Below are 71697 nucleotides of genomic sequence, written 5' to 3'. Positions count from 1 at the left end.
TACACAACAAACCTCCCCACAAATGTTTGGGAGCAGATGATTCCTTGCAATGGGTCCTGTCCTGTGTGTGCTTATAAGATGGTTTGCAGTATGCTTAGCTTTGTCCACAAAATGCTAGTAGCACCACCCCCTCTATCTCTAGTTGTGACAGCATAAAGTGTATCCCAAGTGGATAAAAAGAAGTCCCCTGTCAATTCTGAGTCATAGCAATCCTCTATCAGGTTTATCAACCCTCCATCAGATTTAGTGACCCTCCATCCAGTTTGCACAACTATAAATCTTAACAGGAGGAGACCGTCCAGCTTTCTCCACAGGTGATTCAAACAGCCAGAGATGTGCAATCTTTTGACTCGCAGCACAAGAGTGCATGGACTCCAGCACGAGAGCTCCTTACAGAGTCTACACACACTACTTACCACGTGCTCCTGGGAGCCAAGATCGTCTTCCTTCCTCCTCCCCAACCGCCCTCCTGTTTGAGAACTTTCCAATCACTGGCTGCTAAAACCATTAGGTGAAATCTGACGAGAAAGTGAGCCACAGCTGACTCAAAGCAGGCCCAAGGGGCACTAGAGGGGGGTTAGTGCCCACCACCATCATCAATCTCCAGAAGTCCTTCCCTCAAGACTCCTCAATGGAACAGAAACCCAGAGAGTCTCCTAACACTCTCTCCCTCCATGTTTTCTAACCAAGCTACTGCCCCTATATTGAAATCATAAATTCTCCTCTAGATCCTTTTTTTTTCTTGTAAATTGGAGTTTTTTCTTAGCCAGTTTTTTTCTACATGCTGCTGCCTCAACCTGTAGAGCTTCACCTTCTAAACTCCTTTTTCTTCCTACACATACTTCTTTATTCTTCAGCTCTCAGCTCCCTCCAGGAAACCTTTCCTGACTCCCCTTTTGCATGGTCTTTGTCCATTGTGGCACTCAACATAGTGTGTGGTAGTTCATTGTCAGTGTCCTCAATAAAACTAATGGCAGAGACTGTACCTGGTTCATTCCTTTATTTCCCAGGAATCTGACATAGAGCTCCAGAAATACTGACAGAAAGAAGGAAGAAAGGTGGGATGATTCGTCACCACCTGTTAATGTGTGCATTTGGATGAGCAGCTGTCCCCAGGAATACTAAGCAGGGGATGTCTGAATATGGACACATGTGTGTGCGCAACTTAGGGATGCCTGCAAAGATGGGGGAATAGCACTACGATAGGGCAGGTTCTGTGTAGTAGAACCTTCCATCAAGAAGACCTGAGTTCAATGTCCAGTCAAGGTACCTTACACATTTGTGTGTGTTGTTCTCATGCTAATCAGGTTTCAGTGAAGCATCCACACTCAAACAGAGTAGGAATAAAGTCCTGGTAATCTATTTCCAAAAATAAACCAGTGGGAAGCACATAGATCACAAAGATTCAATTATAAATAATCATGGGGTTGATGCAGGAGTGAGCAGTGTTTCACTCCTTATACATGGAGTTGCCATGAGCTAGAGACCAACTCAGCAGTATCTAGCAACCAAAGTGAAGCCTTGACCATCTCATCTCCTCCCCTCCAGCTTCATCTCCCATGGCTGTGCCCCAGGTCTCCATGCCCCTCACAGGATAGTTCCCTAAGCCTTGCCGTTCCTTCTTCCTGAACTGCTCTTCTTCCCTTTTTTTGTAGAGTTAAATGTTTACCTTCCAGATCTGCCTGTTTGCCTCCATCCCTGGCCCCGGTCCTCTCCATTTCACAGTTACTCTCCTCATTCTCTGTGCACACAAAACTCTTAGGCCTCCATCTACAAGCCCTCCACAAGTCTGTCTCCACCATTCAGCCAGGAGCTCCCCGAGAGATACAGGGAACAAGTGGAGACCCTTCTGTGTTCCCAGATATGACAGGTAGGTAAGGCCCAGGAGAATATTTGTAGGATTGAGACCGTGGGTGGATGTTGGGTGTAAACCACCAACCAAACCAAACTCAGTGCCATATTGATTCCAATTCACAGCACCCCTTTGTCAGAACAGAACTATCCTTAAGGTTCCAAGGCCATAAACCTTTACAGGGGCAGGCTGGGGAGAGAGTGTACAAATGTATGGATTAGATTTAAGCAAAATCTTCACACTCTTTTATCCATGAAATCACAGAATTTATTTTGAAAATGATCTCTCTGCTTGTTGTTCTTGTTTTTGTTAAGTGCCAACAAAATGAGTATATATCTTCACAAGCTTATGAAAAACAGATCTGGACCCTGTTCTATCCTGTGTCATTCTCATAATGTCTGACACACACAAGCCCATGGCTGCAGTCATTGTGTCAATCCATCCTGTTAAGGGTCTTCCTCTCCTTCACTGGCCCTCCATCTTTCCAAGCATGATGTCCCTCTCCAAGGAATAACTTCTCCTACCAACACACCCAACATACGTGAGATGAAGCTTCACCATCTTTGCCTCCAAGAAGCACTTCGGCTGCACTTTCTCTGAGACAGACCTGTTCTTTTAGCAGTCCTGGAATATTCAACACTCTTCTCCAACACCACAGTTCAAAGGTGTCAATCCTTCTTCTGTCATCCTTAGTCATTGGCCAGCTCTCAAATGCATAGTGACTGAAAAGACCATGGCCTGATCCAGCCATTAGTCCTCAAACTGACATCATTGTTCCTCAGTAATATGGAGAGATAGATCCCTGACAGCAGACTTTCTCAGTGTGATACATCTCCTGGTCTCCTGACTGCCGGTACCAAGTTTATTGACCGTGGATCCAAGTAAGATGAAGTCTCTGACAGTATCAATTTTTTCTCCATCTATCATAATGTTGCTTATTAGTCCATCATTGAGGATTTTTGTTTTCTTGACATTGTGTTGAAATCTGTATTGAAGACTGCATGTTGAACCTTTTGCAACAAGCACTTCAATTCTTCCTCACTTTCAGCGAGCAAGATTATGTCGTCCACATAACAAAAGTTTTCTTGGGTTTTTTATAAATAATTTTTTACTGTGATTTTAACAAAAGTTTACAGAATATTTTAATTTCCATTTATTCATTGTTGCATTTTCCTCCCTACCTACTCCCTGCCCCAGTTCGCTTTTCTCTTGAAAAAATTCATTCATTGTTGCATAATTTCCTCCCTCCCCCTCCCCAGTCCACTTTGCTATGCACCTCTTATTCCAGACTGTTGTCATGCAAATAATGCCTTATCAGATATTCCTTTTAAACAGTTCTTTCCCTCATCTGTTCAATGCAGTGTTCATTATTTATCCCCTCTTATTTTACTTTCTCCCCACCCCCTTGTCAGTTCCCCTCTACAACAGTGACATTAAACAGTATGAAAGTTATTGATGAGTCTTCCTCCAATCTTGATGCCATATTCTTCTTCATAGAGGCCAGCTTCTCAAATCATTTGCTCAGCATACAGATTGAATAGGCAGGGAGAAAGGATACAATGCTGTCACACACCTTTCCTAATTTTAAACCATGCTGTCTTCCCTTGTTTTGTTAGTACAATAACCTCTTGGTCTATGTATAGGTTTCACATGCGCATGATTAAGTATTCTAGAAATACCATACTTCTCAATATTAGCCATAATTTGTTATGACCCACACGGTCAAATATGTCTTCGAGAAAGAGCAGCCAGAGTGCTCTTTGGAGGCAAAGATAATAAAGTTTTGCCTCACATACTTCGGGCATGTTGCTAGGAGGGACTATTCCTTCAAATACATGATGCTTGAAAAGGCAGAGAGTGAGAGAAGAAGAAGACTCTCAACCAGGTGGACTGACACAGTGACTGCTGCAATGGGTTCTAGTGTGTCAAGAAGTGTGAAGATGGCACAGGATAGGGTGGGGTTCAGATTTATTATTCATTGGGTAGCTATGAGTCATACTTGACTTGATGGCACCTAACAATAACAACATAACACAGTCAAATGCCTTTGCATAGTCAATACAGCACAAGGAGATATTCTTCTGGTATTCTTTGCTTTCAGCCATAATCCATCTGACATCAGCAATGATATCACCAGATATCAGCAATGATACCATTCCAGTAGAGTTTATTAGGTGAAATCCAGTTCACCTAAATTTAAGAAGTGCATGTCAGTTAGTATTCCATTAATTCCCGGGGCCTTATTTTTTGGCCAAATGCCTTCAACACAGTGTGAACTTCTTCCTTCTTTCATTGATAGGAATACCAGTTGACATCTTTCAGTAGATACAGTCCTGTCCATGCTCACCAGCTTATGCCAAGAAATGCCAGGTCAACCAACTGCAAGAGATCTTCATTTGTTCCCATTAAGAGGGGTGGGAAAAGGTGACTTACTAAGAAATCCTGTTGTTGTTAGGTGCTGTAAAGGCAGCTCCAACTCATAACTATCTCAGATATGACAGAATCGAACGCTGTCCAGTGCTGCACCCTCCTCACAACGGCCACTGTGGGGAAACCAGCCAGCCACAGAGACACTCTCTGGCAGATCAGATGTAGAAGGGGGTTTGGGGAATATTGGGGCTCCGGAAATTCTTGTAAGAATACAGTACACATAATGCTTCGTGGAAAGTCATTCCATACACAGGCTACTCTCAGATCTGACTTCCCTGGTCTGAAACACATTGCCTTGTGGCAAAAACATACCATAAAGATGAGGAGAATGAGAATGGGAGAAAGGCATGGATGCACAATTCTCAAAGTGTTGGCCCCCATAGTGCCCAGCAGCAGCTGCTCTCCTGGGATCTGGTTAAGGGCCAACTCCTTGGTCCCACCCAGACATGTTGAAGCTGAGGGTTTAGGGGTTAGGCCGAGCAATCTGTGTCTAACAAGGCCCAGAGGACTCTGATGTGCTCAGGCAGGAGGCCCGCTGGAACAGGCTGTGCTTGTTTGAGCTCCTCTTCTATTGTTGTCAAATTGTCCAAACTCATGGTAGTCCCATGTACAACAGGACTGGACCTTCGTGATCCATAGAGTGCTCACTGGCCGGTGTTTGGAAGTCTATCACCAGGCCTTTCTTCTTAGTCTTAGTCTGGAAGCTCAATTGAAAACTGTTCAACATTCAAGTCTCCACTGGAGTCTTATAGTTGAACATAAGGTGCATTGGCCTAGACTTGAACCTGGGTTTCCCACATGAAAAACCAGAATTCTATCATCAAAGCCCCATTTCACATGGTAATAACCCTCTGTTTTCCTTTAGGAAATCACTCTATCATTTTTCAGTTTGTGAGACTGGACTATCTCACACACAACCCCTAGCTCTAGGGACTGGCTCCTAATCAATCTTAAACTGTCTAAATAGAATAGAAGAATAGTTAAACTAAATTATCTATTTTCCTAATCACAGTGATTTGTTAAAGGGAGAGAGAGAGAGAAAGTGTGTCGGTCCCATCAGAGTCAGCCCCTGGGACTTTTACAGGAGTCACTGGAAGCAGAGACGAGATTGAGCACCTGGATCCAGCCATGCTTGAAGTCAGTCACCATGCACTTCTTTGTTAATTCCCATGTGTTTCTGCCATCTATAGCCAAAAGAATCTTGAATAATGCAGGGACAGAAGTGGAGGTGAGAGAGAAAAGGAAACGAGAAAGGAGGATTGAAATATAAGATTCTAGAGACTGAAGGACCTGGTTTCAAATTCTGTCATTACCATTTAATGATTGTGTGACTGAGCAAATAATTTCACCTCTCTGATACTCTGTCCTTGTATAAAACAGTCCCTGGGGAGACTTCTGTGTGGGTTAAAATGAGCAAGACTTGAAGAATTAGACACATAACCTTGAGCAAATGATCTCCCTTTTCTGAGCCTCAGTTTCCTCATTGATAAAACCAGTTGCTGTAAAAGCAGTACTGACTGAAAGTGATCTTATGTATCAAACTAAGACTGTACTCCAAGGCAGGGTTCTGGTGGCCTAGTGGCAAGAAGCTGTGTAGCAGTACCAAAGGCACATGGTTCGAATCCACCAGATGCTCCACTGGAGAAAGAGGGGTAATTTCCTCCTGTGCCAGTCAGGTCTGATTCAATGGTACACAACAAGAAAAAATTAATAATAAAAACAAATAAATAAAACCATGCTCCACATGATCTGTCTTTTGGCAGTAGATTGCCAGACATTTCTTCTGATTCATCTTTGGATGGAACCAAATTCCAGCCCCTCAATTAGCAGTTGAGCCTTTTAATCATTTGTGTCACCAAAGACTCCCTTATTAGTAGTAGAGTCAAATCAGACTCATTGCTGAGTCGATTCTGACTGACAACAGCCCTTCATCAGATTTCTGAAGCTGTAAACCTTAATGAGAGCAGGCTGGCGCATCTTTTTCCTTTAGGGTAACTGGTAGATTCAAATCACTCACCTCTTACTTAGCAGGCACACATATAGTTGCCACCAGGGTACCTTTGTTTGTAGAGTCATCTCATTGCCATCAAGGCAGAACCAACTCATAGCTGACCTTGTACGGAGTTTCCAGGGCTGTAAATTGCATGAGAGGAACCTAGCCTCTTTCTCCCACATTGCTGCTGGTGGAGTCCACCTGTCAGATAAGGGAGGCCTCTGTTCAGCAGTGCAGCTCCCAACAGATGATAGGAATCACCTGAGGAGACTGAGAATTCTGTGGACAAACCAGATAAAATGCCCAGCACAGAGTCAAGCCCAGCAGATGACAATTAGCCCTGAGCAGGATAAACAAATGCGACTTAAGTCTGTGACAGTCTTTTAAAAAATCAACCAGCACCTCCAGCTTGCCCCAGAGGTTGATGGGAGACCTGCAGCTGTGGAGCGGTCAGTCCAGGAGGCTGAACATTGAAAGAGCTACTCCTTCTGCAAGCAGAAGAGCCGGACAGAAAAGCTGGCAAGTGCTAATGGGCTCCATGAGGCTACCTGTGAAAGTGGGTGTGATGCCTGGTTAATTACCAACCCAGGGGACCTTTCTCTGGCTACCTACAGTCTTCTCTCCATGCCAGAGCTGAAAACCTCAGCCAGGGCAGAGCATGCGTCCTGCCACCATCTGGCCCTCAACTCCTGGGCTAATGTTTATAACAGACCCACTACTTAATTGCATGGTTGGTGAGCAGCCTTCACATCTTTAGCACCTAATTCAGTATTGTTTCTTTGGAAGCCCCAGACCTGAGGCTGGGGAGGGAGAGCTCAAGCATTTATGGGGTTTTCGAGCTGAGCAGGCATCCCAACCAGGGCCTTGTTAGGCTCCAGCTGGAGAGAGAGCATCTCTCCCCAGCTTCCTGGACAGTGACTGGGGCTGCACTGGCCCTTACCTGGTTAGCAGGGACCCCTCAAACCATAACATCTCCTGTTGATCCTGTGAGACGTCTTCCCCATGCTCACCAGAAGCTTTATTCTTCTCTCTACCCATTCCATAAGCAAGGGAGGACAGCAACAACAATCAAGTGGAAAAAAAAAACAAACAGCAAAATCTTGGTTCAAATATTGACTCCTGTTTTCTACCATGACACGTTCAGACTCTGGTGTACAAATCAGACATCCTAAGAGCTATGTTGCTGGAGTTTTGTGTGCACTGCGATATAGTCGCAATAGCAGAGGTGTCAAATCACGTCCCTTGTACTACTGTGTGCCTTGTGTGTTGCTGTAATGCTAGAAGCTATGCCACGAGTGTTGAAATAGCAGCAAGGATTTCTAAGAGAGATTAGGAAGAAAAGCCTGGTGATCTGGTTCTGAAAATGAACCAGTAAAGCTCTGTGGATCTCACAACAGAACATGGTCTCATAGAGAGCCAGAGAATGAACCCCCTTGGTTGGAAAACCTTCAGAACACCCAGGGGCCACAAACAAGGAACTTCAGAATATTCACCATTGGGAAGATGTGTGATGCTGGGCAGTGCTTTGTTTTGTTATATGAATGAGTCAGAGCTGTGAGTCAGGGTGCTGAGAGTTTTCTTTGTACTAGGAACAGTGCTAAATAGAACGTGCGCACACGACTGTCCGCAGAAAGGGTCAGTCAGTACAGATCATGAAGGATGCTATGTAAATGAGGCTGCTGACTGCAACGGGTAAGAAGCTTTGTGCCACAGTGAGTCGTGCTGCTAACGCAAAGGTCAGGCTTCTCGGCCTCTTTGAATCCACCAGTGGCCCCTAGGGAGAAAGAGGAGCATTCTCCTCCCGTATGATGTACAGGCCCAGAAAGCTCCTGGAGGGTCTGCGGTAAGTCAGTTTGAATCCACAACATTGAGATGAGATTAACTAGAAGGTTGGTAATTTAAATCCACCAGTAATCTCCCAGAAGGAAGATGAGCAATCTCCTCCTGTAACAATTTACAGCATCCAGAAACCTAATGGAAATTACTGGAACTGAATCAACAGTGGATTTTAATGGTTGAGGGACGGGTCGTCAGAGAGGAAGAGAATGCTGTATCCAAACAATGCTAAAGAGTGGGGCAGGTGGAACGAGCACCTTCTCCGAGCTCACCTCTCCCAGAGACTGGGAACCACTCAATGTTCCTGCCTGCTGACCCCCGGCAATGCCAGAGCATAGCCTAGCCTCACAGCAGTGTCACAGAGGGCAGGTGAGGAGGGTCTTGAACCTGGAGGCTCCTCCTGGAAGACTCACCCTTCTGCTCCCTGCTCTGTGTTTTGCATCAGAAAAGCAAATTTGGGAAAGATGCTAAGAAGGATCTGGCTGGCCCCTAATAGGACCTTCTTGACGTGCACACACTGGAAAAAAAATTACTCACCTCCTTTTCCCACATCCCACCATGTTGACAGCCACCATCGTTACAATTAATTGATCAGCTAATGGGCTCTGTTATTAATTTGTTGGGTCATATGGAGCAGCCATCTCCCCTCCCTAGTTTCTGCATGGTCTGAAAAGTAGTGAGGTTGCAGGGAGGTGGGAAGCGAGGACTGAGAAACTGGACCACACCTGCCAGGACTTTCTAGCTTTGACTGGTCAGGAATTTGCTGCTAACTGCCATGGAGTCAGCCTCAGCTCACGGTGACATAACACAAAAAGAATGTAGGAGGGAAAGGAATGTTATCCAGTCTCGGACAAGAACTAGAGGCAGATCTAACAACTGTGAGCCACCAGGCTGGTTTCTAGTAATAGATGGCCCTGGCTCTTTCCCCTGATTCTTTCTCCCTAGTCCGTCTTAGTGTGAGAACTCCTCTAAAATCTGTTTAAAATCATAGCAAATACAGCCTCCACTGACAGAAGAGTGGAGGCTGTGCAGCAGGTCCGTGAACTGGAAACCAAGCCCAGGTCTCCCACATGGAGGTAAGAGAACTCTACCACTGAATGCTTCTGCCCCCAGGCAGGTGTGTCCCCCTGTTATTTGCTCTGGGCTCTCTTGTAAGCATTTCATTTCCACCTCCCCCGCCCAGGGGTAAGAACAATTGGGTTAATGAGAGGTGCAGTTGCTAGGAATGGGCTGTATGTCTGCCTCCTCACTTTGGTAGGGTGAGAGCTGGCAGACCCCTAAGGAGGATCAGACCCTGAGAGACAAGAACGTCAGGCATCCAGACTTGAAGCAGGCCACAGCTTTGGGGATGGGGCTTGGTTTAAAATCTCAGCCTCCCTATTTGCTACTATTTGTTGCCACAGGGTTGATCATGACTCACTGCAACCCTATGAAGAGCAGATCAGAGCCGTGCCCTGTCACGCACCCGCCCACGATCTCCACTGAGCTCAAGCCCACAGCTGAAACCACTGTGTTAGTTCATCTCCTTAAGGTTCTTCCTCTCTTTGGCTGACCCTCTGTCTTTGCCAAGACTGATGTCTTTTTCCAAGAACTGGTCCCTCCTGATAACATACCCAAAATATATGAGCTGAAGTTTCACCCTCCTTTCCTTTAAGAAGCATTCTGGCTCCACTTCTCTAAGACAGATTTGTTTATTCTTTTGGCAGACTTTAGTCTATTCAATGTTCTTTGCCAATATCACAATTCAAAGGCATCTATTCTTTTTCAATCTTTCTTGTTCATTGTCCAGCTTTCACATATATAGTAGGTGCTCTGAATGGGGTAGGTGTTATTACTTCAATTTCCTACCTAGAAGGACTGTGGAAACCTTCTCCCTCTAGGGCACATTTCTAAGAAAACAAAAACCATGGCTGGGAACTCTCCCTACCAGGTCCCTGCCTTCTCATTAGCATAGTTCCCATAGCTCAGAAATTACCAGCATGCACTGTCTTTAATAAACAGAAGTGAGGCCACATCTTCCAAAGTCAGAAACCACTAGAAGGACACAGCCACTATTTCCATTGTCCCTAGATGGAGAAGGAAGGGCCCCAGGAGGTGACTAGAGGCTAGAATGAAGGCCAAGTATGTACTGGGGAATGTTGTATAGTTGGACCCAGAAACAGGTAGTCGCGTAGGGTAATGTGGTATAGAATACAGTTACGGGATTACGCAGACTCAGAGAGCAATATGTTGTTCCTCCTTCAAATAGGAGTCAGATTTAAGATATACATGGCTCCCATCTCACTCTGAATAACAGCTCAGGTCTTTAAAATGGAACTCCGTGCCCCTGTGTGCTGTTATTGTTGTTAGGTGCCATTGAGTCGACTATGACTCATAGTGACTCTATGACTAATGGAGCTGAATCTTGCATTGTTGTTGTCGAGTATGACTCATAGCGACCCTATATACAGCTCACCTGAACTTTGCCCTTTTCTGTGCCATCCTCGTCATCTCAAGCCCGTGTCAATCCATCTCATTCACAGTCTTCCTCTCCTTCCCTTACCCCTCATCTTTGCAAGCATGATATCCTTGTCCAATGAATAACCTCATCTAGCTACATATCCAAAGTATGAAAGATAAGCTATCCGCTCAAAGTATGAAAAACAAAGCTTCATCATGTTTGTCTCCAAGGAGCATTCCAGATGCACCCTCTCCAACACATTATTTGTTTGTTCTCTTGGCAGCCTATGGGATATTCAGTACTCTTCTCCAGCACTACAACTTAAAGGCATCAATTCTTCTGTCATCTTATTCATTGTCCAGCTTTCCAGTGAGTAGCAGGTAATTGAAAAGACCATGATCTTAATTAAGCACACCTTAGTCTTCAAATTGACATCATTGCTCCTCAACATTCAAGATCTCTGGTAACAGAATTGGCCAATCCAATTGTTGTTGCTGTTGCTGTTGTTAGGTGCTATTGAGTCAAGCATGACTCCTAACAACCTTATGAAAAAAAGATCTGAACCTCGTCCTATCCTGAGCCATTCTCACACTTCCTCACACACAAGAGCCCTTTGGAGCAGTCATCCTGTCAATTCACCTAGTTGAAGTTCTTCTTCTTCACTGACCCTCCACCCTTCCCAACATCATGTCCCTCTCCAAGGAATAGCCCCTTCTGGCAACATGCTCAAAGTATGTGAGGCAAAGCCTCATCAGTCTTGCCTCCAGAGAGTACGGTGACTGCACTCTCTCCAAGACATATCTGTTTGTTCTCTTGGCCATCCATAGGATGTTCAGTATTCTTCTCCAACACCACAGCTCAAGGCATCAGTTCTTTTTCTGTCATCCTAATTCATTGTCCAGCTCTCAGATGCATAACTAACAATCAGAAAGACCATGGCCTGAATCAGACGCACCTTCGTCCTCAAACTGACATCACAACTCTTCAATAATTTGGAAAGGTCCCTAACTGCAGATTTTCCCATTGCAATGTGTCTCTTTATTTCCTGACTGCTCATATCAAGGGTGTAAATTATGGGTGCAAGCAAGATGAAGCTGTTGACGGTTTCAATCTCCTCTCCACCCATCATAACACTGCCTGTTGGTTCAGTGGTAAGAATCTTTGTTTTCTTGATATTGAGACACAGTCCATATTGAAGGCTGCAGTCCTTCATCTTCTGCAACAAGTGCATCAAGTCCTCCTCACTTTCAGCAAGCAAGATTGTGTCATCTCATGGCGCAGGTTATTAATGAGTCTTCCTCCAATCCTGATGCCACATTTCTCTTCATAGAGTCCAGCTTCTCGGATAATTTGCTCAGCATATAGACTGAACAGGTATGGAGACAGAATACAACCCTGACATGCTCCCTTCCCAATTCCAAACCGCACAGTGCTTTCCACCTCTGTTCACACAACAGCCTCCTGATCCAGGTATAGGTTTCTTATGAGCACAATCAAACGCTCTGGGATTCCAATTCTTCTCAATGTGAGCCACGACTTGTCATGATCCACACGAACTATGCAAAGGCATAGTCAATAAAGCACAAATAGGCATTCATCTGATATTCTTTACTTTCAGCCAGGATCCATCTGACATCAGCAATGATATTCTTGGTGCCATGGCCTCTTCTAAATCTCACTTGAACTTCTGGTAATTCCTTATCTATATACTGTTCTAGCTGTTTTTTAGTGATCTTCAGCAGTGTTTTGCTTGCATGTGATATCAATGATATTGTTCAATAATTTTCACATTCAGTTGGATCACTCTTCTTGGGAATAGGAACAAATATGAACTTCTTCCAATCCATTAGCCAGACAGCCATCCTCCAGATTTCCTGGTATAGACTGGTAAGCATATCCAATGCTGCATCTGTTAAGTGAAACTTCTCCTGATATTTTGACTGCTGGTACCAAGAGTGCTGATTGTTAAACGAAGGAAGATTAAATTATGGACAGTTTCATTCCTTTCTCCCCATCTATCATAATGCTGACTGTTGGTCTGTGGTGAAGATCTTTGTTTTCTTGATGTTGAGATGCAAACTATAGCTAAGGCTGTAGTCCTTGATCTTCTGCAGCAAGTGCCTCAAGTCCTCCTCACTTTCAGCAAGCAAGGTTGTGTCACCTGCATAGTGCAGGTTATTGATTAGTTTTTCTCTGATCCTAATGCCACAATCTTCCTCTGAGAGTTCAGCTTCTCAAATTATTTGTTCAATTTACAGATTGAATAGGTGTGGGGAGAGGATACAACTCTGACATGTTCCTTTCTTAATTTTAAACCATGGAGTATCCCCTTGCTCAGTTCACACAACAGCCTCTTGATCTGGGTGTAGGTTTCACATGAGCACTATTAAGTGTCCTGGAATTCCCGTTCTTCTTAATGTTAGCCATGGCCTGTGCCATAAACATCAACTCTGATATACTTGAAACTACTGATACAGACACTGTGTCAATCTCATTGAGGATCTTCCTATCTATTGTTGACTCTACACCATTCCAAGCATGATGTCTTTTCCAATAACTGGACCCTTGTAATAATATGCCCAAAGTATATAAGATAAAGTTTCACCATTCTTGTCACTAAAGGGCACCCTGATTGTACTTTCTTCAAGACATATTTGTTCATGGGATATTTGGTACTGTTCTCCAACACTAGAGCTCAAAGGCATTGGCTGATTTTCCTCTGTCATCCTTAGTCACTGACAACTTTCAGATGCTCAGCAAGTAACTGAAAAGATCATGACTTGGATCACATGCACCTTAGTCTTTAAACTGGCAACCTTGCTCTTTAACACATTGGAGAGGTCCTTGACAGCAGATTTTCCCAATGCCATATGTCGTTTGATTTCTTGACTGCTAGTACCAAGGGCTTGGAAGCAGGAGTGGCATCTACTTCCTAAACAACATGTCTATTGAAACTCTATGAACTGTGATAAATGACGATAGTTATAGAAAGGCTTCAGGCCTTTTGTTCATAGGGTCGCTATGAATCATGCCCGACTCCACAGCAATCAACAACAACAATACCAAAGGTATTGATTGTAGACCCAAGTAAGATTAAATCACTGACAATTTCAATCTCTTCTGTCATGATATTTATTGCTTATTGGTCCGGTGGTGAGGATTATTTCTCCCCCTTAATACTGAGATGTAATCCATACTGAAGGCTGTAGTCTTTGGTCTTCTACAGCAAAGTTCTTCACTTCCTTCAGGCCTTGCTCAAAAAAAAAATCTGCTTTCCAGAGGTCTTCTCTGACCCTTATTTAAAATAGCCTGAGACCTTAAGTAAAATGATGGGCTTAAGCACAGTAGAGACTGTGACCAGGTAAGGTTTCATTCTGGTGTACATGAGGTAGGGCCAACTTGATGACACCTAACAACAACCCTTTACAATATTATTTTGCTGTCTTATAATGGTTCATTCTACTTGGCATTATATTTATTTGACTTATTGTGGATTTGCCTAGTGAGAATTAAGCTCTGTGAGGGCAAGGGCTTTTTCAACTTTTTGTATCTCTGGTCCCTGGAACAGCCTCTGGCACCAAGCAGGCTCCACATGTATTTCTTGAGTGAATGAAGGCACTCTGGCTCTCCTAATTCTTCATCTTGTGTTGCTTTGGGTGGATCATTTCATTTCTCTGAAACTTCCAATGCAAAAGATGGTAAATACCTTCTCAGGGTTATTGTTGCCATTGAAGAAAATAAAGGTAAAAGAAGCTGACATAAGTGCTCCATAAATGACAACTTGAATCACTACTATTCTATTGTCAAAGGTCTTGGACTTTTGAACACTATGTAATTTTGAGAACATGATCCATGTCGTCAACAAGGGATCAAAGTGACAATAGCAATGAGGAAGATTGATAGGAACCTTAGTGAACAGTGAGTTATATTAATGGAGACTTTATGCTCATTCAGAAGAGGAAGATGAGAATTGCTTCATTTGAAGAACATAATCAGAGTCATTGAATTGGGGTGTGTTCTGCTTAGTGAGGCCGTGGGTAAGTCAGTGGTGTTTCTAGGCCTCAATCTGTTCACCCATCAGGGTTGTGCAGAGAGTGCCCAACTCCACACGGGGTTGTTTGATGGCCAGGCAGTTTGATGATAAGGCACCTGGCAGGGGGCCTGACCCACAGGAGCCACTTTGCAAAGGGAAGTGATCACTCATAATCCTGCAGAGTCTAGAACTTCAGGGCAGAACCCACCACTTTTTATTCTTCAATCCTGCACAAGCGACATAACATTGCTAGCCTCAGTCTCCTCATCTATAAAATAGGAACACTAATAAGGTAGTTCTGGGGACAGAATGAGTTGCCTATCTGAAAGAGCCTCCTGAAACCCTAAGGAAAGGTGCTGGGCCAGGTAGATACCATTAAAGACAGGTGCAACAGGGCACAGAAGAGAAGAGAGGAACCCCCATACTGCAAAGAAGGGGCAGAACTAATGCTTGCCCTTGACCCCCAGCTCGGAGGTGGCACACAAAGGGCATGTAGAGCTCAGAAGTAACAAGGCTCCTCAGCATCCAGGAGTCTGCAGAGAAAGTGCCTCAGCCTGGTCCATGCCATTTCCTTCCATAGGCATCAAAGGAGATCCCATAACAGCCACTCCTGGTGGGGGCGGGGGTGGGGGTGTCTTTAGGGGCTGTAGATGGTGGAGCAGGGCCCACAAAGAAGCACTTCCCATTAAGCTCTCACCCTGCCTGAAGTGGAAGTGGAATGTGCAATTTGCCCAAGGAAGAGACCTGAACTAGAAACCAAGAGAAGGGTGGAGACCACAAAATCCCTCAGCCCATTGTTCATGCCCATTCAACACAGTCTCTGCGAGAAGCAGCATGAATTCTCAACCGACTCTCATGCCCCTGGTTTCTCTCCGCAATATAGGGCAAGCTATGATAAAAAAGACTGAAGGTAAAGTGTGCCTGTAAGTTAACAACCCCAGACAGACTCCTCACACTCTAGTCTCTGAACAAGGAGAGAAACATCAGGTGCAACCTGGAGGTCCCTTGGCTCCTCTACTACCAGACAGAGGACAGTGGATTCCTCTACTGCCTTGTTCAGCTTGTGCTTAGCAGAATATTACTTGCTATAGATGATGATGATGATGATGATGATGATGATGATGATGATAGACAGATACATACATAGATGAGACACAGAGAGAGAGAGAAAATCATTGTCGAGTCAGAACCAATCCATAGCTAACCCTCTAACAGGTTTCTAAACCTATAAATCACCTGAGAAAAGACTGTCTATCTTCACAGATTCGATCCACCAGAGAGATGGGGTCCTTGTGTTGACAGCCCAAAGTCCTAAGTACTATGCCACCAGAGTCCCCCATGGATGTATTTAATATTTAAAGGGCTTCACAAAGCCCCAAGGATCAGTGTTGGAAGACAGTGTGTGTGTGTGTGTGTGTGTGTGTGTGTGTGTGTGTGTGTACTGGTGGAGAAGATTACTATTGAGTCAGTTGCAACTTATGACAAGCCCACGTGTGCGGAATAGAACTGTTTCACACGATTTCAAGCTGCGATGTTACCAAAGCCAATCACCAGGCCCGTCGTCTGAGGCAGCTCTGGAGTGGCCAGACTTTTAGCTCAGTATTCAATTGAATGACCATGTATACCATCAACACCCTCCATGTGGACATGCAGGATATATAAACAATTCAAGTGGCCCTTAGACTGCAAGCTCCATGAGTCGCGCTTGTTCGTGATGACTTGACAGTGCTATAGATAATAACTAGAGGTCCCTGAGTTGTGAGAATAGTTGGCATGTGGCTGCTAACTAAAGGCTGACCACTTAGCAGTGTTGTGGAAGAAAGGCCTGGCCAACTGTTTCCATAAAGATAGCAGCACAGAAAAGTCTGCATTTCAATTCTACTCATGTGAGGCGGTTACCATGAGTTGGTCTAGACTGACCAGTAAGGGGTTTGGATGGTTTGTCCTTTGCTAAAGTGCATGGCAATGTATCAGGGAGAACTGAGCTTCACAAGGTTTTCACTGGCTGATTTTTTTAAGTAACCTTTTTTCCCAAGGCATTTCTAGGTAGACTTGAACTTTCAACAAAATGAGCAGCTGAGCATTCACCATTCAGACTGTCGTTGTTGTTATATGCTGTCAAACTGATTACAACTCATAGCGATCCTATGCACAATAGCTCTAAATCCTGCTCTATCCTGAGCCAATCTCAGTGTCTCTGATACATCTACCCTCATTACCCCAGTTATTGTCAATCCATCGCATCTGGGATCTTCCTCTTCTGTGCTGTTCCCTCAACCCTTCCAAACATGATGATTATCTTTCTCTAAAGACTGGTCCCTCCTGGCTACGTGCCCAAAGTATGTGAGATGGAGCCTCAAAATCCTTATCTCCAAATTGCATCTTGGTTTCACCCTTCAGGACCTGTTCTCTTGGCAGTCCATTCAGACTACTCAATACCTAATAAATATGTTCAGTGAACAAATCTATCAAGAAAAAGGATGAAGAAATCAATGCATTGAGTTGCTAGACCTTCTGCAGTAATGGTTTTCCTGTTAGCATGGTTTTTTTGTTTGGTTTGGGTTTTTGGGGTTTTGTGGGTGGGTTGTTTTTTTGGTTATTTTTTTTCATTTGTTCTTTGATAGATCCCCACTATCTAGACTAGAGCCTTGGCACATAAAAGGCCCCTAGTAAAAATATGTAAGTGTATCACTGAATCAAGACTCATTAGAATGTAATCTCTCCCAGAAGACAAGGATTTTACCTAAAATTTTACCTAAAATTACATTCTCAGTGCCTAGAACAGTGCCTGGTGCATAGTTAAGTGTTTGTGCATGTATCCGTGAATGAATGCATGAATGAGTAATATCTCCACTCTCTGCAAAGACACCAGAATCAGAAATATAAACACAAAGGGCACAGCTCCAGTGAGCCTTGCCCCAGTCACCACTCGCCTCATGTTTTGTTTTGTTTTTAAATAATTTGTCAGTTGTTTTTAATTGTTGAGGCAGTAATACTTGGTTCATGAAACTGCAATATACAGAGAAGTGAAATAAATAGCTTATATATATATATAATATATATAATATAGCTGGTTTTAAAATATTCCCTTATCATTGGTGTACTAGGTCACGTGAGTCACGGAAGGTCGTTAGCAGCATCTTCCAGAACTGCGAGCAATGCAGGGTCACCATGATTGGACGAGGCCGTCTGTCGTCGGGAGTCGAGGCGCCGAGAATTCCGAGGGGCACGCCTTCCCTGCGCGGTGTCTCAGGACAGCTTGCAGCGGACAATAAATAAATGACTGCAAACCAGAGAGCGATTTTTGTTGGAGTCTGGGGCAGGGCTGTGTAAGGGAGGTGGGTTTGCTGAGTGGTACCACTCTTATCTTTATCTTTTTTTTTTCTCTTTCTTTCAGAACCTTTGGGAAAAAGGACTTTGGTTTCTCAGAGTGTCGTTTCCTCATTCAAGTCCTCCTCTGGGGACGAGTTTAGAGTTGTCTGTTCCTCAAGAGAGACAAGCACCTGTGGGTTGACAATAGTCCCTTTACGCGAGTCTTTTGTCATCGGGGGTTTCAAGTCAACAATAAAATCCTTATCGTGCCCCCCCCAAAAGTTTGGGTTCAGTTTTTGTCTTCTTTTAAACACAATGTACAAAAATAGAGCTTCTTCCTTATTTTTCATGTAAAAATATTCCTCTGATGCAGTTCTCTGTGAGTGTGAGTGTGGGCTGGGGCGGCGTGCAGGGCCACAGGGTCAGCCTAGCCCGGGTGTGTGGGGCGGATCCTCCGGGACCTCTTGGTCACTGTCGTGTACTTGAAGGGCTTCTGCAGCTCAGCCTGCCCCTTGGGATAGCGCTTCATGAAGTGCACGTCCTGCTGGTTCTCCCGGGTCTTTGGGCCCTTCCGCGGCCGCCCCTTCTTGGTGAAGCCCACGTACCAGCCAGAGTATTTGGCTGACATCAGGGCGGTATAGTTGTTCTCCAGGACCTTCTCGATGAACACACACTCCTTGCTGGTGCCATCGGGCTGCAGAAGAGAGAGAAAAAGCAGGTAAGATGAGAAGGGGAGGATGCAATGGTTCACAGCTTTGTTATAAGGACAAGGGAGTATGGATGATCCTGGAAGACATTATGCTGAAATATCTCAGTCCCAAAAGGACAAATATTGCATAGGGCCACTGTTGTAAAATGGGACTGACATTGAGGTTGAGGGAAGACTGAGGAAGAGGGGATAAATAATGTATACTGCATTGAAACAGATGAGGGAGAGAACTGTTTAAAAGGGATATATGGTTAGTTATTATTGTCATGACAGGAGTCCAGAATGAAGGCTGCATAGTGGAGTGGACTAGGGGGAGGGATTGCATAACAACGAAAGAATTTTTCTTTTACTTTTCAAAGTAAAAGAGGAGGGCAGGGGTGGGCAGGAGAAAAGTGCAACAATGAATGAATGAATGGAAACCCTAAGTCTCTGTAAACTTTCATTAAAATTAATAAAAAAATAAAAAGCATTTGCAATTTAAAAAAAGAAATAAGTTTGGTCACTGATCAGAGGAGAAAAGGCCCAAGGCAGGAGTTACAGAACCAAGCTCTGGCCTCAGCTATATCACTTCCTGAATAAGTAAAACAGACTCTTTATATTGGTCACTCCTGCACAATTCCTTCTCCTCCAATTAGATAGCAAACTTCCATTCACTGTGTTCCAACTCCTTCCTTACTCTCAACCAGATTCTACTTCAACTGTACAAGCCAGACTCAGCCAATCACATTATTTTGTCTAGATCTTGGTGACTGAGTAATGTCTAGGCATGTGACCTAAGTTATCCAATCAGAGTGATCCTTGAGATCTTTCAATAAAAAGAGGGAGGAAACTGTTGCGCCTGGCAACCTCATGTATCTTAGAGTACATCTGTGTTGTGTAGGGTTTTCATGGCTGTGAAAAGCAGATCACCTTCTGCCTTCTGAGGTGCCTCTGGGTGGTTCAAACTACCAAACTTTTGGTAACAGCTAAACACTTAACAATTTCTTTTTAACACCTAAGAACTCCATTTTTTAAAAAAAAGCCCAAAAGAAACCCACAGGTATATTTTGCCTTGAGAAGTATGTAAGGCTCTAGCTGAGGCAGCCATTTTATCACCATGAGGGCAATGTCTGATTACAAAGCCAAGAAAAAGAAAAGAGAAACCAAGTCTTCATCACATCGCTAGGGCTCTGGATCAAACTGCATCTGAAGCTCAAGTCACCTCATGGTCAAAATCTCCTTTAAATCAGTGTGTTCTATCATTTGCACTAAACTTGACATCAGACCACCTACTCAACAGTAGCTCAACTCTACTATGCCGTTAAATACAAACTACATTTAATGTGAAGTGGACTGTGAGTACATTTTAGTATTTGATGTGAAGTGGGTTGTCGGTGTTAGGTGCTGCAGAGATGGCTCCCACTCACAGTGTGAATGGAATGAAACCCTGCCTGCTCCTGGGCCATCCTCAGAATCTCTGCTGTGAGTGAACCCATTAACGCAGGCAAACTCCTGAGCCTTTGCCCTGGATTCTGGAATTTCGGGTTGCTGAGCAGATGTGTGAACCCCTTAGTAGACAAAGTATGCCCAGCAAAGAGCACTAGATTTGGAGTCAGGAGCCAAATCAGCTCTCAGACGTCTTGCATGACTCAGGCAAGTTTATTCCAGTCTCTAACTCCTTGATTCCTCATCTACAGAATGAGGACAATGACCTCTGCTCATAAACGAGTCTGACGCACAGTAGGAACTTGCTAACTTATTTTTGAAGAGCAGGTGGTTCTGACTAGTCTGGTTCTCTCCCTTGGGTCTAGTCTGGACAAAGGGTGGAGGAGAGGCAGGGTTTTGAATCTTCTCCCTGAGACAGCCGAGTAGGGAAACACACAGAGTTGGAAGGCCTGAATTAGCAGCATTCGCGTTTCCAACTAACATCTCCAAATTTAGGCCGGGCCCACTCCTCGTTACGGACAGCTGCCTGGCCAAGTTGGAAGCCCAGCGGTCTGGCTGTGTGTGGAGACTGAGGTGCGAGTTCCAGCCTTTTGTTTGAAGTGGAAAATGGGCAGGAGCTTCCAGGAACGTTCACCTTTGAGCAGAGGGCAAGCTTGGGCCCTGAAGACAAAGTGCTGAACTTTGCAGAAAGGGCTAGGCAGGGTAAGAAAACACTTTCAGGAGGACGAGATCTTTCGAGGAGAGTAGAGCAGGCAGGGAGCAGGCCTGGGAAACACACTTGGGGCCCAGAGGGCAGTATGGGGGTACTGCTATGAGGGAAACCAAGGTAGATATACAACAGGGATAGAGAAGAGTGTTCCTTGGGTTCCAGTGACTGTCCCAAAGATAGTTCTAGAAGCCGCCTGTCTGACCTGAGTCCAGGTTCCTTGGCTGCTCCAAATGGACCATAGGAGGAAACTGAACAGAAGGGCTTACCTTTGCCAACTTGCCTAAGCTGCTTGCCTGCCTAGAGTTCTTAACATTACGAAGAACACTGCTTTCATCCTTCAAAGCTCTCAACACAGGAGCTGCCTCTTCCGGGAAGCACCCCCTGACTGCATTTTACCTCCCTGAGCAATTTCTTCTTCTCCCTCAAGTTTCCACTCAAACTTTCCTGAGCTCACGTACTCCATCTTCTGGACTCCTCTGGGGACTCCCTCCATCTCCCAAAAGAGCAGTTGGGTGTTTGCCTGCCTTTTCTAGCCCAGGGGCATAGAGCTAGAGCACAGAGCATCTGCAGAAAGTTTGTGGTTGAATGAGTGAGAGCATCATGGTGAGAGTGACACATAAAAAGGGTTTTCTCAGATTTAGATTGTCCCAGGCACAGACATCAGAATGTGGTTGAAAAGAGAAAAAACAGGCAGAGACTGGGCATCTCGCCTGGCCCAAATGACCTCCCATCCTTTGCGTTTATCCATTCATTCACGTAACATTTATAACTAGTCTACTATGAGCCAGACATTGTCACCTCTTTTGTTTCATTTAATCTTCTTAGTTTGAAGTAAATCTATCTGGTATGAGTTAACAAAGTTCAAAGAGGCAAAAGGACCTGCACAAGGTGGTGGAACTTGTAAGTGGCAGAACCAGGATGTGAACCCGCCCTGACCAATGCAGTTTCCTACATCTCCATCCAATCCAGACACACAGACCACATTGAGAAACAGAGTGGAAGAATATGCATCACCTGTCACAATACCCTCCACCAGGCCCACACAGACTCTCTGAACACAAAACCAGGTTTGGGATGTGCACAGGGCTAGCACAATTCCTGGCAAATATGCTTAGAGCATGTTTGGCCTTATTTAGAACAGTAAGGAGATGGAATGACTTTCAAAAAAATCCCTAGAGCTCAGGTGCAGAAGCGAGTTTAGGTTACTCAGGAGGCAGCCAATAGTACTATGATGACACAAAGTCCCCACTATGAACTCAGTCATGAACAAATGAGAAGCCTACTTCTGGATTTGATTTCTGTCTCTTATTCTGATCTTATTTATCATCTTCAAAGATAAAAAAAAATTTACAAATACCTGGACCTCAGTCCTACACATAGAAATTCTGACTTAGTTGGGTCAGCAAAGACAGAGGTATCAGTATTTAAGTGAGTATTTCATCCCAAGATCTTGGGTATTTTGTGAAATTTTAGAACCCTGGTTGCAAAGCAGGTAAGCCTTAAAGAATTAAGCAAAAGGTTAGAGGCTAGAACTCACCACCACCTACTATACAAAAGGAGGATGTGGAAGTCTGCTTCTGTAAAATAGTTACAGCCCTGGAAATTCTATAGGGTAGTTCTAGTATGTCCTATAGGGTCATCAAGCAGGAATTAACATCAGTGACCATGATGCGTGATCCTCATGACCACCTCCTACCTCCTTTACAATCAATCCTAGTCCCTCTATTTGACCTGAAGACTGAATTCTTATGATACTATTCAGCCCCAAGATCTATCTTAACTAAAACCAGAACAACCTCTAGACTTTTTAGCTTTAAATGTGTATATGTATATTACATATAAGGATGCACCCGTTTATATATATTTTAAAACATACATCCATATATATAAACATACAGCATAAGCGTGTGTGTGTGTGTGTGTGTGTGTGTGTGTGTGTGTAAAACTTGGGAGCTCCCTAGCAGTATAGTCTGTAGGGAGTTGTGCTACCAACCCAAAGGCCATGCCTCTCTGGTGGTTCAAATCCAACAGAGCTCCAAAAGAGAAGTTGGGCAGTCTCCCTCAATGCAATTTACAGCCTTAGAAACCCAATGAAGGGTCAGCTATGAGTCAGTTCTGATTCAATGGCAATGAGTTTAGATATATAACAGAGGAGGAAAACCACTGCCATCATCATGAAGTAAACTCTGACTCATAACAACCTTCCATCAGGTTTCCCAGGCTGGGCATCTTTCTCCCTTGAACAAAGGGTGGATTCAAACCACTGATCTTTTTGTTAGCAGTCTAATGCACTACATACCAGTATCAGATACTCATGCCAGAGTCTTAAATTCCTTTATTCAGTTTAAGGCATTTTGATTGGCATTTCAGTCCAAAGCAACTGGAACATATCCAGGTTGGTGGTTCAGGTACTCCCTCACTGAGAAAGCCTATGGCTCCTATGTTGTCCACAGAGGACATGCCACTGACCATGGAAGTGAGGTGGAAAAATCTTAGTGGAGTTTCCAGAGATGGTAGCATTCAATGTATGTATGGATGAAAAGAGGCACTGCTTTTTGCAGATAGATGGATGTTTGGATTTGGAGGCAGGGAGGAGAGCTATCTGAACTATTTGAGATATCTGAGGTGGGGAAAGAAGGTAGGTACAGTTTACAAAGGAAGCAATTATAGTCAAGAAAAGCTCTTTGGGAAGTTCAGTGCAGGCGCTTTGCTGTGTGGCCAGAAAATTGACAAGGCTGGTATCCAAAGTCAAAACAGCCCAAGAAAGCTGTCCTTCACTACCCTTCCGAAGGAGTAGTAGCCAGGGGTCTACATAAGTGACGGGGTGGCTTTGTGAACTGGCTTCAAAGGAGAAAGGAGCTAATGTTTAGCAAATGCCTACTAAATGCCAGTTTATCACTGCCATTTCACAGATGAGGACACTGAGGCTCAGGGAGATTAGGGCACTTGGACTCACGTAAGGATAACTACGGCTATAGGTCAAGATTCAAACCCTTGGAAAGCACAAACCACATTTCTATTTCTTTGGTGGCTCATGGTCCTCTGGTCAGGTACCCAGACACACAATCAGCCCTCAGTTGAGATCCAGTCTAGTGGGCACCTCTGGATGGCACAGATGAAGTCAGACAGTAACAATACAGATTGCTAGGCTTCAGAGGACTGTTCACAGGCTGTGGGCTCTGGGGCAGGTGAGCAGACTAAGGGGTTTAGAGAAAGTTGGCAGATCCTCAAGGATGAGCAAGAAAGGACTTAAAGTGGATGCATACGGGGAATGGCAGTTGCCACAGAAAGAACAACATTTACAAAGTACCAAGGAATGGTGGTCAGCCGTGCCACGTGTCTGTGGCATGAAGGAGGTTAGGTCAACGGGAAGGGCCATGAGACCAGGGAGCTGGCCGGGTTTATAATATCCCACTAAAGAGGTGGCTTTTCTCCAATACATGCAGAGAACCCATGGACAGATGGGTTTCAAATGGGAGGCCACTGACTTGCGCTCTTTTATGCCTTTGAAAGCTGAGGATGGGGCTGGTGAGGTGGAGCCCTGTGCCTAGAAACACACCCACGGAGGTGGGCATAAACCCCAGGCAGATACCAGGCCAGAAAGAGGCGGTGGCCGAGGTCAGAGAAGGAGAGCATAAGCACCCAGCTGTCAGTGCTGAGCAATTGCAGGACCTGGGCTCTGACAGATCTGGGAGGCTAGAGGTAGGACATCCATTTGGTGCTTAAGGATGGCAGCATCAGAAGACTGAGGCCAACAGCCGAATCAGCGCCTGCTGGGCAGTCAGGACAGGTGGATGGGGAGCTAGGGAGGGGAGGGTTTGCCTAGGGGAACCCCTCCTCAGGCAGCCCAGAAGGAGACTTAAGGCAGGTGGGGGAATCACAGTAAGAGCAAGAAGGAAGGAGGGAAGCAGCCCACGAGGAGGGGTGGCGGGCTTCCTCCGCTGTGCCGTGGCGAGCGCCAGCTGAACCGTCCCCAATATTATTGACTGGAGAGAGGGCGAGGGGGCAGGAAATCGGAGCCGGCTCCTGTGGAAGCGGTGACTCAGCGGCCAGCCGGCGGCGGGGAGCAGCCCGAGGGGACGCGGCTGCTCTTCTGACCCCTCGATGGCCCTCCTGGGGTCGCCGTGCCGGGAAACGCGCGCAGACGGGGCGGGGCGCACTCGCGGCCGCGTGGGCACCGGGCACGGGCGGGGCGGCGCGAGCCCCCGCCTTGAAAAAGAAAGAAAAACGAGCCTCAAACTCGAAGCAGGTTGGGCCTGGGAGGCGGCCCAGGCGGGCAGGAGAACAAAGCGCCTGACGCGGGGCCGGGCCGCCGCCACAGGAAACGGCCGGCCAGGAGGACCCGGCGCCCGCGCCCCCAGCCCGGCCGGGAGCCCCACGCCTCCCGGGACGGCGGAGTGAATCACTAATTAAAACCACTCCTCAGCACGGAGAAGACGCGCTCTTCGGATTACTATTATTTTGCTCTTTGGGAAGCTTGAGTGAGTGTGGGCAGTGTGGCTGGAATCTTTTCTATCCAAACAGGGCTCCGAATCCCGCCCCGCCTGGGACAAGGGATGAGGGCGAGGGCAGGGGCACCGCCATGCCTCAGCTTTCACATCTGTGAAATGGGGGAGGTGATGGCAGCAACGTCGTGAGATTCTTGGTACTTTGGCTCCAGCCTGGCAAAAAGTACGCGTGGTCAATGGGAGTGGTTCTTAATGTTGTTATTATTATAGCAAGTAATAATAACCCCGACAAAACCCTGACTCAGGTCCTTGGCAAGTTACATTCAGCGCCCTGAGAATGGGGGTGTGGGGCGGGAGAAGGCGGGGAGAGAAGGAAGTGGGACATTGGAAAAAATCAAAAACATTGCTTGTTTACAAGACTGTGGTCCCTTTCTTTCATAAACAAGGTACAATAAAGGGCAACCAGGGCCTTGCCCTCAAGCAAGAGAAGGTCCCCCTCCCTTGGAAACTGAGGTTACCCTCCATCCTACTACTCCACCTGCCGAGAGCCTTCTCCCCCCATTATGCAAGATGGATGTGAAGGCGAGCAGAGGCCGTGGCAGAGAGAAGGTGGGGACAGTGCAGGACTCCACCACCCAGCTGCTGCCAGTGTCGCCTCCATGTGAACACTGTGGGGGGGGGGGGAGCAAGAAGTGTGTGAACATCGCAAACAAGCCGCTCAGGACGCAGCACCAATGGAGGCGCAGAGCCCCCGCACCCCACCCTAATTCATTACATGCGTCTCTCCTGCCGGTTCCAAAGTAATAAAATCTTCCTGAAATGCTAGAATCGTGAGGCCCGGCATGCTGACGAAAGGCTGGGTTCCGGAGGCTGCTGCTGCGTGGTGCTGTAAACCCCTGGCGATTGTTAAAACAATCACTTGCAGCCGCTGTGCTGGGCCTGCCAGCTCCCCGTTCCCAGACATCAGGTACAAGCAGTCAGGGAGCCCAGAACACCACAAGGGTTCCCCCACAACCAGAACTCCACATCCACCAGTAGACATCAGGGGCCAGTAGTTACCCCAAGGATGCAGCCATAGAAACTCTGGCCTGACCGGCAAAGTGTGAAGCAAAGAAGAGGTGAAAGGAAGAAACTACAATGGGAATCACTGGCATAGACATGCTCACAGTCTTTTGGGGGCTGACAGGATCCTGAACACATGTCCAGATCTCCGGGAATTCAGGGCCATCACTCACCTTCCCTACAAGCTTGCCTTTCCGGTTCATGCACAGGTAGAATTCCGTCTCCTTCCCCTTGATCCGGACTTGACTACCGAAGGTGTCTGTCTCCACTAGGAGCTGGGCTTCGAAAGGCAGAAAGAGAACAAGACATGTTTTTAACTAGGGGCAATGACTTTAGTGACTTATTGTCCCTAACCCTGTCCTGGCTCCCCTAACCCCCAAAGTCAAGCACAAGGAGGTTTCTTCTAGGTTCCACTGGAGCAGTGTGCCCCTCTGGCAGGCAGATGAGAGCTATCCCTTTTGTTTCCTGCCCCTCACGTCTCTGTTCCACCTGAGTTCCAGGTTGCTTCAGCCCCTCGTGATTAAATATAGCTGTGCCTGTCTTCTCCCCTTCTTCACCCACCACCCTTTTCCATCATTCCCCAGAGCAAGATCAGCGGCCATACATGTAGCCTCATTCCGCAAAGCTAGACAGCCAGCCATAAAGATGATTCTGTTTCCCCAAACCACAATCAATGGCCAAAGAAATAACCCACTTCACCAGAGCCAGGCAGAGAACTATACCAAATAACATCATTTCTCTAAGCAAGGGCAAGAGTCATATTGGGACTATAAGACAGACAGATGAATGCAAGCATGCTAACTGATGGATGAGTTTGCATATGACACACACTTGCACACACTCTGTCTTTGTGGACATCAGGTTACTTCCTCTAGAATTAGGTCAGAGGCCTGTTTCCCAGGGCTAATACTCTGCCACCAGAAATCTGAAAGGAAGTAGGGGAGGACGTTTGGGCCTATACTCAAATAGATCCTTCTTCCCCCAGTCAAGCCCACCAAGGCTCAGGGTAACTAACTTCCAGGAGCCCAGAAGTTTAATCAGAACTGAACATTATGTAGTATAGAAATAGGAGACCTGATGTTAAACCACCCTCTCTGGATAAAATTGTCCAGAAGGAAGGAACTCACACATCCCTAACTAAACAAGGACATCAAGTGGCCAAAGGATGGCCATCCACTGATGAGGCATGCTGTGTCTAGACTCCTCCCTGCTGTTCTGCCAGTCCACATTTTGTCCTCATTGGGATGCTGTGTGACTTTGGGTAAGACATGCACCCTTTCTGAGCTCTCTCTCTCCTCTCTGGTCTTGAACGCCTGTGTCTAACCTCTGCTGCCCACCCCCCATTGCTGCCTTCTTTGCCTCTGCATCCCACCCCCATCCTCCCACACTTTTCTTACATCCGCCCCTCCCTCATCTACAAAATTTTCATTTCAGTGACAAGGGGCTTGCTTCTCTAGAACAAAAATCACGGCCCCACATTCCTGAGTACAGTATCCTTGGAGCCGCAGAGAGTGTACCTCAGTGCCCCTAAAATACACCGGGTATGATTTTAATAAAAATTTTAAAAATATATACCTTGGTGCCCTGCTGTGAAAATTAAAACCATCTGGAACTCGAGATTTCCAATAATTAATCTAGCCCTCCTTTGACACCATGACTAATTAAAATATGATACCCACCTTTCCATGAAAAAGAGAGAAGAATTTACATAAAATTTAAAGATCTAACAAGAATTTTGTAATTCTAGAAACAAGGGGAGGCACATTCTTCTCCCCACCTGCCCCCTACCTCTAGTAAACACTGAGTCAGGAGTAGTAACTAACGCCAAGATGAGGGGGTGACACAAACCTCCGTCCTCCTGTTTCCCTTTAATTCAAATTCCCTATAATTTTCCTCGTTAGCTTGCTTGGGAGAACACAGGGCCAAACATCACAGCATTCCTGGAACTCCCTTTCTCCATCCGCTCCCTTAGCTAAATCCCAGGCAGGGTAGGGATAGGGCTGAGGGTGGTTAGGAGGGTCTCCATTTGCCAAGAGCTTCTTCCACCCACAGAGGAAGCATGTATCGGGAGGGGAAGCTCTGGAATGCACACATCTGGACAAGGGTCCCTGATTCCATCTGCTAACAATACGACCTTGAGCCTCAGTTTCCTCATTGGTAAAATGAAAATACTGCTGTTAGTTGCTTCTGACTCACAGTTGACCCCACGTGCACAGAGCTGCACTAGGGGCTTTTAAGACTTTGACCTTTCAGAAGCAGATCATCAAGACTGTCTACTGAGGTATCTCTGTGTATGTTCAAACCGCCAACCTTTCAGCTAGTAGCCAAGCTCTTAACTGCTCCTTGTGCCACATCTTCCTTAACCTTCATCAGTTATTGTGGGGTTTATACAGAATGATGCTCTAAAGAGCCTAGCTCCCTGTTCTCTGAGGTTGAAAAGCTCAGTGACTGCTGTTCATATTCTCTTAATTGCATGACAACAACAAAAGAATAGCAGGGAAATATCAGCTGTGACAAAGGTCAGAGGTGGAGCAGAACTTGTCTCCCCAAGACATGCCCTCTGATCTATACTTCCTCAGCATCCTCCAAGACCCTGGGCATCTGACCTGTAAGATACATCGGAAAGCACCTCGACTTGAGTCTCATGGGGTCAGATCCCATTTCTGGCATTATCACGCTAAACTGTGTGACTCTGAGAAGCCATGTACCCCTCTTTTCTCTCACCTCAGCTGGCTCTCCCTGGCATTTGGGGAGCAGAGTTTGAGAGAAGGCCTGGAATAGGCAAAGGTAACCAATGGTGAAGTCCTAGGACTGAGGCCCAACTAAATCTAAGGGGAGATTGTTACATTCACTCCTCCCCCCAGCACATGCTTGAGTCTCTGTCCTCAGAACAGCTTCTGCCTGGCAACCTGGTTCCTATGAGCCTGTTTTGCAGAAGACTAGCTTCAGAAACTGAGGCTGTCAGTGCCACATCTAGCAAGAGGGGCTGATGACAGGTTTGCCAGCCTCTACTAGAGGCAGGGGCTGGAAGGAGAGGGAGGGCAGTGCCTGGGCTCTGGGGAGACAAGCCCAAAGCCCAGTCCCCCCACTACTGCCGCTCCACCACCACCACTTATCAGCCATCAGCCAGAACACTGCAGGAGGCCCAGGCCCAGCCTGAACAGGCCAAGCAGGCCTGGGGCTGGACTTTACTGCCTCCACCCACCAACACCCCCTGCAAGCCTAGGCACCCCCACCCAGCAGGGGGAGGGTCTGCACCAGGCCTCAGCATCAGGGGAGCCAAAATTCTGTTCTACCACCGACCGCAGCCTGCGATGGAGTGACCTAGACTCCACTCAACACATGACATCATGAGGAGGGATCTGGGCCAGAATTATGTAAAGTCTTTGGGGAGTAATAGCAGCAGCAGTTCTCAGCAAGTGAGTGAGAAAGAGGGAGAGACACCACCCAGGCTAGGTTTACCGTCAGAGTCTGCCTGGTCTTTGGTATCAAACTCCCTCCTCTCATGTCCCCATACCTCCAAGAAGTGGCTTCTAGGAGCCAGAAGCCTCATCTAGCTCAGTTCCACGCAGGGCTCGGACACTGGGTCAGACATAAAGAATGTAGACACTAACTTAATTCCTCATCAGCGCCTTCCCATCCTGGCAGGCCACCACCACCTCCAGCCTGCACAGCTCCATAGCCTGGTCCTGTGGCTACCCTGGCCCCCACCCGCAAGCTGATCTCCACAAATCAGTCAGAGAGCTCCTTTGAAAACATAAATTTAATTATGTCTCTTTCCTACTAAAAAATTCCTGGGGGCTCCTCAATCCACTTGGAAGACAATCCAAATCCTTTACTGGGGCCCAAAAAGGGTACATGTTCAAGCTCCACTGACTCCATGTTGGCCCCTCATTCCCAGCCCTCCAGCCAGCCTAGCCGTCTCCCTAAACACGACCCTGCCTCAGGGCCTTTGCACTTGCCATTCCCTCTGCCAGGAGATTGTTTTACCTAGACCCTCCCACAATGACTTCTCATCTCCCAGGTTCTGACTCAAATACCACTTGCTCAGAGAGGCCTTCTCTTGCCAGTGTCAAATGTCAGCACAACTCCCCCCAACCCACCTCTACCCTCACACCTGCTCCATTCTCCTCAGAGCTCTTCTCTGAAATTCTTTCATCTATTATCTCTTTTGTTGGTGGATGGCAAGTCCATGAAGGTGGGGTCTTATTTACCACTGCCCTTTCCAACTCCTAGTTCCCTGGTGGCTTGGGAGTTCCTTTGTTAACCCCAAAGGTAGTGCACCCCTGTCAGTGCGAATGCAGCTCCACGAGAGAAAAATGGTTACTCTCCTCCCATTCAATGTATAGCCTTAGAAAACTTGCTGGACGGTCAGCAATGAGTCAGTTCTAACTGGATGACGATGAGTTTTTTGAGTGAGAACACATGCCCAGGGGCATAGGTTAGCACAGGTGGTTAAGTGATCAACTACTAACTGAAAGAGTGATTCAAACCAACCCAGAGATGCCTCAGAACAGGAGATTGACAACCTACTCCTGAAATCTCATAGCCCTGAGACCCCATCAGTTCTACTCTGCACACACAAGGGGTCGCCACGAGTCAAAATCAACTCTACAGCAACCAGCAACAGCACCAGTGCGTGCCCAGCTCATAATAAATCAATTAAACAACCTGGTCAGTTAGATAGGACTACACCACTTAAGTGTTAAAGGAAATGAGATCCAGAGAGGTGAAGGCTCATCCCCACTCTATTTCCTCTTGGTAAAGCAATCCCCAGCCTGCACTACTCCAGACACTCACTAGAACCTGGGGTCCCACCCACCCCATCACCAGGCTCAGTGTTACTGCAATATCTTCCAACTTACTGCATAACCAAAGGAAAACTCTGTCCCTCTCCAAGCCAGAACCAGGTGACCTCAAAGGACTCTTGCTTCTGCCCCTGTGAGAAATATCAGTAATTGACACTTATGTAGAACTTGCAATGCTGGGCACTGCTCTAGCTACATAACAGGTATTATTTCATCTCATCCTCACGGCAACCCTATGAGGCTAGAAGTATTGTTATCCTCATGTTACAGATAAGAAAACTGAGTTCCAAGATCACACTGTGATGAAGCTAAGATGCAAACTCAGGGAAGCTGGCTCAGAGTCCTTGGTCTTAGCCTACCTGTGCCACCATCTACCTACTTCTCCTCCACCCTGGTCCATCTTGAGAGGAGTAAATGAGGGAGTGAACAACAAGCACAAGGCAGTGAGGGCTTCTCTTTGTCGTCCTTTCTTGGAGTAGAGGCCAATGAGTGGAGAAGTACCTGCAGTGCCAAATACTGAGGCCCATCCCTCCCCCTAGTTCCACTACCAAACAAGCTTGAGGCAGGAGATGGCCCCTAGGACCACCCTGAGGAAGGTGCTTTAGAACCATTGTGGGAGATGGGGGAGCCCTTCTAGGACCACCCTGAGGAAGGTGCTTTAGAACCATTGTGGGAGATGGGGGAGCCCTTCAGGGCACCAAGATTGGATCAGACCACAGCCCACGGGGCAAGAAAGGGTTTCAGATCTGGGTGAGGGAAGAAAAGGTTGTGTGAGCCAGATGGGGAGTTCCACATCACTGGAAAGGCGCTTTTCAGTCTTTCCAGGGCCCAGTACATAGGGACCAAGCAGGGATGGGAGGAAAGAAGCCCAAAGGCACCCACTCCCTTCTCTCTCCCACACCCAGAGGAGAAAGCAGGAAGGGGAAAGAGTGCAAGGAAAACGGAGTGGGAAGGATATTGTTGGTCTGGTCTTTTTTTTGTTTTCAATCCTGTTATCTCTTGCTTCTCATAAATGTCTGTATTTTTTTAAAAATAATAGGTAATTCTTATCTGAGCACTTAACGAGAGGGCAGAGTTCAAACCATAGATTATATCATTTGATCTCACAGTAGCTCTAAGAAGTAGGAAAATTTTCCTTATTTTACAGAGAAAGTCATTGAGACTCTGTGTAGTCAAGATACTTGCCCAGACAGCTAATAAGAGGAGGGACCAGGATTTGAATACAAGAAGCTCTGGTGATCTAGTATTAAGGAATAACACTGCCAAGGTAAAGGTATGAGGTTCAAATCCACCAGATGCTCCACAGGAGAAAGACAGGGACAGTCTGACAGAGACAGGCAGGCATGGGAGGACAAACCCAGTGTGGGCACAGAGTGTCAAAAGAAAGAGAAGCGACATTGATTGATTGTTGGACTCTAGTGTGATCTGCCAAGGGACATCCCAGAATCATGAACTGGGTCCTCACTTTAAAGATCTCTGGTTGCAAGGTTGGTGGGGTGGGGGGGTGGTGCAGAGAAAAGCACAGAGTAGCAGCCAGAGAATCAGAGAGTGGTACAGAATAAAGAAATTAAAGTGACAGAGATGCAGAGGCAGGATCCAGACAGCAAAACTGGAGAATGGGTTTATTTCTTCCAAACCTAAGAGCAAGTCATCTCCAGACCGCTACAAAAGCAGAAAGGAGTTAAGAGTCAGAGAGAGCTGAGAGACATGGCCCCCAATGTGGGCCCTGCGGAGAGGCCAGCAGCCAGTCCCTGCAATTCCAGAGCTGACAGTGCTGCTGGCCCTTCTCCAAGCATCATCCTGCAGCAGGAGATGTCCTTGCTAGAAAGGAGCTTGGAGGTCACCTCGGATCAGTACTCCCTTCCTCCCCTCTGAAGGTGGGCCAGGCCAGGAAAAGGAGAGAGTAGTGGGGGTGGGAGAGACATTCATTCTGGAGATCTTTTCCCATCACTGTTACACACATACACACACAAATAGAGAGACACACACTTATACACAGAGAAACACACCACATAGGCAGTGCATGCATACACTGACACTTTCATGCACGTAACGACAAATGCATGACAGATGCTCACCCATACATTCTCACACACATGTGCTGGTCTTTTCGCTAAAAGTGCCCACAGTTCCCCTTCTCCTAACGTCCCTGAGGAGGTTTACAGGCCACGTGGGCTCACCAGAAAGGAGAGGAAAAATCAATAGGATTGATCAAGAGCTATGTTTAATCCTCACTGAAGCCCTGGTGTGGCCATTTCAGCCATGGGGTCGGCTAGGCATGGGTGGCAGCTCCTCATCAGGGACAGAAGTTCTGGGTCATGAGCTCAGAGGGCACAGGGCTCACACTACGATACTGCTGCCTCTGCCTAGGTGCACCTGCTGCTGAGGGAAGTGGGGTCTTTCTTCCCCTATCTCACTGCACAGATGGTCCCATGGATGATGGAAACACAGGTGGGTAAGTGGGCGGGTGGGTGAGTAAAAAGGAAAGAACGAGGAAGGGTGGAAGAAGCGATGGAAGGATTGATTTTCCAAAGACCTCTGCACCAGGCACTTCCCAAGGTAAAAAGAAGCCCATTAGTCGTCATAGTTGTCCCAGAGGAATGACTCACGTCCACCCAAAACCTTGGGTGCACTTGGATGTTCCTGGTACCCACTTGCTCAAGCAGATACCAAACACCTGCCATGTAGTCAGAACCATGCACTGAGGATACAACAATGAACGCAACAGAGAGACCCCACCCTCAAGGAGTGTGTCTGTACAGCAGGAGAGAACGGCAGTAACCGAATGCACAGCACAATCCTCGAGGGTGAGGAAGAAAGCACATACCTGAGGACCATCTCATAAGGGGACAGTTGAAAAGTCAAGCAGAGAAGCAGTCATGGAGCATCTGACAATAGCATTCTCAAGCTGGGGGAACAGCCAATGCGAGGCCTTCAACTAGGAGCCCGCTGGGGCCCAAGGAGAGCTTGAGTCAGAGACGGGGTGCGTTCAGGCCTTGCAGCTGGTTTGAGGATTTGGATTAGGTTCAAGTGAGGTAAGAGGCTCAGAGCTCTCAGATTTTAGTCTCAACTCAGAGTAGATGTCCCTGCTGCCTCAGCCCTGGGCTTGGGGCCTCACCAGCTGGCCCAAAGTCCCTGCTCCTTTCTGAGATTCAACCCTCCAACACACTGGGACAGCAGAGTGTAGGAAATGGGGACAAGGACTGCCCCCCAACCCTTGCCTCCAGCCCACCCCCTTACTGTAAGACCCATTCAAGTCAGACTGGGTATACTTGGCGTTGTCCCAAAAATCATTTTATTCATTCATCCAGTGACCTTTGCATGGAGGAGGGGCTCTTCTCTGCTGGGTCTTGAGCTGGACAGGAGGACACAGCAGCAAGCAGGGAAGAGTCCTTGCTTTCTAGAGCTCAAACTCTCAGACAGGAGCCAGACACAGCAGCAAAGGCTTCCACCTCGCCAAGGTCCTCACTTGGACAAGGCCAAGTGCAGGGTTCAGTGCAAACACGTTGGCCTGCGGTGCAAGAGCTGAGGAGGCTGCTTGTGGAGCTGAGCCAAGCGGAGGCGGGCTGACCGGAAAGCTGGCTTTTGATGGGCTCCATGCCCGAGGTGGAGGAAGCATGCGGAGGGAGGGCCCAAGGTCACCATGAAAGTTGGTGGCACTGGCTCTTCCCACTCATGCTCATTCTCTAGAAAGGACCAAGGGGCCTGGACCGAGAGAACCCAGGGGCCTAGATCAGCTATGATGGATTCACCATCATAATTACTCCTTGACTGAGTGAGACCAGAACACACCCAATGAGAGGGTCCAAAGACCCTTCCTCCTCTGGCCTGGGACAGCATCCTATGCAGGACGGGACTGACCCCACAGCCCATAATCAGGCTCAAAGACCCTCTCTGTCTTCAGTGACATGCCAGGTCTCCCAGTGGGAGAAGGCAACATCCTTCCCTTTCCAGGGTTGCTCGTGGAAGCCCAGGAAAACTGTTCTAAGGAGCAGAAACTTATTATAAGCACATGTCAGTGCCCTGTCTCCAGGCCTGTCCAGAGTATGCAGTGAGTATGATGTTTTTATTACTATTATTCTTCTTTTAATAATACCATCTTTGTACATAAGATGTTATGTCATTTCAAGGAATTCATTTTCTAGAGGAGGAAACAGTCGCGAAACCCACTCACAGACCTACGGCCTCCCGGCTGGTAAGTGACACTGCTCAGACTCAACGTCTTCAGACTGGAATCAGCCTCTCCCACTACTGCCTCTCTTTCTGCTGCAGCCCTGCCCCTGGCCTGCTCAGTCTAAAATGCAAAACATTTTTAGTTGTTTTGGGATTTTGTTGTTTGTTGGTTTGTTTCTCCATAATAGAAAGCCCTTTTCAAGTGAAATCAGAGAAGCGCTCTGTTGTTAGGTTTTAAAGCAGAGCTGCTTCTCAACCAATCCCAGGATCCCTAATTCTTCATAAGTCTGAGCTCAGAGGTCCAAGTGCTCTTTGTACCCAGTTCTATCTGGGACTCCATCCTGGAACCACCACCACTTCCTGAAGCCAGGAAACTTAAGTGCATAAACCTAGAGACAGGTGAAGTTGGTCCTCATGCCCGTTTCTAAGATGAAGAAACTGAGCTCACAACCAGAGACACCTGGCCAGGTTTCAAAATGCAAGTGGCACCTGGATGTCCTGTCTCCTGGGCCGGTGCTGTTCCTCTCAGAAAGCAAGTGCCCAAGGCAAGGTGCCTGGACAGAGGACAAGAAGGAATGGGGTTGATGTAATATCAGGTGGGCAGTGGCCCTACCACTCCCAGATTTACCAGTGCCAGAGTCTCCCATCCTCTGGAGGCAACTGTCCACCTCCAGAGACCAGTCCCTAAGTTGACACAACTTTTCTATAATGGGACTCTTCAATAGCAGCTTACTCCTGAAACTTCCACATTGCTCAAAGGGGCCCAGGAAGATGCTCTTGCATGATATCCAAGCATCTATGGAGACTTCAACAAAGCCCACTGCTGCAAAGCACCCAGACAAAAGTAGGTCTGCATTCTGAGCCCTCCCAGGCCAAGTCTAGCACATCCTGTGCACTTGGGGCATTTGTAAGACTCTGAATATTGGTTGCTGTGGTTGTTAGATGCTGTCAAGTTGAGTACAACTCATAGTGACTCTATGAACAACAGACCTGAATCCTGTCCTATCCTGTGCCATCCTCACCATTTCTGATACACTTGAACCCACTGCTGCAGTCACCATGTCAATCCATTTCATGAGGGTATTTCTCTCTTCCACTGACTGTTCCAAGCGTAATGTCCCTCTCCAAAGAAGAGCTTCTCCTAGCAAGATGTCCAAAGTATGAAAGACAACACTTCACCATTCTTGTCTCCACAGAGTACTCGGGCTGCACCTTCTCCAAGACATACCTGTTCATTTGTTTGTCAGCCCACAGGATATTTAGTACTCTCCTCCAGCACCACACCTCAAAGGCATCAACTCTTCTTCTGTCACCCTTAACCACTATTCAGCTCTCAGATGCATAGGAAGTAACTGAAAGGATCATGGACTGAATCAGACACACCTGAGTCTTCAAACGAACATCACTGTTCTCTAGTATTTTACAGAGGTCCCTGACAGCGGGCTTGCCCAAAGAAACACATCTCCTGATCGCCTGACTGCTGGTACCACGGGTGTTGATTGTGGATACAAGCAAGATGAAATCCTGGACAGTTTCAAAACTTTCTCCCTCTATCATAATATTCACTACTGGCTGATTGGTAAGGACCTTTGTTTTCCTTAATGTTGAGATGAAATTAGCCTTTGATCTTCTGCAACAAGCACCTCAGGTCTTCCTCACTTTGAGCAAGCAAGGATGTGTCATCTGCATAATGCAGTTTGTTGATGAGTATAACTCCGATCCTGATACCACATTCTTCATAGAGTCCAGCTCCAAGAATTATCTGTTCAGCATACAGACTGAATAGGTATGGAGAGAGGATACAACCCTGACACACACCCTTCCTGACTTTAGGCCATACCATGTTCCCTTGTTCCATTGAAGAACAATTTCTTGGGCCAGGTAAAGATTTCCTATGAGCACAACTAAAAGTTCTGGGATCCCCATTCTTCTCGATGTGAGCCATAGTTTGTTGTGATCCACACAATCCAGATTCCAGGCATTGACAAGGATCTTGTTTATACTGTGTGTTTGCTGAAATCCCGAAATGTCATATTCCGTGATTCTAATTAAATATGTATTAAAAGACTCCTATTGCATGCTTCTCTTGGCACGACTGTGTCCTGGGCAGGGAGCAAGTTCCTGGACCATCATCGTGGGACCCCTGACATGAGCGGGGACAGGATCCCTGCCACCCCTCCCCCACAGGCTGGGCAGAGCCCTAATGCAGATCGACAGCGCAGCCCCGTCCGCCTGGCCACATAAATCACCCTCCCAATAATATTTGTATTGATTATCTAGATTGGAAGCTTCAATTGGCTCTATTGTCTCACTTCCTCTCCCAGAGCTCACAGATGGGGTCCCTGCGCCTCATCTGCGTTTCTAATTTGACATTTAAATGGAACGGCAGCAGCCAGCAAGGCCCTGTGCTGCCCTGGGTTCTGCAGGGTTGGCAGAGAGCATAAAGATAGTCCTTGAGAGGGTTACTAAATCACGCAGTTTGTGGCACTGGAAGAGAAACCACGATCGACCAGTCCCTCTATACTCCAAGTGCGGTCCCAGAGCACCACCTGGGAGCTTGTTGGAAATGTCTAAACTCCAGTCCCATCCCAGACCTCAAAAGCCACAGTCTGCACTTAACCAGGCCCAGCGGGAATTCACACACAAGTGAACATTTAAGAAGCACGGCTTTAGCCCAGCACTTAATGTTTTACTGAAGGGAAACTGAGTCCCGAAGTAGGCAAAGGTCAAAGAGAGCTCAGCGGAGGCAGGAACAGGGCACAGGACTGGCTGGACTGAGGCCAGCATCCCTAGGCTCTTGCTCTCCCAAGTTCCTGCCTCTTGTCTCATGGCGTAGACAGATGGTTCAGACCAGAATCTGACCCCCCCTGTACTCTCCCAGCCTGGAGGGGCCAGCTAGAGTTCCCCAGGAGGGCACCTCCCGCCTGCCTGGCCAGCCAGCTGCCCCTTCTCTGGCAGCAACTGGACAGCAGATCCTAGGGAAAACCGCCACCTGGGTCTGCCCAGCACAGCCGGGTGTCAGGGGAGGGGGGCACAGAGCCACAGGAGGCCACCGAAAGGCAACCAGCAGAGGGCCTGGGAGAGGCAGGGAGGAGGGGAGAGACGGTGGTGAGAGGGAGGGAGACAAGGAGAAGGACAGAGTTGGGGGCACGGAGAGATGGACAGAAACAAAGAGGGGGCAAGAGGAGAGCCAGGACAGAGGAGACCAGGACTCAGACAGAGACCCTGGTAATAGAAGAAACAACACACAGGAAGAGAGGGAGAAGGGGACACCAGAGGGAGGGGAAGAGCGGCTGGAAGAAGCAATGGGCAGGGAGAAGTGAGGGCGGCAGCTGGCCTGGAGATGCCCCACCACCGCCCGTGTGGCCGGCCCAGCCCTGCCCGTCCAGCCTGGCCCACCCCACCCCCAGTGGCAGTGCAGCTGCCACACTTGGGCCCTACCATGAGGTCAGTCCTGCCCTGGGGCTGAGGGAAAATAAATGGTGTCCAAGATAAAAGGTCCAAGAAATTATTTGTCTTGTTGTCACATCCCAACTGCAGTGGGCAGGGGCTGTGGGCAGCCGGGGCACTAACACAGAGAGGCCCGTGCTGGCAGCCTCAGCCACTGCCCACAGGACTTACTGCCACAGCTCTTCACCTGGGCCTGAGTGCCGAGGACGAACGAGGTAGTGGGAGGACAGGTGCTTGTCCAGCAAGAGTCAAGGGCGGGAGACCAGTTGAGTCTCACGGCCTCTGCTTCTCCTTCTAGTAACTAACTTGAAATAAATAACCTGGATGGTGTTCCCATGTCTCGTGTTTATGTTTGCCAGATCCCCCCAAGTTCCAGAGGGCGGGCTCACAACTTGCTTGCTTATTCCAGGCCGAGGTTCTTTGTGGGCTGGGGGCTCAGGGAATGAGCTGCGTCAGGTTGTCTCACTGCTTCTAGACCAGCAAAGGGAGATGGCTCCAAAGACCCCATAGGGGTTAGGCAGGTCCAGCCTCAAGGGCAGGTTCAGGGTGTCATGTCTCGAGGTGTTATGAGTGCCCATGACTCGCAGGTGCACAGGCTCAAAGGCACAGCACATACATGCAAGCATGTGCGCTTACATACACAGTACACATCCCAGCAGGCCAAATTTGCACCAGCAGCAGCAGCCAAAAAGCATTATCCAAAGGTTCCCTCCTCAGAATTCCTGATCCTGGGACAATGGGAGCAGCCACCAACTTTAGAAGCTCCCCAGGCAGCCACAGCCCTGATGGCTATGACAACTGCCATTTATAGAGTGTCTACCAGGAGCAAAGCACTTTCTGTGCACATCCTCAATCCACACTCTTTTTTTTATTTTATTTTATTATTTTTGTGTGAGTGTACCCTCAAATCAGATCTGACTGGTACAGGAGGAGATTGTCCCTCCTTCCCCGGCAGAGCATCTGGTGGATTCGAACTGTGTGCCTCTGGGATTGTAGTTGCGGCTCCTTGCTACTAGGGCACCAGAGCTCCCCTCTCAGTCCATACTCTTGACAAGGCTCTCAAGGATGCACAATCGCATGCCCATCATATAGAGGAGGAAACTGAGGCCCAAAAAGGCTGAGTGACACATCCTAGGTTTCCCAGCAGGACATGGCAAAACTAGGATTTGAACTGTAAAATGTTTAAAAGTGTTTGAGTGTGTGTTTAGGAGACAAATACGTGTTTTGGAGGCAAGAGGATTGGCACATACCATACTTGTCCCCGTCCTCGCCGCGGGCGCTGATCCTGCGGCCCAGGACCTGGATGTGTTTGCCACTGGTCCGGCTGTAGAGCTGGTACAGCCGTAGCTGCTTACGGCTCACATCGTCCCGAGCCCGCGTCTGGTTCTCCACGTGGATGCGGAAGTCCACGTTCTCCTCGGCCACCAGCACCTGGTCAGGGAAAAGGAGACAGTGAGGCCACCTTGAAGAACTCTTAGGTCCCCTCCACACAGAAGCCAGCAACCTTCACAACAAAGAGCAAGGATCTGGGCCAGTTGCACAGCACACACCTCTACACAGCCTCATTTCACAGACGAGGCAGCTGAACCTCAGAGGGGTGAGTTCAAGGTTTCACAACCAAGAAGTGGTAAAGCTAAGAATCAACACAGAATTTAGTAAGAAGGTTAGAAAGAAGGCTCTGGCTTGGCCTTGGGTGTGCAGTTTGTCCTGCTTCATATTCTTTCTCTCTTAAATGGGGGAGGAGGGAGGGTACAGAACCCCTGAGCTGATGACAACCCAAGGTGGCTGGGAGGATAAATGAGCAAAGAGGGGGACTGCACAAAATGCAAATGGAGATGAGCAATTGTTTGGATTCACAGCTGGAAAAAAGGGAGGCCTGGTGAGTCTCATTCTGTGGATGAATAAGCCAGAGTCCACCACAACTTCTCCCCTGGGAGCCTGTGCTGGGGGTTTCTTCCCTACCACAAAAGTCCTCACACCACCCCCAACACAGTGCACTTGCCCACATCCTGTCCCCTCTTGAAGGGGTCTTTCCATGCCCCATGAGACCCTCTGTATCCTTCAAGGATTAGCCCTGCTCTGCCTACTTCCTACGAGAAGTCTCTACTCGTCACAATGACTGTCTCACTATGTCTGATGACACTCCTACCTCAGGCCATTTGCACTTGCTGTTCCTACTGCCTTGTAGCCCTTTCTGGCCTCTCTGCTTCGTTCGAGTCTCTGCTCAAATGTCATTTCCCCAGAAAGAGTTTTCTTAAAAAAAAAAATTAAAAAAAAAAAAACAACACCAAACCTTTTCATTGTGATTCGAGTGAAAGTTTACAGAGCAAGCTGGATTTCCATGCCACAGTTCATACACATGAGGATTTGAGACACTGATTATAGTCCCTATATTGCAACAGCACTCTTCCCACTTGCTCATTGTGCTTCTAGTTTCTGTTCATACTTCTGTCTGTCCTTCGGTTAGGACTTCATTTTTACAAGTGTTGTTAGGTGAGACAGGCTTCTCTTGACTATCATTCTGAGACAGCACTTGCCTCTATCATTCTCCATCCCTTCACGCTTTGTTTTTCTTTCAGGACTTCTCAACCTGATAGAGCGTCTATTGATCTGTTTACTGTCTGTCTCCTCCACGAGACAGGCAGCAGTAAGGAATCCGGAGCTGTGCCTGACCCACTGCCATGATCCCAGCGCCCAGCACAGAGCAGGCACCATCATTTGTTGAATGAGCAAATGAAAATGAATCTTGAGTAAAGCTGGAGTTTTGTCGTGCTAGTTAGCAGTAAAGTAAATGAACTTTCCTATGAACTGCTAACGGAGCTCTAGTGGTCTAATCCACAGTTAACCCAAAGACTGCTTCTCTGGTGGTTCAAATCCACTATCGGCTCTAATGAAGAAAGATAGGCAATCTCCTCCCTTGCAATTAACAGGGTTGAAAAACCTCACTGGTGGGTCAGCTATGGGTCAGTTCTAACTTGACAGCAATGAGTATGAACTGCTGACTGTACCTAGACTTCATCTCATCCTAAGCATAAGACAGGATTTCTTCTGTGAGCACACAAGTTCTGATATGGTACTGGGTGTGCAGGACCCCACCTGGGAGCACAGCTACACCCAGCCCACAGCAGAGCACCTCTCAACTGTGAGTACCCAAGGCCAGGGATTGTGTTTTCCTCCTTGCTAAACCCACACACCCCACCCAGGGGCTCTGCAACCCCAAGTTGACCTGCACATTCCTCACCCCACTGTGGACACCACAAGCACTTCAACTGGATATAGTAACAGTAATCCTTTGAGTAGATGCATTACCCCATATAACAGATGAGAATCCTACAGATGAGGATCAGAAACTTAACTGATAAGGTCACAGTGGACTGTGGAAAGGTTAAACCCTCATCTCTGTGGCCTCTGAGCTGGTGCACATCCCCTGCAGGCTGCCTTCAGGCCTCAGGCCCTGTCCTTGCACCCCTCCTAGGTCGAAACCACCTGCCCACCAGTAAGAAATACTGCGATGATCAGAGCACAGGACCCAAGTTCAAGCCTCAGGGTCCCAACTGCATAGCTAAGGGAACCTCACTGTGCCTCTATTTCTTTACCTAAAAGATGAGGTGATGCTAAAGGTGCTTACCTCATGGGTTGCTGTGAAGATAAAACATATGAAACTGCTTAGAACAGTGCCTGGCTCTGTAGGGTAACCATTGGCACACGGGAGAGCTGCTTTAAAAAGCTCTACATGAAGTCGAAAGTCCCTGAGTGGCTCATACATTTAAGTGACGAAGTCAGAACCAGAAAATTGGCAATTCAAACCCACCTGGAAGCACCTCAGGTAAAAGGCCTGGCAATCTGCTTCGGAAAGGTCACAGCCTCGAAATCCCTGCTCTGCACACAAGGTGGCCATAAGCCCAATTCGGCTCCACAGCGAAAGGTAAAGCAAAGTTCTACCAACACAAGCAGATCACTCTCTCATGCCCTGAGAGTCAGGAGGCTTCCTCAGTATACGTTCAGGAAGATGGTGCTGTTGTAATACTCCCAACAACTCTAACACTTCCCTAGAGTGCTGATCGCTTCATTTGACAGAAGCGGAAAGCGAGGCTCAGACCCCAGTGCAGTTGCTGTGAGCTGCCCAGCCGCTGGGGTGGAATGCACTGCAGGTCCTCTGGCTTCCATTACCCCTCACAGCCAGTCCCTGTTCCAAATCACAGCTGGGAGGAGAGCTCTTCAAGGCCCCTGAGGCCCAAACCTGGGAACACATGTCCTAGAGCCTCCTCCTCAGACCCTCGACCTCCCTGGAATGACTTCCGGAGGCTGCCAGGCCTCTCCCCTCCCCCTTGGGCTTCCTGGTACCCCTCCCTAGCCTCTCCTCTCCTCCTGCTCACAGAAGACCTTATCGACCAAAGGTCAAACCAATCTCCTAACCCTGGGTTCCCAAGGGAAGCTGCCAGGGCCCAGAAGCTGGCTTCACATTAATGATTTTCTCCCTGACCACTGACCCAGGGTCAGCAGGGGCTATCCGGTGGCCCTTTCCAGGATGTGGGTGGGGACGATCCATCTTGCCCAGTTTCCACGATTGACGCCACACTTTGTGGCAGAGTGGACCCCAAGGGAGGTCACAGGAGTGGCCTCTGACACGGAAGCAAGGTCTGTCCTGCAAAGGCAGGGGTCTCCCCTGGGCTTCCAGGAGGGACTTCTGTTCAGGGACTGAGCAACTGCTTTCAGGTGTCTCAAACTGAAAATCTAGGTTAGAGCACTACTGCAATGGCCTGTTGTCCCTCAGGCCTGTGGAAAGCACAAAGCTGTCTCGCTCTGGCCCACAGACCCTGCCTGAGAAGATGCTCAGCAAACGTCGGTTACATGACTGTGGCTCAGACTAGGAAACCAAAGGCTCCGGTCGTCCCACACACACCACACTTCACTAACCAGCAAACTCAGTGCCCAACAGAGGATAGCTGCTCTCAGTCCAAAAAGCACTCTAGAGATGAAAACCAAAAATAAAAACCATGTCAGGTGCCATCAAGTCAATCCTGGTTCCTGGGAGCCCTGAGCGTGCCAGGGCAGAACTGTGCTCTCCAGGTTTTTGACAGTTGGGGCGACCCCGGTGCTTGGCTGCTGTTGCCACTAAGTAAATTCTGACTCACGGTGATGCTATGTGGGCCAAGCTGAACAGCTCTATACTGTTTCCCCAAAGCCAATTGCCAGGTTGTCTTCAAGGATGTCTCTGGCCTGGGTTTGAAACACCAGCCTTTTGACCAGCCGTGCAGCGTTTAACCACATGAGGCTGGCTGGGTGAATCCACACAGAGAGTCTCCAAAGAAAGGTTATGGTGCTGCTTACATTCCCTTATTCACCTACAGCGGTAGAGCATATTTGACAGATCTGACCTCTGAGAACTTCTCCAGGGCCACGAGATCTGCATCCAGGGCTCTCATAAATAGGAACATTATGCCCCAATCCTTTTCTGCACTGGAGGCACAGTGTATTATACACTGGGCTGCTGACTAAAAGGTCAGTGGTTCCAGTCCATCAGCCGCTCTTCAGGAGAAAGACAAGGCCACCCCCTCCCATAACCCTATGTTGTTATGCACCATTGAGTCAGAACTGCCCCATAGCTGGCCCTTCAAGTGGATTTTCAGAGAAAAGGTAATAAGACAACTTCTAACCAAAAAAAGCCCTAGACCAGATGGTTTTACAAGTGAATTTTATCAAACATTCAGAGAAGAACTGTCACCAATTCTACATAAACTATTTTGGAAGTAACCTCAAGAGAGGAGAATGCCCATCCTTCTCCTGTGAAGCAGCTGGTGGATTCAGACTGCACAATTTCCAGATTGCAATGCATATTCTTACCACTAGGCACAGGGCTCTCATAACCCTATAGGGCCATTTAACTCTGTTGTATGCAGTCAAGGTGACTTAGAATCCAGAATCAACTCAAAGGAAGCAGACCTGGAGTTATGTTTTGCATCAGCTCGTGGCAGGCCACTTCCTTAACTGCCCTGAGAGCAGGTCTCTCTTCAGGGTCTTCCCAGACAGTCAGAGCACTAATGCCCTTCCAGGAGCAAAGTTATCAGGGGCACTGAAAAGATGTTATGTGGGGAAAACCAAATTATTGCACTGCTGCCACACAACAAACGAGGGCTGCCTTCCACAGAGAAAGGTGCCTTTTATCGCTCTGTCATTCCCTCACGCCCATACGCAAGAACTACCTTTAGAGTAGACGGAGCATTTTCTATAGCTGGGTGGCCTATCGTGGGATTGCCCAGAAACCAAAGACCCCAACAACACTGCCCCTGCCCTGCACACATAAGGTCTGGGGAGAATATTCACTCTCCAAATTGCACAGTGACAGTACCCCAAGTAGGGTCAGATTCCACTCCCCCATCTCCTCCAGCAGCTGCCCAGGTCCTGGGCATCAGCCTCAGAGATAGTAGGGTAGGATGCCCACTCACCCTCATCCACGTGCACAGTCAGTGCATCTCCCTGCTCAAAAACCTGCCCTGAGTGGCCCCCATCCATAGCCCCTCACCACCCAGCCCTGCCTATCTTCAGGCGTGGGAACCTCCATGCAGTGAAAGAACTAGAGAAGAGCTCTCAGCCCAGTGCCAGCAGCCAGGGGTGTCCCCAGAGTCCCTTACCCAAAAAGCATCCAGCAGCCACCAACCCAAAGGTTTCCACTTCACAGACCCTCTCATGGCTCTGAAAGGTCTGTTTCTCCCAGGACCACACTCCCAACTCCCATGCACAATGACATTACACACCACTGACATGCACACGCTACATAAATTCACACCCCCCACAGCTACTTTAACAATAAAACAACAAGCTCACTTTACAGGACACCTAGCTCCACCCCAGATTACCAAATCATCTGACTTCGTTAAGCCTTAATTTTCTCATCTGCAAAATAAGGATCATTTCTAATATTTATCTCTGAAAAGTATAATATTCATAATAATAACTACAATGGGGGGTGTTACTATGGGGTTTACATTCCCTTATTTGGTTTTGTTTTGATAGCGTATTTTATGTGACATCCCTTCTGTGTAAGAATACACTTTAGGCAAATGATCCCGTGTAATCCCTGGGCAACTCTATGTCAGTATGAGTAGTATGCCCATTTCACAGATGCAGCAACTGAAGCTCAAAGAGGTTATAAATCACTTGTCCACAACCACAGATCTCATGCTGGAAAGAGAAGAGGTTCAGTGAAAGAGAAATTGGCCCTCTACCAATGGACTGGCACCAGGACTACCATGGACTTGAACATGACAGAAGTCATGGTGATGGCGCAGAGCAGGGCAAGGTTCAGATCTGCCGTTCATGGGGGTGCTATGAGCCCTAGTTGACTTCATGCTGCCAAACAACAATAATCACACAATCGGAGAAGTAAGGAATCAAGATTCAAAAGCACTCTGTGAGCTAGGGGCAACTGCTGCACCCTGATAGTTTGCTCTGGACTGGACTTCGCTTGTGGATGAAGATGCTCAAAGTTTCCAAGTTGAACAGAGGATTCTTCAGCAAAAGGGACATGTTTCTTCCCTCAGAGTACTGGTTTGATAGGAATGGGCAAATCAGAAAGTGGCTATCTAAAAGGGAGATATAAAGGCAGGAGGTATGAAGTATCTGGCTTATACACCTTCATGAATGCAGTAATAAGATGGTTTTAAGGGGGGAATCCCACAATATACATGGATGAAATATAATGTAAATATAAAACACAATGTACATGCATGAAACACACTGTATATGAATGATAAAAATATTCATTAAAAAACCTTAAAATGCAGCTTCTCTGGCACTCCACCTCCCATCTGCTGCTCCCCCCTCACTCTCTCCCTCACGCCTGCCACCTTTCCCCTATGTCAAGATAGTAGTTGGTTTTGGTGACAAGCTTGGAGCACTGGTGGCCATGAACATAAAAAGGCTAAAGGCCTCAAGTTCGCCTCCCCCATCCAAGCAAGGAGGATGATGTCAGACTGCCCCTTCCTGCCCAGGTCATGCTCCTCAAGGGGGCTCAAGATCAGTATGCCCCCCTACTCCTACCCCATCTCAAAGCAGCCTGCCCAGAATGGGAGGGTCCCAGCTGACCCACAGATGTCCACATTCCATCCCTGTCCACCTCCCCCAAAGGCGGCATTTCCAAGCCAACGCCTTCAGGGCTGCTCCAAACTCTGGCTCCAAATCTGAGATGTGTATCTCCCAGGGGTAATCCCGGGTAAAGTCAGGCCCCCCTTTCAAAATGCGGCTCTCTAGACCCTCCCTTGAGAGCAGGCCTCAGCTCCAGCCAGGACCCTCTCCAGGTATCAGTACCTCAGAGGAAGCTGCCCCTGACTATCCTCACCCCTCTGCTCCTGCTCCCCGCCTTGGACTGCCAAGGAAACTTTATGGGGTGGTTCCACTCTGCCGTAGAGGGTCACGATGTGTCTAAATCTGGTGTCAGAACCTCTGCTATTTCCTCCCCCAGTCAGCACCCCAGGGCAGCAAAAAGGTAGGCTGAGCTCACCCCTCATTTGAGTTACAGTTGGCCCCTTAAGCCAGTTTCTCTCTCTGTCCTATCACAGTCTTCACAGCCAGCCCAGCCAGGACTGAGGGATGTGGCCAAGGGCCTTTCCCCACCCCCAACCTGTCCATTAAGCTCCCAGGCTATCAATGTATTGATTGGCAGGGCTGGGCCATCAGCATCTGTGAGGAGGATGTTGCCACCCAAGGCTGCTGACAGGAGCCCTGCAGAGCTGAGGGATGGGGGCTGAAATCCAGGGTCAGCCGCTATCCCCCCCATACATCAGCCTTCTCTGTACAGATTGTCAATATGGGGGCTGCTGGCAATGCTGCTGCTGCTGCTGCTGCTGCTGCTGCTGGCAGGAGTCAGCTTTGGGGAGCAGCTGGACCCTCATGGACTCTCCTCTCCCTGCAATCCCCGTTTCTATTCCATTTCCCTTAGAACCTTTAGGGATGGGGGTGGAGGTAATGGGAGGTGTTATCCATGCCTAGAAGACAATAAACAAATCCTTTATTCCAGCAATCAATGTCCAGGTTATCCACGGTTTGGGCCTTGCTTTTCCCATCACCCCATCCCTCAACTTGATACTTCAGCTACCCAAACTGGCTTGGAGTTCCCTGAGTGCAGACCTGATTCCAGGCAGAGCTGTTCCTTATATCTCTTAAATGCAAACGAGTGTGTACACAAACACACACACCAGGGCTCACAATAACCTCTTTGACTGGCCTGCCCCTATTCCAAGATGCACCCTGGCCATCTTCCTCAGCCAGAGCCTCTTCCTCGGAATCTTGCAACATGACTTTCCAACAGAGGGAGTATCTGCTACACGCACCCAGCAGTCCCCATTTCCCACACGGACACTTCTCAGATTTCTGGCACATAGTCAAGGAATGGGACAGACAGATTCTGATCCCACCCTCACCCCTAGTGCCCTGGTACCTGGTACCAGAAGAATACACCAGAGAGTCAATGCAGGAACTGCCCCTCCATTCACTTAACATCCACCCTGTATGTCAGGTTTCACACTAGCTGCCACAGGACCTGGGAGACAGGTCAGAATTGCCATGCCTTTTAAGAACCTGGGAGCTGGCAGCAAACTGGCCTCTAGATATACTGTAGAGTCAAAGGCAGAACTACATTTACTTAACACTTAAAATGAGCCAGGTGCGGCTCCAAGTGCTGACCACAAGCCACCCATAGCACACTCCCATGGGGGAGGCTCTATCCCAACGCCCACATTAGAAAAGAAACCAGGAGGCCCAGACTGAATGACACAGAGACAAGTGCAACAGGACACAGGTAGGTTGTTCAGAGCCTGAGCCCCCAGAGCCATCCCTCTGTGCATCCCAGCGGGGGACACACAGGACAGCCACAAAGTGCCGTGGGATTCTCAGGCACAAGGTGGAATAGGGTGGGGAGGATAGATGGTTACTAAAGCTGCCCAAAGTGTCTGCCACCCATTCAGAGAAGAGAAGAGAGAAGAAAAAAAAAGCTGAAGTCATGGATGGCTTCTCCTTCCAAAACCAACCCAACATCAGGCAAGCAGCAGGTATCCCATAAATGTTTGCTGGTTGCCATCAGGGCCCAGTATTATAAAGATGACAGAGAAAAATCAATGCCTTACTTTTGGTATTGGAGAAAAGTACAGATATCTCATGGATGGTCAAAAGAACAAACAGATATGTCTTAGAAAAAGTGCTGCCAGACTGCTCCTTAGAGGAAAGGATGGTGAAGCTTCGTCTCACACACTCTGGGCATGTTGCTAAGAGGAGTCGTTCCTTATAAAGGGACATCATGCTTGGAAAGTTGGAGGGTCAGTAAAGGAAAGAGAACCTCAACAAGATGAACTGACCCAGTGACTGCAGCAATGGTCTCAAGTGTGTCAGAGACAATAAGGATGGCACAGGGTTTAGATCTGTTGGTCACAGGATGGTTGTGAGTCATACTCAACTCAGCAACAACTACTGATACCATGGGTTCAAACATACCAACGATCGAAACAGAGCTACCAGAGGGGCCATCCATTGGGAAGAATGTAGCCAAGGTCAGTGAACAACTTTGTAGAAATTGTTGAACAGAAACTCAAACCATTGTGAAGACCTCCATTACCAAGGACACGATAAGATCTTAGTAAGAGAATCAAAAACACGCCAATGATCATGAAGATGACACAGGAATGTTTCTCTGTTACACATAAAGTCGTCTGAAATCAGAGATGACAGGATGACAGCTAACAAAAGTAACTGGGTCCATGGCTTCGAGTACCCCTCCCAGCAGGCCCAGAGAATGGTATCATTAACCTGATTTCACACAGCATGAAGAAGTGGAGATGCAGAAAACTTAGGAACCTTGCCCAAGGTTACACAGTCTTTTAGTGATGGGATCAGATTGAAACACAGACCTACATCCAAAACCCTGCGCTCCCAAATGGTCCTCCCTCCTGCTTCATCCAATCCATCCCTGAAGCATGTTACATACCTACCACACACTTAGACATAGCATTCATTAAGCAATTACAAGTACTCATTAGTATCGTGTATTGTATGTCCAACAATGTGCTAGCACTTTGTGTGCACGTGTCTGTTATCCCACTTAGTCTTCACAACAGCTCTTAGGAGGGAGATCCAGCTCATGATCTCAGTTTACAGATAAGGAAAACAGCAGCACAAAGAGGTGAACATTAAGAAATTGGCTGAGCATACAGTCAGGAGCCAACAACAGGGTAAGGAGCAAAGCCAGGTCTCAAACCTATGTCTCTCTGACACATAATAAATCCAAGGTCCAGGAAAGTGGCCTAGATCAGCTCACTGATACTCAAATGGGAAAACCAAGACAAGGAGGAAAGTCACACAATGAGTCAAGGGCAAAGTCAGGACCAGAACTTGGGAATACTGAGAGCCTTTCTGCTCCACGACACACAGGACGTTTGTCTTTGGCCTCGTCCTTGGCTCAGCAGCATTTTAACTGGAACTAGTCTGGGTCCTTCTGGAAGTTTCTAAATGGTACAGCTAGTGAACTTATCTGCTAACGTAGAGACTGGAGGTCTAAATGCCTTGGAAGAAAGACCTGGTGGTCTAGTTCTGAACAATCAATCACTGACAGCCCTATGCTATGCAGGACACACATGGTGTCACTACAAGTCAGACAAGACACAAAAACAACTGACGTATACGTGTCACTCACGTGTCTAAGCAAAAGGAACCCAAACCCCTCCTGTCCCCAACCAGCAAGATTGACTAAAGCTCCAAGAAGGGGTCCACTCACTGGCTGATGTTCCAGAACAAAGCCCTTTACTCAGGCTCATGTGCTGCCAGCAGACCTGTCCTTTAAAGACCAGAAAGATCTCCCTCGCTCCGGCCACGCAGCCAGGCCTCTGACACTGCTCCCACCCCATGCTGTCACAGGCCTGTGGGAGGGGACCACACCCAACCCATCAAAAACACACAGCAAACAGAATAATCAGACCAGCCTGTGCCCTCAGAAGGGAAAGAGTAAAAACCACTCCCCAGATGACAAGGGGACATCAGTGCCCCACTAGATGGAACTCACTATAGCTGAAAAGGGCAATAGATTCAAGGAAAACCTCTCCAGGTAAAATGTATAAGATGTCTTCTTGTACAACAAGGACAAGAATGCACCCAGCAAAGGGGCAAAGGCTGGGCAAAGAGCCTGGAAGGTTAGCAATCTGCAGTGTTAGTGAGACTGGGGCTGGAGATAGAGACAGTCCACAAAAGCCTTCCATGCCCAAGGGCCCAGGGACAGAAGGACTCCAAACCAAAAACGTGGAATAATGATACCTCAGTAAGAACAAAAGTGCAGGGTCAGATAAAGAGAGAAAAAATAAAATAAAAAATTGTAAAAAAACAGAACAGATTTTAGACTAAAAATAAAAGGAAAAAGAGAAAGAGAGAGAGAGAGACGCCCAATCAGATGGACTGACCCAGTGACTGTAACAATGGGCTCCAGCATAGGTCGTGAGGATGGGGCAGGGTATGGTTCAGATCTGCTGTTCACAGGGCCCACCAGGAGCCACAGTCAACTCACTGACACCTAACAACAACAATAACAACTGCAGCTATTCTCTGGTTAGTGCCCATCAGAGCCCTGGAAGTACAACGGTTAAGTGCTTAACTTCTCACCCTCAGGCAGGAATCTTAGAAACACAGCAGTGCTGCAGGTGAAAGATCTAGAGATCTACTTCTGCAAACATTACAGCCTAGAAAACCCCACCACCAATTCTACACTGTCAAAGAAGCCTGAGTCAGAATAGACTGCCTGGTGCCCAACAGCAACAAAGTTAGCGTTCATTCTGTGCCAAGCTCTGGGTGCAGCCCTTCCACCTGAGCTTTGGGAAGTAGGAAGTTTTCATCCCATTTTACAGCTGCAGATGCTGAGGCTCATGAAAGGCAAGCAACTTACTCACAAAGCGAACTGAGAAAAACAACAATCTGAACTCAAGGGGCCACACTCCAGTGCCCTTCCGCTGCCTTGATGCAAGCCCTGTTCCTGGGAGCTGTGGTGGCCTCATGGTTAAGAAGTTAATCTGCCAATCCCAAGGAGAGTGGCCCAAATCCACCAGCCAACAGCTGCTCAGGGGGAGAAAAATGGTCAATCTCGTCCTGTGCCGTTTACTGCCTCTGTAAACCCACTGAAGCATCAGCTATGAGTCCATTCCAACCTTATGACAATGAGTTGCATTCTGGAAGGGGTAGGGGTGGGTGGGTAGGAGGGGTGGTGTGTTATGAAAAGGAGTTTTGAGGTTTTTGTTCCTATGAACTGGGAAGTCCCAGAATTAGAACTTTCATTGTACTGCCATACGCAGGTTATTGCAAGCCTCTGAACCACTGTTTCTTCATCTATAGAATGGGAAGTACTGTTTCTTCATCTATGGAATGGGAAATAAAGTGCTGAGTTCCAGGATGGTTAAGTCCCAGTCAAGATAATGTGTCAAGTAGCAGTCAATTCCCTTGAACCCTCAGTGCCTGGGGCTTGCTGCAAGTATAGTGTTACTCTGATACATCTGCACCCTGACCATCCACAGCCACACTTTTCCTGTCAGAACCAAAAGGTCCTGCCTTTGTAACAGCCAATTTCCTCTCTCTATTCTCCTCCAGTCTCTCCCTGGTGGGTCCAGGTGCCATCAGGGCAATCAGGAGCAGGGATTGTTCCCTGACACATTGTCCTAAGGAGGCTGATAATGGCTATGGCAACCACTAGAAATTTTACAAATCCACCTTCTTATCTCAGAGCAAGTGACACTCCCTGGCTGCAAGAATGTTGCTGGCAAGGTGCCCCCTCCCCTTCCCCGAAAGCAAAGCTGAAGGAGGAGACTGGATCCCCTAGGATCCACCGCCAAAATCACCCCCTCCAGCTCAGGGACCCTGTGGGATCAGCATACTCCAGAGGCATCAGGGCCTGCAGACTTGAGTCAAAAGCTCTCAATCCCAGACACACCTCCCCAGACCATATCACCATCATCACTGCCAAAATCCAGAAAGCACCTTCACTCTACCTGACCTGAGCAGGTCTCTTGAGACTCTGTTTCCCCACCCAATACATTTTTTCAGGAAAAAAACAAAAACCGACCTGCAACAGTTTGGTGTAATACGCAGAATACAAAATTTCCAAACCAGAGTCCTTGACCAATTCCTTCCCCCACTCTCCACCTCTGCCCAATTCCAATGAAATGGGACTCATATTCTCCCACCCATCTCAGCCCTCTTTGTAGAACGGAAAAGAGGAGACTCCTGATGGTTTAAAAAAAAAAAAAAAAGAAGGAAAAAAGCGTTGCCATTTTTTTCTCTTTTTACTCTAAGCAAATTACTTCTCTCAAGCCTTGGTTTCTGCCTCTTCCCTTCGAGTGTACTTCACAGGTGTGCTTCAACTACATTCAGCTTACACCCTTCCCCATCTTGACTGGGTGCTCCTTAGAGCCAAGACTAACTGGGTCTTATCTCCTCAGAAGCATTTGTTGAATGAATAGGCAGATGTGTCACAATGTGGCATTAAGAAATTGCAAGTGCTGTCTAATAAGCAAAAAGTAGTGCTGGCTCAGTGGTAGAATCCTCTCCTGCCATGCGGGAGGCTTAGGTTTGATCCCTGGCCAGTCCATCTCCTGTGCGGTCCCCACAGTACTGTCATGAGGCTCACATGTTATAACACCAAACAGGTTTCAACAGAACTCTCAGATTCAGACAGACTAGGAAAAAAGGTCTAGCAATCAGCCAATGGAAATCCCATAAATCACAAAAGCCCGATTGCATTGTGAATGGTGCTTCGATGAACAGGTGTGGGGAGTTGGGGACATGCCACAGTCCCTAATATTAACAGCATCAAATTGGACAGCTTCCCTTTATTCCCATGTCCCAAAAGACAGCATCTCTGAATTTCCCATCCTAGCCACCTTAAAGAAAGAGCCTGCACCTCCCTGAGGCTAAGAGGGGGCATGGAAGGAAACTTGCAAAACAGAATACATCTGAGTTGAGAGAGAGGAAGCAGAGCTGTGGGAGGGACAAAGGGCGGGCGGAAGCCCCCAGCCCTGGCCCACCTCCCGCCTGCCCTGTCTGGTCTGGGGAAGGCCAAGACCTAGCCGAGCCTGGCGGCAGGAACAATGTCAGGCAGGTGCCGGTTGAGCTCTGTGAAAGGCCCAGTCCGGTGTCATTGTCAGCGCTCAGCCAAGTGCAGAAAAACAATTTACTGGTCACGCCGCCTGCTCCCCTCGGAAATTTTTAAAATTCTTCTGATTTGAGCTATCCACAGTGTCCTGAGTCATGTGGAGAAGGGATTTTATTAAATTCTCGGCTTCCCGCTTCCTGGGGTGGCTGGCGGGTGAGAGTGGGGTTCACCCCATGGAAGGAGGAGCTGAGCAGTGTCTGGTGTGGAAAGTGCTCACAGAATCGTGGCAGGGGGTGGCAGAGGGCCAGAGGGGCATTGTACTCCTGGTGGCTGATGGAGTGAGGGGGCAGAGCCCAGAAATCCCACTGCTAAGGCTGGTCCAGTTCCCCCAAAATATAATGGTAGAAACGGCAAGGGCATAAATGTATCCTTTTCCCAGAAAAGCCTTCCTAGGGGAATGAGAATTTGCAAAACATTTCCCATTCCTACCATATATATAACGTCAATCTCAATGTCATTTATCTCCCAAATGACAAAACTCTGGCTTGCAGAAATCTATAGACAGGAAATAAGAAGCTGAGATTCAGGTCCCCATTCACTGAGCCCACCATCCAATGGAGAGAGGCCTTCCCTAATCCCCCTCACAATCACCTTTTAAGGATCCCTGACCCTGAAGTAGCTGTTCCCCTAGTAGCTGCCAAGTGGAACCTCAATGCAGACTTCAGACCCTGGCAATTAACACATGGGTCTCTAACCTCATCTCTTTTTTTTAATGCCCACCTACCTTTTCCCCTGGAACACAGGTAGAAGCATGAACTTACTATCCTTGCCTGGAATGTTTCAGCCCAAGGAATCATAGGAGGCCTGTAAATTCTGCTGGGAACTAAGAAGCCCCACATAGACACCAAAACATTTACACACCACTATGCATACTTAAGTTTCCTGGAGTACACCCTCAACCATAATCCCATCCTTAGTTACTCTAGGATGGAACTGTGAGTCTAAAACATCAGTAGGAAGCTCTGGCAGCCTAGTGGTAAAAAGCTGCACTGCAATCCCGAAGGCATGCAGTTTGAATCCACCAGATGCTCTGATGGAGAAAGATGGGCAATCTCCACCCATGCAAGTAACTGCCTTTGAAAACCAGGCAGAGGGCCATCTACGAGTCAGTTCGGAGATTCCGGGTAAACAACAAGACGACTTTGGATGAGGAAAAATAGAGGGGACAAAAGGAGTGGTGAGGAGGCTGTTGTGCTCTTATATGCTGGGAGTCAGGGCTCCCTCCTAGGTTGACCCAGGCTGACCACACAGCTCTTTTCCTAGAAGTGCTCCAGCTGGAGGTGGAGGTAGGATGAGAAGTCAAGGCTCCTTCCCTCACACTCCATGGAGAACACACAAACCACACAGGATCCCTTCCTGGGCCTCACTTCAAGAAAAACCCAAGGGCACTGGGCAGGCAAGGGGACCAAGGTCTGCCTGCCTCCCCTCTACCAGCCCTTGCTCCCTTGTCCTCAGCAGCCTCAGAGCTCTCTCTGGGGTAGACACCCTGGAGTGACCATGGGGTCTGACCTGTGCTTGGGAACTCTGCTGCAGGGTAGGCAGGCTATGCTTGGCATTGGGTTTTCTTTCTGACACCAGCCACTCACCAACCCCCACCCCTGTCACTACACAGGGTTACATCTGCTTTGGTAAACAGCCAGTCTTAAGTTACTGACTCCAGTTGTATTGATTTGAGGAGCCACTGGGGACCCCAGCCTGTCTGTCTTTCCATCCATCCATCCATCCATCCATCCATCCATCCATCCTTCGATCAGCGAGCCACACTGGCTGCCCCCAGTTTAATGCCCACTATAGCAATCCTCTTAGAGGAGCGGGAAAAGAGAGAAGCAGAGCCCGTCCCCACCCCCGCCCCAACATCGCGAGAGTCTGTGGAGTCTCAGTAGCACTCAACACTCACAACACTCCTGAGGACTGGGAAATTGGGACAGCCACCACCTTCCGGAGCTCAGGTTCTCTTGGGGCATCCTCAGAATGCAGAACGCAGAAGACTTAGCGTCCCCTTTCCCAACCTGAGGACACCTGCCTTCCACCGAGAGGGGGAAGGGGCAGATAATCCTCTTCTGGCCCGGATCCAGCTCCCCCAAAGGCCCCTCCCTTGCAGCTCTAGGTGGGTGGGGGTTTGGGCAGCTGGCGCTTCCTATTCCCTTTGCCCGCCACCACTCTCCCCCCACCTCGTGCTGAGGCAGCCTTGGTCTGGTTCTAATCGGGGCTGAAGTCGGCTCCCTCTTCTCTCTCCCTCCCCCTCCCCTCCTTTTTCCTTCATTTCCACGGCTTTGGAAGCCAGAGTGTTCCAACTGTCTGCGTGCCAAGACCTTCCCGAGTCTGAAAGCTGCTGAAGTAACAGATCAGATTTTAGCAAGTGCTTTCCAGGCTGAGCGCCAAGCCCTCTTCTGATTCACGGAGAACGAGCGAGTGAGCGAGCGGGGAGCAAGGCGGGGAATCAGCGGAGGGCTGCACCACCTTGGGCGAGGGCGTGCGCAGCGCGGCCGGCCTGGAGCGACCTCGAGGGGCAATCATCTACCCCTGTCGCCCCGAGCCGTCCTACGTCCTATGTCTACCTCCTTCTCCCTCTCCAGAAAGGCTGTAAACGCATTTAAAACCACAGAATAATTTACAACTGAAGCTTTCTCTCTCGACTCGAAATCCACTCCGCCACTTGAAAGGCGCCTTTTTGTTTGGAAGAGTGAGCGGCAATATTAAGGGGCAGTTGGCAGAGAAAAGCCCCATGTCCCAACTCCTCGCCAGTTGCGGACAGAGGGCTCGGAGTCAGGCATACTGCTGCGGCTAAGCCTGACGCTCTGCGAGATAGCCTCTCAGTCGAGGCCAAAAAGAGCCTCGACATCCCGTACCGGTCTTCGCCCCCCAGCAGAGCCCCTTGGCCTTGACTGGTCCACACCCGGCGCAGGGCGCACGCGAAGCCTCCCTCCTGCGCCCTGGGAACAGGTGCACTGGGCTCTGAGCCCAGGAGGGTGGGGCACAGAGAGGGGGCGCGGCCCGGGGGAGGGGGGTCGACATCAACCGGGAGGGAAGCAGGAGCGGGAGGAGGTCGGAGTCAGGAGCCCACGTACCTGTACCTGGAAGCACAGCAGCAGGAAGTGTAAACACCTGCGGGAGAGAGATGGAGAGGCAGTCAGTGAGACCTGTAGGGGGATAGGAGTAGGAGAACGCGCGGACAGATAGACACGCAGTCAGAAAGTCAGACGAACAGACGCACGGGTAGGCAGAGCCACAAGCACAGACAGACGGGCAGGGAGGGCGGGCAGCCCGCACGCGGGCGCTTACAGGCAAGTGCAGGCGGAGGGCGCTGAATACATCGCTGGGCGGAGGGGAGGCGGCGGCTCCTAGCCCAGCCTGCACATGTCCGCTCCGCGCGGCCGGGACCGGGCGCCTCCGCCGCCGTCGCCGCCGCCGCCGCCGCTGCTGCTGCTCTCTTCTCGCCGGCTGCTGCTGCAGACTCTGCTGCTCCGGGGCGCTCCGCCGCGCGCCCTGCGGCATCAGCGCCCCGCGCGGCTCCTCCCGAGCGCTGCGCCCTCCGGGCTGGCGCGGGGGGCTGCGGAGCGGCAGCCGCTGTGCAGAGGGCACCGGGCGGTGCCGGGACGGTTGCTCAGTGCCTGCTGACCGGCCGTCCGCGGGGTACTACTGGCTGCCCAGCTCACTCTAAGAGCGGCATGCGCCGCGGGGCTGGCAGCTGGGGCGCGCTTTCTGGCCGATGTGCGGGGCTACGCAGGGCCAGGGGTCAGTGCTCCGGGGCCGGGGCGTGCGGCTGCAGCACGAACGCGTCACGGCCGCTCCGTCTGGGCGCCCGCCGGCTCATGTCTCCTCCTCCGCGTCTCTCCGGCCGTGCGCATCGCCGCCTCCCACCACTGGCGGCGGCCGGGGCGTTTTCTACGCGCGGGCGGCGAGGGGGCGGGGGGCCGGGGGCGGGCCCGGGCCCGAGCCGGCACAATGAGGATGCGGGGCCTGGGGGCTCCCCCCTCGGGGCGCGGCCGGACGGGCGCTCAGCTCGCCTGGGTGCGCCGCGCCCACATCAAAGGCGGCCCTGCCTGCTTGTCTGCTTGCAGCGGCCTCTCCATGGCCGCCGCCTCCTTCTCTTGGCGGCTCCCGGGTGAAAGGGAGGCACTCGGACTCTCGGCGACGCAATCGGCAGCTCCGAAGGGCAGAGCCCGTGAGACTGGAGTTGGTGAGCGCTGGAAGCCGTCGGAGCGCTGAGCCTGGGCGCAGTGACCCGCGTTGTGGTGCTAACGCTGCAGGAATTAGGGAACCAGTGTTTCCCGAGGACGCAGTAAAGATGAGGAGCAGTCTTCCGCGCTCGCACTCTTTCACACTCATTAGCGCTGGAGTGGAGAACCTGAAAGGTTCAGGTCATACCCAGCCCCCAGGAGACTTCACTAAAGGGAGGGGTTACTCTCCCCCACCTTGTGAGTCCACGCAAGGTTGTGACATATCACAGCCTACCCTTCGACTGGCTAAGTGAATCTCTCCTTCCCTTTCTATCTGTCCCAGCCGCTGGAGGACAAGGGGTCATCCAGGCGTCTCTTCTCCCTCGGGGCTTCAGGTTCGGTTCCTAGCATCCCAGCTTTCAGCCTGGCTCTCCGGTAAACTGGTCAGCTTTGGAAACGCACGGCTGCCACCTAGCGGTCACCAGCAATCCACCACAACCATCCAACCTGGCGGGCTACACGCCTCAGGAGCCAGCGGAACTCTGGTCAGCAACCATTCTGGGCCCTCTTTGGGGGCCCCTCCTATGAATCGGCCTGAAATTTGCTTCTGTTTTCACATTAAACAACTCAGTTCCTTTCAGCTGGACCCCTTTCAACATCCCTTCTCATCGCCTCTGACCCTTCCAGAGACCTAACTCCACCCCAAAATGTATTTTTTCACAGGCAACTGCCTCATTGCCTACAGACCACGTCAGCCCAGCCCTGCTTTGACTAATGCTAAGGGAAATAAGATCATAATGGGAAAGAAACTGGAGAACAAGGTCTAAAAGTAAAACCCAGGAATTCGGACTATTTCTCTAACCGTCTCCTTTTTCATTGGCTGAGTTGATATTCCACAAGATATTACACAAGAGCATAAACAGCTGGATGTTTCCTAGAGTTGTAGAATATGAAATATTAGTAATTGTTCTGATATTGGACTTTTCTGAACGCTATTTTAAGACTAAATAATAAGGTTTCTCTCCATAAACTGAGGCTATCTTTAACTGACTGTAGTTTCATTATAGGACAAAAATGCTGAAACTCTATAAACCAAGGTGCTTATTAAGAAGGGGAGTTGTTGCCATGACGTGGTGGGACTACATTTACTTGTTCTGATTGCTAGAACTGGCCTAGTAAAGGGGCCACCAGGTTTATTTTTTATTGATAACTTTAAGAGTTCCAGAGGAAAACAAACTGATCCCAAGACAGGATACAGAGGCTGACTGAAGAGATAGAAATGTCCCCACTGGTGGATCAGCCATTGCCTCCATCCAGTGTCTTCCTTTACATCAGCAACTGAGGGCCTCAGTCCAGTGGTGATTTGGGCTTCCAAAAGCAAACCAAATCCACTGCCATCAAGTAGCTCACAGCAACCCTACAGGACTGCACTTTGGATTTCAAAAGCTGTACTCCTCACAGACAGCCTCAATTTTCTCCCAAAGGGATAATGAGTTTTCAACTGCTGGTTTTCCGGTTGCTGTAGCTGTTATGTACCATCAACTCACCTGTGGCTCATAGTGCCCCTACGTGGAACAGCTCTAAAGCCTGTCCTGTCCTGAACCAGTCTCTTGGGTTTTGGCTTGTTGTTATATGCCATAAAGTCACCTGCGACTCATAGCTACCATATGTGCATTAGTTCTGAACCCTGTCCTAACATGAGGCAATCTCATCGTCTCAAACAGACCCAATCCCATTTCTCCAGTCACTGAGTCAATCCATCTCATCCAGGGTCTTCTTCCTCTCCTGTGCTGTCCCTCCACCCTTCCAAGCATAATGTTCTTCTCCAAGGACTGGCCCCTCCTAGCCATGTGCCCAAAGTATGTGAGTTAGAGCTATTTCATGACTAAAAGTCATACTTTCAGGGTTTTTTTAAGTTACTATTGCTATCTTTTCTTCTTAATTGAGTTGATGTGTAACTACTTCTTGTTACCTGCTGTAGGGTTGGCCCCTGACATGGTGCAAGTTCAGTTCTGCCTCATCTTCCTGATCAGCTGTGGACTGGACTGTTGTGAGCTGTAGGCTTGGTTGTCACTGGGTTATCTTCAGGAGATAGTCTAGCCTTTCTTCCTAGTCCTTCTCAGGCTGGAAGCTCTATAGAAACTTGTTCAGTATCACAGCAACACAAAAGTCTCCAGTGACAGTTGGTGGTAACTGTAGTTAAAGGTCACTCACTGAAAACTGAACCCAGGTCTCCCATAGGGAAGGTAAAAAATTTATCATTAGTGCTTCATCTGTTGTTTGTTGTTGTTATGTGCCATCGAGTCGTTTGTGACTCATAGCGACCCTATGTACAACAGCCCTAAACCCTGCTCTATCCTGTGCCAATCGCACTGCCTCTGACACACCCACCCCCGATTACCCCAGTCACTGAATCAATGCATCTCATAGAGAGTCTTCCCCTCTTGCGCCGTCCCTCCACCGTCCCAAGCATGATGTCCCTCTCCAAGGACCTGTCCCTCCTTGCAACATGCCCAAAGTATGTCAGATGAAGCCCCAGAATCCTTGCCTCCAAGGAGTTGCTTGATTTAATCCTCTCCAGGATGAACCTGTTTGTTTTCTTGGAAGTCCATGGTACATTCAATACTCTTCTCCAGCACCACAGCTCAAAGGCATCAATTCTCCTTCTATCCTCCCTAGTCATTGTCCAACTCTCTGATGCATAACAAGTGATTGCAAAGACCATGGCCTTATCAGGCGCACTTTATTCTTCAGAGAGACCGTTGCTCTTGAGTACTTTAGAGAGGTCCCTAACAGCAGACTTTCCCATCACAATACATTTTTTTTATTTCCTGACTGCTGGTGCCAAAACTGGTGACTGTGGAGCCAAGCAAACTGAAGCTGTGAACAATCTCAATCTCTTCACCATCCATCCTGATGCTACCAATTAGTCCAGTGGTGAGAATCTTTATCTTCTAGACATTGAGCCTCAGTCCATACTGAAGGCTGCAGTCCTTGACCCTCTGCAGCAAGTGCATGAGATCCTCCTCAGTTTCAGCAAGCAGGGATGTGTCCTGTCTCCATACCTTTTCAACCTGTATGCAGAGCAGATTATCCGGGAGGCTGGGCTCTATGAGAATTGTGGCATCAGGATTGGTGGAAGATCTATTAACAATCTGCGTTATGCAGATGACATAACCCTGCTGAGTGCTTCATCTACTTTGTTGTATACCATTGAGTTGGAACTGACCCATAGTTGAACCTCCAGTGGGTTTTCACAGGTAGTAAATCGCATAGGAGGAGATTTCCCATCTGTCTTCCATGGAGCAGCTGTTTGGATTCAAACTACATGCCTTTGGGCTGGCAGTACAGCTCCTTACCACTAAATCATCAGAGTTCCCAGTTCCGCACTTTTATCTTTTTAGTTTTATCTTTGTGGTTTCTTTCAGGAACTCAGATAAAGTGTGTTTGTCAATCCCATCACACAATACACACTAACCCAAAAACTTCCATTGAGAGAACAGTTCAGAGTAAACATGAAGAACATAAATGCATGTCATATGAAGTAGGTTTCTTGTCTTCCCAGTGAAGAATATTGCCCCCAACATTGGCTTATAGTTTTTAACAAGTCTGACTATGCTCCCTCATATACAAAAACTGGCAGGTAATGGAGCACTACAGGTTTTAGCTATTGTTAGCTAATAATCACAGTTATGGGCTTATGTTATTTTATCTTCAGTTTCTTTGGGAGGAAAGCAGAATCATCCCCACTTTTCAGTTGCAGAAGAATCTAACTAGGATCTCTATTTGGGCTTCCAATCCAGGCATCTGGTCACAACAGTATTCCTTCTCTTCACAATCACACCCTCAAACATAGTTTTCATGTACCAAACACATGAATCTTATATAGTATCTGAATGTGGTATGCTTATATGATTGTTGTTAGGTGTCATTGCATTGACTCCAACTCATAGTGACCGTGCCTGATCCTTCACCATGTTTACACATTATATATTATATAGCCGCACTTAATATATGCTGCCAATTTACTAAGTCACCTCTCAGCACTTTATTACATCATTGTTGAGATCAGACCCTATCAGGCACTGAATGAATAAGATAGGTATGGTTCCTGCAATAAATGCACTTTGCTTTTGCTGGCGAAGACAGGCAATAGCGAATAACCAGTAAGTACTTAGCAGGAAGCAAATAGGATAGGAGGTAGGAAACGACAAACGGGACTAGCCAGAGTGGTATGTTAGCAATTATTTAAGATCCAAAGGTAAGCAAGAAGGCAAAGGGCTATTCCAGACAAAAAATATTGAGACCTAGGTGACAGATGGCAAAGTGAGAAGAGATGAAGGTGGGACATCCACCATAGGAGTTAGGATTTTATTCCAAGGCACTAGGGTAAACCATTTGTAGCTTGAAAAAACAAACCAACTCAAAACCAAAAAACAAGGAACTTTGAGGTACCATTTATATACAATTTTTCAATGCATCTAAGTGTATAGTATATTTTGACAAATGCATGCCCATCTAAACAGTCAATACAGAATTTCCTCCAAAACTTGCTTTTAAGTTGAAACCAACTCCAGGCTGACCCTCAATGAGTTTTCAGAGAATGTAAATCGCTCACAAGATTGTCCACCTTTCTCTGGTGGATTTGACCACCAGAAAAACATTGCATTTTTTGTTAGCAACACATCAACCTCTAGGCTACACCACCAGAGCTCTCAAAATGTTTTCCTGTCTTCTCTGGCAACCCTCAACACTACCACAAAGATAACCATTGAACTGCTACTAGATTCTTTTTTAAACCTACTGCTTCAATTTGTGCTCTGGTAGTAAAGATCTGTGTGTTGCCAACCTAAAAGCACCAGCAGCTCTGTAGAAGAAAGATGGGCAATTTACTCCCTGTTTTCCCTCTGAAAATCCAGTGGAGTGTCAGCTATGAACTACCAAGTTCAGTCCAGTTCATCAGATTTTCCAGGGTTGTAGATCTCTGTGGGAAGAGATTGCCTATCTTTTCCTCTTGCAGCAGTCGGGAGATTCAAACTGCCAATATTTCACTTTTTTTCTCACTCATCTGTTGCTGTGAGCTTTGTGACCTAGTGTTAAGAAGCTACAGTGCAATCCCAAAGGTATGCAGTTCTAGTCTGCCAGTTGCTCCAAGGGAGAAAGATGAGCAATCTCCCATGTGATTTACTGCCTCTGAAAACCCACTGGCGGGACACACACAACACAGCAGTTGAGCCAGAAGTTGGTTCCAGAAGTTGTAAATCAGAGGGAGATTGCTCATCTTTCTCCCTTAAAGCCATTGGCGGAATGGAGTCTCCAGAAGCACTGTCTTTAGGTAAGCAGTACAACTCCCTAGAGATTATGCCACCAGAGCTCCCATTCTTTTCTAGTACCACATAAACGGAACCACATCGTATATGCTCAGTCATTTCATTGTTGCATTTGTCAGCAGTCCTGGAATTCACCAAGAGCTTTAAAACTAAGGGTTCAAGTGAAGCCTGGTTTAAAAAACAACTGGTGCAACAGTGACTATATGCAGGTCAACAAGGTCGTCTTTACCAGTCCAGAGTAGTTTCCCCTCACTTGCTTGGATCAACAGTCAACATCCTTGGTACCAGCAGTGAGATTAGGAGAGATATTGCTCTGGACAAGTCCACGATCAAGGACCTCTCCAAAATCCTCAAGGACAATGATGTCAGTTGAAGTCTAAGGTGCACCTAATTCAGGTCATGGTCTTTTCAATCAGTTGCTACACAGATCTGGACAATGAATAATTATGACAGAATTGATACCAGGGAGTTATAGTGTTGAAGATTACCGACTATGCTATGGGATGCAGAGTCAGGTATGTCTTAGAAAAAGTGCAGCCAGAGGGCTCCCTGGAGGCAAAGATGGTGCTTTGTTTCTCATACTTGCAAGGAGAGGCTCTTCCTTGGAAAGGGACATCATGCTTGGAAAGGTTAGTGACTCCTCTAACGAACTAGATTGGCACAGTGATTGCAGCAGTGGGCTTAAGTGTGTCAGAGGGGAGGTGTGGCAGAGGACAGGACAGGGTTCAAATCTGTTCACGGGTCACTATTAGTTGTACTCGACTCAGTAGCACCTAACAATAGGGCTCAGTGGCCATGTGCTAGTTTGGAGTCAGACACAACTTTCAATTTTAAGCTCCAAATTATTTACTGAGCAAAGGCACAGGGAGCTCTGATGGCCTGCTGGCAAGAAGCTGCTATGCAATCCCAAAGGTGTATGGTTCAAATCCTCCCGATGCTCCCCTGGAGAAGGAGTAATCTCCTGTGTCAGTTGGATCCGATTGGATGGTACACAATAGGGTAAAAAAATACATATTTACTTCCTTTTTTGAAATGGTGGTATGTACTTTAATATATGGATATATTCACTTATATTCATGTTGTACAACTATCTATGCTGACAAAGTATTTCCAAATTTTCCAACAATTAACAGTTTAATGTTCCCTCTCCCATTAACTTTTAAAACTTCTGCATATCTAGGTATTTCACATAATTGGGTTTATTCCTTATTTTACTGTTTTCAAGTACATTCAAATATATGTTATGTATCACCGAGTTCCCGGCAATTCAGTGACCCTGTATACACAACAGCTCTGAACCCTGCCCTATCCTGAGCAGGTCTAACTCTGAACACACACACCCATTGCCCTAGTTATTTTATCAGTCCATCCCCACTTGAGGTCTTCCTCTCCTGTGCTGTCCATCCACCCTTCCCATCATGATGTACTTCTCCAAGGACTGGTCTATCCCTCTTGGCCATGTGCCCCATGTATGTTAGACAGAGCTTTAAAATCTTTGCCTCCAAGGAGAAACTTGGCTTCATTCTCTCCAAGACAGACCTGTGTGCTCTTGACAATCCATGGTATGTTCAATACTCTTCTCTAGCACAACTCAAGGGCATTGATTCTTCCTTTCTGGTCATTATCCCTATCTCTGATGCGTAAGACCATGGCCTAGATCAGGCGCATTTTAGTCCCTAGACTGGTATTAGAGAGGTTTCCTGACAGCATACTTCCTCAGTGCAATTTATCTTGATTTTCTGACTACTGGTGCCAAGAGTGTTGACTGTGGAGACGACCAAGCTGAAATTAACTTCAATCTTTTCTCCATGGTGCTGTAACATGTGTTCTTGATGTTGAGCTTCAATCCATATTGAAGACTAGTCCTTACCTGCAGCAAACACTTATAGGTCCTCCTCACTCAGTATATTGTATAGTAAGTTCCATTATTATTCACTTTCTATAGCAAAGTTCCATTGTTATACACAGGTATTATTTGTTCATCTGCTGATGGACATGTGATTTTACTTGTTGATGGGACACCTTTTAGGTATTTGTGGGTAGTGCTACAATGCACTTATCTATGTTCCTACTTTCAATGATTTTGTGTGTGTGTATATACGAACACACACACACAGAGATCTAGGAGTTGAGAAAAACACTTCATACTTTATACTGAGGTTTTGTTGGTTTGGGGTTTTTGTTGGTGTTTTGTTTTGTTTTGTTTTTTTATCTATCAAGCTTCTAGTCTTGAACAGACTTACTGTACAAAACCTGTATGTAGACCAAGCAGCAGTTGTCCAAACAGAACAATAGAATGCTGCAGGGTTTACAATTGAGAGTTATAACAATCTGGAACAAGAGGTGCACTTCTGGGTAGGCTGGGAGAGTGGAAAGGGGAAGGAAGAAAGATAAAGATGGGCAATAGGGGAAAAATATTTAAAAAAACTTGGAGGAAAATGTGCAATGAATAAAAAACTCAAATTTCTGTAAACTTTCATTATAAGTTAAAAGGCAGGAAAGATGCAACAGGGTTGTATCCTTTTCTTCACATCTACTGTCAGCATTCTCAGCAAGTCCATTTGAAAAGCTGCATCCTTTCATTATCTATTAAACTGGTATGCTGAGCAAATCACTCAAAAGCCTCGAATGCGAGGAAAAAAGTGTCATCAGGATTCAAAAAAACTCCGTAACCTGCATTAATGCAGATGACACAACCTTGTTAAGCCTTCTAGTACTTATTACAAAGGCCACAGCCTTCAATATAGATTGCATATCCATAGCCATCCACTAGGCAAAATCATGGCAGATGACAATCAACATTCATGGTAGAAGCAGTCAAGAAATTAAGACATTTAGTATTGGGAAAATCTACTGTCGATCATCGCTCTCCAAGGTCCTACAGAGCAAGGATGTCAGTTTAAAGAGTAAAGCGAGCCCAATCTAAGGTTCCTATGCACCTGAAAGTAGGACACTGAGGGAGCTCTGGTGGCCCAGTGACAAGAAGCTGTGCTATAATCCCAAAGGTACAAGGTCCGAATCCACCAGATGTCCTGCTGGATAAGGAGCAGCAATCTCCTGCTGTACCAGTCAGATCTGATTATAGATGGTACATGAGAGAAGCGGTGAAAAAAGGTGAGATACTAAAGGACTGAAGAAATTAAAGGTTCTCAAACTATTACCACATCCATACCTACAGGGAGGAGTGTCTGGAATCTGTAGAAACTCTTCATGTTGCACTGTGTAAAGCTGCTGGGCAAGTTCACACCAACTTTTTGTAAAAGGCAGTGTAAATTTGGAGCCCTCAACCTCTATTTCAAACCCTATACTTCCCTAATGTTTGCCATCTCCTTTAATTCATTAGGCTATATAAAAAATCATATTGTAGCTTTGATTTTGCTACTTTATCCCCATTTGCAAGTTCTACTCTCCCTAATTAATGTTAGACCTGATCCAGGGCATGCTACTGCTTTCTATTCATCTGACTATAGCTACCTGTGTTTGCAGACTTGTTATTTCAGAAATATATAGTCAATCCTGCTCCCTACTGTCTTCCTCAAAGAGCAAAGGCAATGTGGAGACCTTACTATCAAGAAACAACTCAGCATCGTTGGGCCAACAGTTATGAGAGGAACTGCCCAATTTGGATCTACAACCAACTCTTGGTACCGAGTCAAGACATGTGTTGCATTGGGAAAACCTGCAGTCAGGGACCTCTCCAAATTACTGAGAACAATGTCAGTTTGAGAACTAAGGTACATCTGATTCAGTGCATTGCCTTTTTAATCACTTGCTGTACATACAAGAGCTGGGCAATTACTAAGTGTAACAGAAGAACTGAGCCTTTGAGCTGTGTTGGAGAATGTATACCCCATGGACTGCCAGATTACAATTTAGAAATACAAGAGGGAGCTTTGATGGCATAGTGGCAAAAAGCTGCACCACAATCCCAAAAGCATAAATCCACCAGATGCTCCACGGGAAGGGTAATCTCCTCCTGTGCCAGCAGGACCTGATCCAATGGTACACAAAAGCAACAACATAAAGTTCAACAGGGTATTCCTTAGTTTGGTGAAACTTCATCTCACCTACTTTGGGTATATTTTCAAGGGGTGATTCCTGGGAAAAACTTGATGCTGAGGTTGGCAGTCAGAGAAAAGTCTTCCAAATAGATGGACTGGCACTGATTTAAAATGAGATGGAACATGACTTTGTGATGGGTGAAGGATAGTTTATCTTGTTCATAGTTTTACTATGGGCACCTAACAAAGTTAAGTGCCGTCGAGTCGTTTGCGACTCATAGCGACCCTATGTACAACAGCCCTAAACCCTGCTATATCCTGTGCCAATCACATTGCCTCTGACACACCCATCCCTATTACCCCAGTCACTGAATCAATCCACCTCATAAAGGGTCTTCCCCTCCCGCGCTGTCCCTCCACTCTCCCCAGCATGATGTACCGCTCTAAAGACCTGTCTCTCCTTGCAACATGTCCAAAGTCTGTCAGGCAAAGCACCAGAATCCTTGCCTCCAAGGAGCAGCCTGGTTTAACCCTAAGATGAATGTTTTCTTGGCAGTCCATGGTATTCTCAATACTCTTCTCCAGCACCACAGCTCAGAAGTATCAATTCTCCTATCCTCCTTGGTCATTGTCCAACTCTCTGATGCTAACAAGTGATTGCGAAGACCATGGCCTGTATCAGACGCACCTTGGTCTCCAGAGAGACACCATTGCTCTTCAGTACATTGGAGAGGTCCCTAACAGCAGACTTTCCCATGGCAATGCGCCTTTTAATTTCCTGGCTGCTGGTACCAGGACTGTTGACTAAGAAGCCAAGCAAACTAAAGCTGTGTACAATATCTCAATCTCTTCACCATCCATGCTGATGCTGCCAGCTGGGTTGTCATCCCCATAATGCAGATTGTTGATAAATTGTCCACCAATCTTGACCCCACCATTTCTCCTCATAGAGCCCAGCCTCCTGGATAATCTGTTCTGCATATAGGTTGAAAAGGTATGGAGATAGGATGCATCCCTGATGTCCGCCCTTCCCAATTTTGAACCATGCAGTGTTCCCTTGCTCTGTTCTGACGACTGCCTCCTGGTCCAAGTATACTTTAATAAAAATTTATTAGCAGCAGTGTATACTGTATTCTTATGCAACTGAGAAAACAGTCACAGCACTTGGCTGATTCAGATTTTGAGGAACCCAGGCTGAGATAATCTCTCAGTGAATGTCAATCTTTCTTTGCGGTGGCAAGACACGTTAGATGGAGTATTTATAATCATCCTTGCAATTAAAATTATTATTTGAAATGGAGAATGCACAATATTCAAGACCAATATATTAATAAAGTCAAAACAGATATTACTACATAGATTTTGACGAAGTAAGGGGGTGGTAGATTCGTAGAAAGAAAGATAAACAGTGCTACTTTATTAAAATACTGGGTTTATTTCACATGTATATTTTTGTTTCCCCACCATTTCCATTTGTTTGACCATTGCTACTACTTTGTCCTATCATAACATTCCATACATACTTAAAACCAAAGCAAAGGGTGGAGTTCCATCTTTAGAAACTAAACAGGCATCTTGGACAACACATTCTTGGCAAAGAAACCTGGACAACATTTATTAGACAAGGTAGGGAAAGTTCTCACTCAGCATTATAAAAAAGGACAGTCCGATATCAACTGTTACAGAAATAAGACGGAAAATTTTAACAAACTGTTTTAACAAATTATTTTCTTAAAGAGACTTCCTCCACTGCCAGAGATCTTGAATAGCCTGGGGAGGGGGGAGGAGAGAAATGTGATTAAAAACCACAACAGTGTATAGCCATAATAAATTAATCTACATAGTCGACATAATTTTTAAAAACTTAAATACAGATATGTTTTGTTAAGTGCCATTAAGTCGTAGGAGACTCATAGCGACCCTATGAAATAAAGTCCTCAACACTTGCATGCTCAATTTTCATCCCCTATCCAGGTTTCATAGGGTTTCCGGAAGCAAGCTGTTAACCCACTTCTGCTTCCATAAATACAGATTTACCATAAATGAATTCCTTAGAAACTGTCAATTATATATTTAAGAGGTTAGACATTTAAATTATACTTTAATTCTATCTAAATGTTAATTTAGCTATTCTATAATAGCTAATTCCTTATATTCCATATTTACACTGTATAATTGTTGAATTGGGCAAGTAAGTCAAGCTATCTGAATTGTCGAGGCATGTAACATCTCCACTGCTTAAATTTACTTGTCCTACTTTTCCAGGTTACATCCCATTTCTTGATCAATTAATTCCTTTCTCAACAAAGCATTTAACAAAATTCCATGAAGTGTATTAACAACCATGTAAAACCAAACACTGTAAGCGATTAAAGGCTTTTTCAAATGGTGTCAAAGACTCAGTAACCTGAAGATCATCAACTCATCTGAACCCTGCCCTATCTGTACCATCCTCACTACCCCATCTCAGATACACAATGTATATAAATTTCAACTTGGAATTCCTCTTTTCTGCTTAAGTAATAAACATGTATTCTTTTCCTTCTGTCAAAATTCTTTCATATAATAATTTAACTCAAACGTTAAGCTATGTTTACCCTCAATTTCAGTAGATTATGCTTTTCAAGGTTTTATAGTACTAACGAACAAAGTCAGTGAAATATTAACTTGTCCTTGATCCTAGCCAAGGTATTTTCATTTACTTCATGAAGCTGGAAAGTTGGTCATGAATTTAAGACTATGCTTTATGACTTTCACAGTGATTTTAACAATATACAGCAGATGCTGAAGATGGTGGCCTTTGTTCTGTTGTATAATAAAGCAGAAGCAATGGCACTTAACAAGGAAGAGTCTTCCCGATCAAGACCAGACTGCACTTATCTTAGCCTTTACTGTGTCACAAGTACTACTAAATCAAGAGATAACTTGCCAAATATATTAGAACAGAGAATTCTGTCTGATGACTCATCTGGAGGGAATATCACATTCTAACTCCAAAGGCCACAACCCTCTGGCAGTTCAAATCCACCAGTATCTCTATGGCAGAAAGACAGCACCCACTGGAGAGTCAGCCATGAGTTCTGTTCCAGCTGTACAACAATGAGATTTGTATTTGGTATGATGAAATTAGGGAAAATGTTTATCTTCTCGGGCTCTATCCATCTAAACTCTTAAGGAGTTCCCATGACTTAATCTTAATTTTCTCTATGCCTAAGGCCTTTTAATACTAACATTAAAAAAAAAAATTAGCAAACGGAAAAGAGGAAACAAAAGTGAAATATTTTAGTTTGGTCATAATCCCCTCCCCAAAATGTCATTACCTCCTGGTCTGTCATCCGGAAGCAATTCTTCACATAATTGATGAATTTGGCTTCCACTTTGGGAAGAGAACCACCCTATTAAGACAAAATTATTAAGGATAAGTATAGAAATACTGTCCTCGATAAAACACTCAAGGTAGGGGATTCCCTCAAAGACTTGCATGCGGTCACAGGATCTTGTCCCAGAGTAACACAATGTCAGAATATCCTATTCTGATGGGGAACTTAGCATGAACCAGGTCTTTCAAAGCAGTACATGACAAAAGGTTCCAACTTCCCCTAGACAGCTATTCTAAAGTATACCTATTTTATACACCACACTCAACCATGACAACTTAGCTGCCCATTGTCTCATCAACCTCTCAGGATAAATCTATCTACCATACCTCTTTTGTAGGCCATATTCATAAGTGATCTAAATTAATTTAAATATACTCAATTACTAATGACAAGTCCAGTCATGTAATTAAAGTGGGATTTCAATTCAGGGGTGTAAGAAGTTGAGTGAGTAATTAGTGAATGTAGTAACTGCAGTTTATTAAACTCAAATTTTATTACTTTATTCAAGCTAAGCATCAAGCCACAGTATCAGCCTATGACTCCTATTTTAAAAATATTTCAATTATGCCAAAATTTCTGAATGGCTGTATTTGCCACAACATTATACAAACTTCTAAAACTGTTTTAATAATTCTGACAATGTAAGATTCCTTCCAACATTGGGAAGGCACCAAAATGCTAATAGAACTATGGTGGATAAGATTTAGAAATTATCAAATACTTAACCTAGCAATAAAATGTCACTATAACAATCATTTTTAGTCACATACATACTTGATTTACTCAAATATTTATTGAAGAACTAGGGATATACAAAGTTTATAAAACATGTTCAAAAAGGTGAGGTCAATGCACAAGTGAAAAGCAGAGTATGGTTCACTGAATCACAGCAGTCAATAGAAAGTGCCTTAGGAAATTAAGAATAAAGATTGCACCACCCCCTCCAAAAGAATAAAGATTGCTTCCAGCCTGCA

At 47.2% G+C, this 71697-nt stretch overlaps 2 protein-coding genes across 3 annotated transcripts in view; both read right to left on the bottom strand.

The window, feature by feature from the left end:
* Positions 1-17533: 17533 nt before the first annotated feature.
* FGF18 (fibroblast growth factor 18) lies at positions 17534-57702 on the bottom strand. The gene is made up of 5 exons (XM_006884344.1): positions 57135-57702; positions 56921-56957; positions 39931-40111; positions 26423-26529; positions 17534-18590 (listed from the first exon to the last, which is right to left on the bottom strand). Exons 1-5 carry the CDS (start codon positions 57164-57166, stop codon positions 18324-18326), a joined length of 624 nt encoding a protein of 207 aa, XP_006884406.1. The 5' UTR covers positions 57167-57702; the 3' UTR covers positions 17534-18323.
* Positions 57703-68755: 11053 nt separating this feature from the next.
* NPM1 (nucleophosmin (nucleolar phosphoprotein B23, numatrin)) overlaps positions 68756-71697 on the bottom strand; it is an 11126-nt gene continuing 8184 nt past the window's right edge. For both annotated transcript variants that reach the window (XM_006884342.1, XM_006884343.1), the window contains 2 exons: positions 70664-70738; positions 68756-69113 (listed from right to left, as the gene is read on the bottom strand). In XM_006884342.1, the coding sequence (XP_006884404.1) occupies positions 69075-69113; positions 70664-70738 (114 nt within the window). In that variant the 3' untranslated portion in view covers positions 68756-69074. The remainder of the gene's footprint in view (positions 69114-70663; positions 70739-71697) is intronic.

The sequence above is a fragment of the Elephantulus edwardii genome, unplaced genomic scaffold (genome assembly GCF_000299155.1).
Source record: "Elephantulus edwardii isolate Elephantulus edwardi_28Jun2011 unplaced genomic scaffold, EleEdw1.0 scaffold00033, whole genome shotgun sequence".
NCBI lineage: Eukaryota > Metazoa > Chordata > Mammalia > Macroscelidea > Macroscelididae > Elephantulus > Elephantulus edwardii.
The sequence above is the reverse complement of the archived record's forward strand: the minus strand, read 5'-3'. Positions and strand labels throughout refer to the sequence as shown.

Bases quoted from the DNA above. Each gene is read 5' to 3' on its own strand.
- FGF18 (XM_006884344.1), bottom strand. From the start codon at position 57,166: ATGTATTCAGCGCCCTCCGCCTGCACTTGCCT. The intron at 26,530-39,930 runs GTATGTGCCAAT...TGCCTTTCGAAG, and splicing joins CGAGGACGGGGACAAGTATG to CCCAGCTCCTAGTGGAGACA. The intron at 18,591-26,422 runs GTGAGTGATGGC...TCTCTTCTGCAG, and splicing joins AAGGCAAGCTTGTAGGGAAG to CCCGATGGCACCAGCAAGGA.